This window comes from Aythya marila (genome assembly GCF_965140915.1).
Source record: "Aythya marila genome assembly, chromosome: 13".
Taxonomy (NCBI): Eukaryota; Metazoa; Chordata; class Aves; order Anseriformes; family Anatidae; genus Aythya; species Aythya marila.
The window spans coordinates 15,812,226-15,877,709 of NC_139054.1; the positions used below are offsets into that span (position 1 = coordinate 15,812,226).

The 65,484-nt window shown below is 42.3% G+C and overlaps 2 protein-coding genes across 2 annotated transcripts in view; both read left to right on the forward strand.

Annotated features, from left to right (window-relative positions):
• Positions 1 to 34,905: 34,905 nt before the first annotated feature.
• On the forward strand, positions 34,906 to 59,857 carry MTMR8 (myotubularin related protein 8). Its single transcript, XM_082770705.1, has 14 exons — positions 34,906 to 35,038; positions 36,601 to 36,723; positions 37,407 to 37,569; positions 39,926 to 40,083; positions 41,500 to 41,628; positions 42,591 to 42,725; positions 44,448 to 44,580; positions 46,249 to 46,358; positions 47,497 to 47,622; positions 49,285 to 49,334; positions 51,391 to 51,591; positions 52,006 to 52,134; positions 53,081 to 53,207; positions 54,457 to 59,857. The coding sequence occupies exons 1-14, from the start codon at positions 35,015 to 35,017 to the stop codon at positions 54,736 to 54,738; spliced, it is 1,890 nt and encodes a 629-aa protein (XP_082626831.1). The 5' UTR covers positions 34,906 to 35,014; the 3' UTR covers positions 54,739 to 59,857.
• Positions 59,858 to 63,980: 4,123 nt separating this feature from the next.
• The window catches only part of ASB12 (ankyrin repeat and SOCS box containing 12), a 6,452-nt gene continuing 4,948 nt past the window's right edge, over positions 63,981 to 65,484 (forward strand). The window contains exon 1 of the mRNA XM_082770500.1: positions 63,981 to 64,100. Coding sequence (XP_082626626.1) covers positions 64,056 to 64,100 — 45 coding nt within the window. The 5' untranslated portion in view covers positions 63,981 to 64,055. The remainder of the gene's footprint in view (positions 64,101 to 65,484) is intronic.

Sequence of the window (65,484 nt, forward strand, 5' to 3'; positions counted from 1 at the left end):
CTTCTCCCTAAACCCCCAAGTTCCCCTCTTCTGACCACAGTTGCCTCTGCAGAGGGGTTGCAATGAACACTCTTTGCTGCCAAAGAAACCGAAGAAATTGAAGCACAAGCAATGCTGTTAGCCATGGGAAAAGAAGTCTGCTTCTTTTCTTTGCGTTGTCACAAATGTTTCATAATGCCCAGAGGGTTCTGTACAGCCACCTGGAAATGTTTGGCAAGATCAGCTCCAACATTTGGTTGCTTTCTCTGATCCATTAAAGAAGAAAACCTTCCCCAGCTCGCTCAGACGACTGACACTGTTCGGATGATGATCACGTGCAGGTATAAGACACTCTACAGCACTGTTATCACGACAGCATATCGGGGATTGTGTTAGTGTTAGGATTATCCTCATTTATTTACCAGTACAGCAGAAGAATGTGAGGGTATCTGTTGTATTAGTGGGGCTTGCCACCAACAAATGATCCACGTTCATTGTGATCAACCTGAAGTGGCTTTTTTTTAAATGCACTGGACCTGCATTTAGGAGGGAGAGAATCCATAGGGAGCTTTTTCATTGCTAGATAATTTAAACATAGACTTTTCAGGTAGGAAACAGATACAAAAAGAAAAATGTTGTCGTTCCTTACAGTGGTTAGTTTTTACAGCACACTGTTGCTTTCTTTGATTGGGATTTTACATTCTGATGATACAAGCTTCATTTTTTAAGCAAAATTTCTCTCTAAGCCAATATTTCCCCTGGGGAAATTTCAGCCCTTTGGCTGGATGATAATGTGATTGCAGATGTTCTATTTTTTAATTTTTTAAACAGGTTACTAAGGTGGCTGAATGTGATACTGAGATTTAGCAGTTGTTATTAAGACTTTTGTTCTTGCGTATCCGAGATGGGAATTTCATTTTAATCACCGCATGTTACAGTTATGAGGTTCAGGTAAAATAATAAGTATTTGCAATTATGCGGCTGGAGCCTCCTGAGGGATCTAAAATTCACCTCAGACTATTACCGGGTAAACATGCTTCCCAGTTCTCAGCTTGCAGGATCCTCTCGGAAGGAAATCGGGTGCTTCTGCAGCACTTTGCCAGCCCCAAGGGAGCTGATGATTTACACAGATGCAAGGGGATCTGTGTAACCTTCCCAGCCCCTGCTCACTCGTGTAAGTTTCAGGAAAAATCTGATCTTTGGGGTGGAAGTTGGTCTTGTGATGGCCGAATGAGTTACGTCCTGCTGTGAGCAGAGCCCAGTAACACAGAACTGCTCAAAACCTTGGCTACGAGAATATCTTTTTTTCTCCTTTTTTTTTTCTCCTTTTTTTTTTCTCATTTTGCATAATGACACAGACAATTAAGACCACTCTGCTGACCAGGGGAAGAAGAGGTGGAACTATAACTGCATTTCCTGTGTTTGGGAAGGAGCAATGAGCACCACGTCTTCTTTGGGTTGGGAGCTTGTAATTCTGTTAGCATTTTAGATGAACTCTGGAACTTCTACAGATTTGCATTCCTGCATGCACACACTCGCACGTAAATGCTAAAATATCTTCTATTTTCAGCACCAGAGAGCTCACCTCCGGTAAGCAAAGCACTGGGGAACAGAGGCACCACTTAGAATAGATTAAATTCAAGCCACAGAGAAACATCATTTGGATTTTTCTTGCAGGAGACACTATGCTCTGTTTCTTCAAACCCCAGAGTATGAATAAAACTCGTATTATTGAGGCAAATAGCTTAGGGAGTTTCAAATAAGGATTATACAATTATATGAATAAGAATAGGTAGGATGAAAAGAGAAGGGCCATCAAGCTGTCTGTGCCTGCTTATAAATTCATCAGCAGTATGCAGGTAAGGTAAAAACCCTCTAAGTGTTGCCATCAGGGAGAAGATCCCTACACGAGCAGAGACATCTCTTGCAGCAGTAACTTTGGACGTATTTCTAGGCTGCTACCTAGAGATGTTTTGAACAGACCCCGTTTTCAGGAGGTGGTTGTTTTGCTCTTTCTGACACTCATATTCCTTTATTATGTTTAAAAAATGATGCCTCAAATAGCTAAATGCTTTTGATTACCTGTCACCTATGGAAGAAGCGTATTCCCAATCACCTGGGACTATCTGAGCTCAGAATAGATTGTTTTTATTCCTAAATGGTGAGTTCTGCCTTATATGGAATTATTCCCTAGCATCAGAAGCAAAGGGAACGTGGACCCCTACACTCTTAGCACCATGCAAGTGTTTAGGTGCGCTGCAAGATCTGGAGGAACAGTTTTTGTCTCTGAGTTTAACTTTAGGCTTACCTGAAGTGCCTAGCTTAGTGAAATAGCAGGCTGCTCTTCTGATGGGTATGCAAACCTCTGTGGGCTATTCACAGTAAAAGCATGTCTTGGATGTCTGAAATCACCTTCCAGAAGTGTCTCATTCTTTGCACTGGCTCTGGAGAGAACGAAGGAGACCGAATATCCATCTGAAGCTGTAGTTTGTCAACACACAGGCTTTGTTGGCTCTGCCTGCTTGCACAGTTCCATGCTCGTGCCTTGCAGCTCCTTCCCAGCTCTGCTCCATCTCCTGCTTGTGCCAGCTTACAGGATACAGGAACATGGCTCAGTGTCTTTTTAGGACGTTGCCCAAATGTGCCTGGCATCACACAGTTTCTGTTTTCTTCGTCAAAGAAGATGGAGGCTTGTATGGAAACAAATCTGTAGATTGACGGGCGCTTCACAGACACCAGCAGCGTGTCCACTGAGCCTAGTCAGATCCTTATAGCGCAAAAATAGTCTCATGCCCCTAAAATGGGGATGCTTTCCAAATAAAAGGGGATACGTTTCCATTAGATTATGTCATTGTAGGAGCTGTGGCACACGGATGAACAGTTTTGATTCCTTCCAGTAGGAAGAATTAATGCACATACACACTCAGTGAGAGTGACGTCGCTCCCGCTGCGTTTTGTGAAATGGCTGTTACTGACAGGATAAACCCAGGGTGGCTCTAGATAAATCTTTATCTGAGTTAGCAACAAAGAGTTTCTCTCTTTGTCTCATTTCATAGACCATTGACCGGTATTCCCATGCAACCGTCTTTTAATAGAAAAGAAAAATTTCCTCCTAGGCAAGGGGAAAATAAATGAAAAGATTATTTGCTTGGACAGATCATCTGGAGCAGGGAAATCAGTTGGGATCATTTATTCAGCAAAAGAAGCAGGGGAACCAATGAGGAGAAATGACTTATAGCTCAGGAGAAGTATCACCCCCTGCTTGCCAAAATGCTTTTTGTACAGACACCTCTGCTTTTGTTTTTTTGTGGCTGTGACACGGAAATAAACTTGGTTGCCTTTATAACAGCCAGCTCTGTTGTTGTCACCTAGCGGAACTTCTGTGTACGTCAGGGTTGCTGGAGGGGTGTCTTCACTCCTGCATTCTTCTCCGATTGAAGCTGAGGGACGGTGTGTGCTTTATCTGGGAATAACAGTCGCCACCCATCTAGCTGATCTTAGCATCCAGTAGCACCAAGACTGCCTTTCACCAGCTGCGAGGTGCCAGGTACTGCTGGAAATTTCCCTTTCCTTTAAGATCTTTTCAAGCCGATGTGACTGGTTAGATTAGCAGTGCTTTGACTTTTTTTTTTTCCTCCAGAACAAGCTTAGAGGAAACGAGTATGATACATGGTTAAATTGCATCATTTCGAGCAGCACCTGCAGAAATAATCACTGAGCGTGTGCCCAAGAGCAGGCTGGCAGAAAACCTGCAGAGAATTTCCACTCCCAAGCAGTGATCAACCCCAGATGAAATCTGCAAAGTGCGTTCTGCATTCTCCTGTGAGAGCTACTGTACATACAGCCACATAAAACCGGCAGTCCATATTTTGTTAGGCAGGCCCTGGTGTGATCTCTCACTGCTGTGTAAGTCCCCATCATTCTGCAAATGGGAAGGTAGCTCTGTATGATCTGTCTTTTGTTATGCCACGACATCCTTCAGCATTGAATCCAAGCAGAAGTGATTCATTTGTTCTTCATTGTGGTTACGTCCCTTCTAGGGTTGTGCTGTGGTATTAGAAAAAATACAGATATGGATATATGGATGTGTAATGCCACTGTTTGGGCAGGAAGGAGATGGATGCAGACTGGTAAGCAAGGGGGTTTAGAGGCTGGTGTTCTCTAGCAGGTGTTTGCTACAACACCAAGATTCAGATTCCTCTGGGAAGCTCTGTGTCTTTTTTAAAGGGAGTTTAGCAAAACCTACTTTCACATTCCAGCCTGTATTGGGTGGCTAAGCCACTAAACACCTCCTGTGGGTCCCCAGGAGCCAAAATCTGGAACCTGATGGCGGTGCTTTGTGGTCCAGTAATAGAGAAATGAGTCTGCTGATGAGTGGAAAGCAGTTATCACAGAATCACAGAATGCTAGGGAAAAAAAAAAAAAAAGAGAAAAAAAAAAAAAAAAAAAGGACCTGTGCATGCAGTACTATCCTCATCGCTTTAATTGTTAAAAGAAGTCCCAAGGATGTTGTCCAGCCATCAGCTCTCAGAAGCAGTGCTCTGACCGAAGTTACGTAGCTGATGACTGTATTGAAAATGTTTCTTTGCCAGATCTTAATTGTGTTAGGTTATTGGGGTTTGACTTGGCTTTGCAAGAAACATGACAAATGAACAAATGAATCGTACCTGCTTGAAGGGGCTGTCTCACAGCCAGGATTGCCATTTTTTGGTAACTTCATTATTGCAGAAGCTAGTCCGAAAGCCAAAGCACGCTGACCTACAGCATACGAAACATTAATAGGCTATTTAATTCGTGTACTTGAGATAAGCTATGAGATAAACACAAAATGAGTATTATGTTTTATTTGGGTGAATGCTTATGTTTATGCATGCAACCACATCTGTTCTCTTCTGGAGGGAATCAAAACCATCCATCTGTTTATTTTAATAGCTTCCAGTCTGTGTATCTGGATTCTCTTTTATGTTGGATTTCAGGGCCTGTTTTTGTAAGCCAAGTGATTCAAAGAATGAGATCCGAAAAGCCCTGGAATTCCAAGAGCTACAATCTGCTATATATTTACGTGCCATCATTTCAAAATTAAGTCAGATACGATGAAAACAATATGTTGATTTGAATGATAGAGGAGATTTAAGAAAGGAATGCTGAGAACTGTATGCACTACTGCCTGGCATAGCAAATACCCTCTGTTGTGTGGCAGAAGAGATGCTGCACAGCCTGCACCCCTCTCCCTATCCACTTGACAGCTGCCTCCAGAGCACCATCTCTGTTCCTGAATACACGTGGATACATTTCTTTAAGTAATAATGCCGTATTTCCACTCCTGTGTAGACTATAGTCTGAACGTTGGCACAAGTTCATTAAATTCGTGAATTTTATCAAAGGAAAAATCGTAGAAGAAAAGTAAAGCACAGGGATCACTGAGACACAGCTGGTTAAAAAGAATGACATCTTAAAAATTTCTAGATAGAGCATGCACCAGATGCATGTCAGATTCACCATCTCTACGAGGTTCGGCTACGGTTTGATTGGAGATCCATCGCTGCTCCTGAGAACACAGGTATGCAAGGTGGCCGAGCCATAAAGGTGCTCTTCACCTCCACCTCCTTGTTTGAGCTCAGCAGCCCTGTTTTGCTTTCACATCTGCTGCTGATGCTGAGTTAGTGCCCCCCAGCACATTATCGACAGCTGTTGTGATAGGTAAGGTGATTCCTTTTTAGAGTCACCGCTGGTTTTGGAGGTAAGTCCTGAACACTCACATTGCAGATCCTGTTATACGTCTGCATACAGCCATCCTGAACTACTGTACCTGTCCTCTGAATTCAGTCACCATTCCTCAAAGACTTTATTATCGATGTAAAAACCTTGCTCAGGTTAGAGCCAAGGTCTTTGGCAGATTATCTCTCTGTCCAATCTCACTAGGAGAGAACATTGAGGTTGTATGTGTGGATCGTCCTGGTAGCCTTTCTGACTCACGCTCTGCTAAAAGCCATACACAGAGACAGCCTCCCTAAAAATGTTCCTCAGGGGACTACTGCTGCTTGTGAATTGACTGTTTAGATCATCTTTTTTCTTGAACTACTTACCTCCATCAAAGTGTACAGATCAGACATTTTCACTCTTGATCATGTGGCTTAAGAAACTGTAAGAAATCAGGGACTTGGCAGAAACAGCTCTTTTAGTGAAAGCAAAGCATAAAGCTATTAAGTAGGGCAAGAGAATTCCCCCCAGGGTCTGCTGAAGGTCTCGTGGGCTAAAGGCCAGCTTACAAAGCAGGGTCATCTGTGCAGTCTTGCATTTACTTTTCCTCCCTGGTGCAATATCAGTTTGTAAGTTACCCACGCTATTTGAGCCACAGTGGTTTTGCTTTCAGAAATCCGATCAGTGCTCCTTAACGAGTGCAAGGAAAATAAACTCCCACAAGTTCAGTTTCTCCTACTCACTGTATGAGTCTCTTATCCAATTTATTCAGTTAATCCCCTGCAGAAACTCATTGCCACTGGAAAAGCTTGGGTGGAAGCTTTGAGGTTTCATGAATTCTAACTGTGCCTGTTGCCACTGCATACCAAATTCCAATATAAATTGGTTTTGATTACAGTACTTAGAAAAATTATTATAGTGATCAGGTTTATTTTTACTAAAATTAACAATGTAGTTTGTAAAGCCCTGTGCAGGGCTTCTCTTGTAGGGCACACATTCATCTGATGACTTAAGCCTGTAGTTCTACCGGTGGTAAATCTGTTTTTTTTGGCACATTGTACCTGATCAAAAGCTCTCATGACGCGTGGAACAAAGCTTTGAACTAGTGCAAACTCTGTTTGGTTCGAGTCTGTTTTAAAAATGTTGTATAATAACTTTCTCAGCAGATTTTATGACACACCAGGCATCATTTCTCTCTACAGAGCTGGCAGAAAGCCAACACAAACCACAAAGGCTGCACAGACACCTGAGCGTACGCTTTGGCTAGTCTGATAAAACGTGTGATCGTGTTGTTCTGCCTCATTCCATCAGAGTTATGCTGCCAGATTACCTAGTCCTTCATCTATCTGACGTTAAAATCCAACTGCAGCCTCCACAGCTAGGTGAAGTTGTCTGAACAGAGGACGTGTAGCTGGAACTTTGATTAAAGGCCATTCAAGGCTGTGTTTCTTAAGCAAAATCTGGTTTGGGAGGCTCTGAAACACACACATCGAGGTGCCCACAGGGTGACTCAGAAGGCTGGAACAACTTCTGCTCCCATTTGCTCCTACTGTATCTGCCTGCCTTGGGTGCTTCTGCAATTCAGTTTGCAATTTTTCAACCTGGACACCCCAAAATCAAAACCCTCAAGGATTAATGGGCTGCTCTAGCAGAATTAGACCTTAATCTCTCTGGTTTGATCTCCCTGTCTGTTATACTGGCGATATAAATGCTGTGACCAGCTCAATGGTTGTAACAGAAAGCTGTTCACAACTGCAGCTTCCCACGCATTTAATACAGGAAAGCCTCGCATGCTTCCAGTGGGAGTGGATACACAACTTCCGTACAACAGCCAGCTCAAGATCCTTACAGTGTGATACTCAAATTCAAAAAATGAGGGAACGGGAAAAAATAACAAGAAAACCCTTAAAATTGTGTTGGAAAGACACAATCGGTTAAAGAAGGGTTCCCCTACCTAGTGCCACACACTCTCAAGGAAACGAGACTTTACTCATCAAGTCTCTGTTTTTAATCTTCCCCAGTACCTTTTGAATCCATTGATCAAGTCATGCATATATGATACAGGAGCTGACACCTCGAAGACATGAAGTTCTTGCAAGTTTAATGAGAGTAGGAATCCAGGTGGAAGAGGCAAATCCTGTTAAAACTCCCAGAGAGAGGTAATCAGTAGGACTCACCCAGGATGTCACAGCGTGGAAAGTGAGCTGCCGTGAGTAGCCAAGCCTTAGAAAAGCTTCATTCATTTTTCACCTTATTAAGCATCAGACCATATAAACACAAGGCAACCCCACAGGAAGCCAAGCTTCATTAGTTTCTGCTGCTGGCAGACTGCTTACCAATGGGTTTGGTATACTGAGAGGAGAACTGTTACATTTTTCCCACATACACGTGACTTGCATCCTTAATGGCTTGCATATAGATGCACAACAAAAAAGGTTTAATATAAGAACCCTGTTAGAGGAGAGGGATAATATATAATATATATGGCCCTTGTGACTGGTTTTAATAAACAGAACCCGAAGATGTGGTGCAGAGAAATCCAAAGTTGTATATTCTGCATTGTATATTCTGCTAAGTGGAGAATTGAATCCCAGTTTCTCCAAACCTGCAAATCCATTTGGATCAGATATCCCTTTGACTGAAGAGACCAGGGAAATTAAGTAAGCCTGACACAGTCCATGAAAATAATGAAGTGACATACATCTTGTCTGCGTTGTGGGCTTTTTCTGGCAGTTCTATGTTACACAAAATCATGGCAGTATCTGAGTGCCCTACCAAGCAATTCCTTATGGAGATATAATAAGAAAATATCCTGTGCAGCTGTTCTAGAGCTGGATTTGTTCTTACAGGTAATTTAATTGGTACAAAATGTACATTTGTCAGTACAACTACATCTATACTAGGAGCACTTTGCCACTTCAAAGTAGTGGTACGCTTGTAATTGTAAAATGTTGTTGGAAGTGACATCGCTGAGCACCTATGGGTGAGGACCTGGTCTTGTGCCAGCCATAGCGAGGTCCTGGATCCAGAATCAAGCTGCTTAGGCTCCAACAGAGTAAAGATGAGTAAAGTATAAGAATGGACTACAGGATTCTGCACTTCAGCTTCCAGAGTGCCCACCAAATTCCTTGTCACCTTACTCTTCACAAATTTTGTCCGACAGCTTAAAAAAATGGCTAGGAGAACATACCATATTTTCATCTACACATGCAAAAGTCTCATACTGAGCCATGTCATCATTCATTTGTAAAAGCAGTAGTCTTGGTGCTTTGAACCACAAACACCTATGAGCTGGGTTCTGATCCTTGTCAAAAACCAGGATCAGGGAACAAGTATTAGACTGTAGTGTGATGGGGGATAGATCTCTCCTTGGCCCCCACAAAACCCATTCCTGCCCCTTATAAACAGGGAATGGCTGTCCCATTTTATGAGAACTACTTGGAAATAATTTGACAGTAAAATTAATGACTATTAAGGGCTTAAGAGAAAAGATATTCCAGCAAAATCACCATGCCCATCAACATGAAAGCATGCAGGCAGACATCAGGCATGTAGGTAGGTAGGCCAGCACATGCAGCTCCATGCTGTATTTCTTAGGTAGGCAAAGAAGAATATTTCCAAACTCTTTCTGCATCTGAACCCAGGAGTGCATCTATTTCTGGTTAAGCAATCACGGCCTGGATTGCTGAGGCTTGGAAGTCAGCAGCCAGGCTACTGTGTTAGGCATCACGCATCAAAGGGACAGAAGTGAGCTGGCAGCGCTTCGTGCAGGCTGAAACCTCCCCCAGTGCTCCAGCTCAAGAGAGCTTATTTAATTTAGAGAACAAACAAAGTGCACTGGCAAGAGTGCTCATTCATAGACACACTTTACATCTTTCAGTAGACCCTGGAAATAGGAGGAAATACATAAAGATCATCTTTATTTTTTTTTTTCTTTCCTAGGTAGGCATAGATTTAGTGGAAAGAGGTGGAGGTTGCAGACTTCTCCCATCCTCCACATTTGTGAGGTCTGGTGCAGCACCATGCTGACTGACATGCCAGACGCTGTGCTGGTGGCCGTGCAGGCAACGTGCATCCAGTCTAATGAGGTCTCTGTGTGCTCCTCAGTGCCCCAGCACGTTGCATTACAGACCACCCAGTCTCAGTTTGCCCTCTGAACCTCCTTCACCCTTGTGCATCTGTATCAAGCTGCCAGGATTCCACCAGGCAGTTCCTAGTACGTGAGGTTTTGACCGACACTGTCCATTCCACTATATTAAGATCTAGGCACAATACAATATGGGATGGTGATGTAAAGACAATCCAAACACTTCCAGAGTAACAGAAATCTATGCCATTTTCTAGTGCTGTAGAAATATATGCCATTTCCACCTTTGAACTTCCATTGTAAATAGCTTCATTTGAAGGAAGGACATAAGGGAACAGTATAGCTTCCACAAGAGGAAACCTTCTCCCAGGCTTGAGATCTCACAGAGAGCAGTAGGTTATGTGGGCTTTTGCATTGTGACAATTTCTGATCTGTTTGCCAGAATACCTGATCCTGAAGAACAGCAAATCAGTGTAGCTCTGCGAGAAGGATAAGAGGGGGTTCTTGTTGCAGCTCAAAGTTGAATTGACTTGATTGGAATGAATTGTTGCAGATCTTTGTGATGCACTTGGCATAAACATTAAAAAAACATACAGTATCAGTAACATTCAACTCCATTTTTGCATTAAAAAAAAACAACCCTGCAGCTGTGCTGAATAAAAGCAAATCTGTCTCTTAATGCAAGGCAAATATCCATCATCATTCTTAACCAACAAAATGCATCATAGTGCATCAATATTGCAATATTAATCGCAGTAATGCAATTAATGCATTAATACCAGTAAGAGACTTAACGAAGCTATGGAGCCAGGATTGCCAGAACTTGCTCAGAGTCCTGCCAATACACTGCGTAGCCTTGAAAGAGGTGAACAGTGAAAAGCCTTGTACAGTTTCCCTGTACCTTGGTTTTCTCCAAGGAAAATAGTTAATAACTGGTCAGAAAGGGAGGTTGTTTTTATTCAAAACCTTAAAAATCTTGGCTTAAGAGAAGTAGAAGTAAAAACTCCTTAAGTTGTTTTGTTCTTGCTTTCTAGTAGAACAGAGTGGATCGGCCAGTGCTGTGTATTGATCCGGTGAGAAAAAGGAAAAAAGGAATATTACGGAGACACAATTATATGCAACTTGCAGACCTGTCCTATTTTAAACTAGTTTGTTGAAATTTGTCTAAAAATCCGAACAAAAACACAATTTAGTTTATCCCAGATCCATTAGGAAGACATTAAGCTAAAGAAAATTAAAGCCACTATTCAAACAAAGGCAGGGAATTAGACCCCATGCAGACAAAGCCGGTAGGGAAGCCGACACAGTTTCAGCAAAGTTGTCTTGAGGGCTAAAGCTTCACCTTGTCAATTCTTAGCTCTTACTAAATTCTTTCTTCTTAAATCCAGAGAGAATACACCAAGAACAATTCAGATCACCTGTGCCATTATTGAGGATTAAGGAGCAAAGAGTCTACATCATTTCTTAATTAGAAGTCGAGGGGAATGGGATTGGGGCATCATTAAGCAAACAAAGCAAAGCGCCCGGTACAATAGGTGGTAAGTAGACTATTAGCTCTGCTAAGTGCCTCTTCTTTAGCTTCAAGGAGGGGAGGCAGTTTAGCTAGGAAAAAGGGAATTAGCATGAACATATCCCATCTATCTAAAGATGTGCTAAACTCGGTGCCAAGGCCCCTCAAATTAGTCAAGGGATAACATTTACATAAAAGATACTCTGCTTTTTTTCCTTAGTGCCCGCATGGGCTGCTCTGATTTTAATGCAGATGCTAATCAAGACCAAGGTAATCCCAGTTTACAGTGGTGCTTGGTGGAAGACCTTAGGCAAATGGCTCTTAAAAATATCTCTTTGGCTCTTGGACTGCAGCGAATTGGTTACTTCGGTTACTTCGTGGCTTCCCTTTCCCCAAGTGGCAGTCTTGAAAAGAAACATCAAACCTCTGAAATATCTGACCTGGTGTTGCTGCAGAAAGCGTTAATCTTCATTTTGTAGAAAATGCTGTGAAAGGGAGCCAGAAAATCCCGTGCTCCCATACAAACCACCTTTGGCGGAGAGTGCTCCGCTAAGCCACTCGGCTTGCTCTCCATCTGGTTTTGTGGTGCAGAGCATCCAGGGGAAGGGGAGAGGAAGGCTTGCTGACTCCCAACACACTGCTAAGCCTAGCCAGGGAGCAATTAAGGCAGCATGCACAGAGCCATTTAGCTGGTGTGTTCCTCAGTTCTGATCAGCTTCCTTCTCTTTAATTCCTTAAGGTTACAAGTGAACCCCTTGATGCTTTTCTGCCTTACGGTATCCGGAAAGCTATTGCTCTGGTCCCTTATTTAATTTAAAACCTTCTCCTGGAGCTGCATCTTGGAGAGATTTCCATTTCTGTTGAAGTCGATGTGAGACCTGTATACACTACAGTCTGAGGCTTAGGTGTACTGCCTGTCGGCTCACTTATCCCTTTACCTTTCTAGTTCAGAAAAATCTGTGCTAGAACAACCACTGGCTGATAAAACTGACTGAGTATCTCTCAGCACAGAGAGCATCAGGAAGGATATCTTGTTCATTTGTCTCTGAACTGCCTCGAGTTTTTGCCATTGTGTACTGTCAGAATTGGACGTTAACCAGATAAAATACTTGATTCTGCTGCAGATTTTCCTAAGCCAACTGCAAACAATGAGTACTTTAGAAAAAATGAAACCATTTTCTAAGTGCTTCCAGCAAGGCAAGTTTGTAACCTAACTTTAAAAATCGGCATTCCTGCTGCAGTCCTTTGTATTGGCATAGTTATCAATAAATCCCAATGACATTTCCCTTACTGTAAAAAGGACAACAGCTTTTAAGTTCAAGCTACTGTTTCCTGAAGCCTTAACTTGTTATTTTCTCAGAGCTAAGACAAGTGGATAACACTTGAGACTCGGTATTTTGAGAAAGCTTTTGTTTTTAGGGTATTTTATTTTCATGCTTATATTCTTAGTCCAATTTCTAGAGGAACTGGGGCAAGGGAGCTTAAGTCACAGCCCTGGGTCAGCTAAATTGTGGAATTTCTAATTCACACCCACGAAAAAGCCAGGAAGTTCTCCAGCTATGTCAGCTTGCCCCTACAGACTTGGGTGGCAGGATAGATGTGAGCTTAGCATGACTGTAGGACGTGCTGCTCGCTAGAGCAAGAAGGAAAATTCTGCAGTAAAGCACGCATAAAGTAGTCTAAAGCCACACATTCCTTGCCAAAGAGCATCAGTCCCCTCGATTTACAAGTGAAGTGTCCACACATCTTTATTGTGCCAGCTTCCCCTTTGATAGGCACTACTAACACAGGCTTTAGCATTTTCTTTTTATACAAGGAAGATTTTGAAGCCTCGGTCCCTGCTCTTACTGCTAACACCTGCAGAGGCCTTTTACCATGCCTTCACAGGATAACCGCTCGGGTTTCTGTGCTGCGAGGAAGTGTTAAAACGCTCCAGCAGTGAGTAGTATATTTTGACAACTTCTTCCTATCAGCGTCCTGCTGTGAAGGGGATGGCTGCGGTCAGGCAGCATGCATCTTAACAAAGAGTCAGAGCAGGCAAGTTTCTGCAGCACGTTCTCAGGAAACTGAAGACTTGGACTGACTGGAGTCTCATTTTGTGTTTACTTTTCCCTAAAATTCTTCATCCATTTGAAATGGCCAATGATGTGGAGAAAGAAAAAAAGACTACCAGGCCATTACAGGAGAGGAAACGTATATTGTTTTATTACCTTCCCCCAGTATCTGTATTAAACACACATCTTACTGAATTTAGGGCTAGAAGTTGCTCCTAGTTCTTCAGGGGCAGGCAAACCACTGGCAGTATTTTACTATCTCGAATCAGTTCACTGATAGAAGTATGTAGATAAAGTACAGTCTTCCTGTGTCCACAATTAGTAACGGCACTGAGGCACACCTCCCTGCCCTAGCAGAAGGTGCTGAGAAGTGACACAGCTACAGAAACAGAAATCAAGTCCTCTGCCATGTCCCCTGGGGCATGGTATGGCAGCTTGAAAGGACATGAGGAAGGGTGAAACATTTCTACAGATTCAGTCATTTCTTGAACAGGAACAAAGTCCTCAGAGTCTCACCCTTTTCGATTGCGTTAAAAATAATACAGGTTAAAAACAGCCTAAAAACGTTATCTTTTGGAAATCTGGAAAACCAAGACTGATGAACTTCCTAATGCCTTTAAACACTTGCAAGTCCTCATTTCAGTTCCAAAGAAGTTTTTGTAGTAGTGAAGGAGAATCCAGCCCCAGCGCTGCGCTGATGGGTTGTCTTCTCAGCCGTGACCCGCTGAGTACATCGTTTGGTCACCTGGTGGCACACTGATAGGGCACGCGGTGGCACCGTGCCCGTAAATTGTCCTTTTGAGGAAGGATGCTGGAGTTGTTAGCGTGGTGTGGTCAGGGGGCATTCTGTATTCATGTAAAGGGTACAAGAGCTGCCCACTGGGAGGGGGGGAACTTAAGAAGCGAGTTTCTTCAGCCAAGCCAATGATGGGAAGAGAGGGGGCTAGAGCTGTGCAGATGCTGCTGGTCTGAGGGCCACTGCTCAGCGAGCTCCTGGTGGCAGAGCTAGAGCTGGAGAGGCGAGAAGGAAGATCAGGTTCTAGTAGCCAAGTCTGACCAGGTGCCAGTCCGCTTTGTTGCTCCTCGTCCTGGGATTTTAAGCACTTGCAGCAGCAAATTCCAACACAGGCACCGCCAACAACAAATGCCACAAACACGGAGCCAACAAGAAGGAATGGCAGGTACACGGGGACTGAAAATAGAAGGGTGATGTTAGCCAGCCATTCGTTCATGGGGTATTGTAGGTTATATTCTGTTGTTCTTAAGGCATGCACCAGGGAGTAGGCCAGGGCAGTTTTGCTCTATAGCCTTGCTAGAGGAGAGCAAAAAAGATCAGAAACTGGCAGCCACTAAGGCAAGCTCCTTGGGAAAAGCCTGATGTACACAGGGTCAGACAAGTCAGTCCTGTAGCATCTGCCCTTTGTACCCATGCAAGAAATGTTGTGACATTCAGCATTCATGTGAGCCAATACTCAGCATCACAGCTCCAGTTCACTTGTGCAAGATTAACAGAGTTCTAACATACAGCTATTAACTGGAGGTTTTATTTTTATACATATACACGCACATAAAATTGTCGTTGGTTTGTGTGGGATCTGGCTTCTTACAAGCCAGAAATTAAGTCAAAATAATTACTTGGAGGCAGCCACATTCATTTATTGATGAAACTGGTTAGCAACACACATACTCCACTGGTGCCAGAGCACCAGAGGTGTTACCAGACTACTCTCTTAGCAGCTTGGAAGCTTTTTTGAGAGTAGGACCAACAGAAAAACACCTTGAGTAAAGCCCCAAGCTGTTGTGTCTTCCCAGTGAAAGTCAGAGACTGGCTCTGGCCCATGCAAGCAAGGCAAACACTACACAAGAAGCCCTGTACAGGTCTCCAAGCACTTGGACTGCAATGCTTCCAGCTCCCCAGGGCCCAGCAGCGGTGTGAACCCAGCTGGGAATAGCCCTGGAGGTCTGAAGAGGAGAAATGCTTTTGATGTCACCACGGTAGGCTTGCTCTAGGGGATGCAAAGAGGACGGCACACCTGATCTGCCCTCCCGTCTGCAAGGGGCACGGCAACTTACCTGGCAGCGGGGGCCTGGGGCTGGGCTGCTGCTGGTCCCCAGGGCACCGTCCCTGGTCCAGGCGAGCCTCCCTGGCTGAGCAGCAGTAGCGCAAGGTGCAGGTCCCGCAGCATAGGGCAGCCTCCGGGCTGTCGTAGCGCTCCGGGCACTGGAAGCCGTGGTGCCAGCGCTGCGTGCCGCCGGCCCAGCCGTGGCAGTACTCCCCTGCCTGCCCAGGGCTGCCTCGCAGGGCCAGCAGCAGGGCCAGGAGATACCCCCTTACCATGGTGGGGAGCCCACAGTCTCCTCTGGCTGCTTGGAACAACTCTGCCCTTCTTTTTTTAAAAAAGGAAACTAAAGGCAGGACCCCTAAGCAGCTGGAGTCCAACACTCCCAGCCCCCCAGCTGCCCGCCAAGGCACTGCCGAGCTCCTGTTTCAGGAGGTTTTATCTCTTGGCTCAGGACCCACCTCTAATCCCCTCTCCCTGCAGCAACAAAGACGGACCCACTAATTGAAAACCCTTTGCAGCTCCACCTTCCTCACCTCTGTCCTTTATTCCTGTAGGGAGCAGCCACTGCTTCCTGCTGGAAGATGGCACATCTCTCACACAGGTAGGCATTTCGACCAAAAACGGCAGAGTTAGCAAGGCTAAAGAGTGCAGGACACAAAAAGCCCAGGGCTAGCCCGATACCAAGGCTTCATTCGTGCAGAGACTTGTAGAGCAGTAGTAGGGTCAGAGGTGGAAGGCGAGGGACTGAGCTGGGCACAGTACCTGATTACAAGTGAGAAATTGAATTTCAGAAGCAGAAGGAAAGAAAGTGCAGGCATCACCAGCTGCCAGAGGGCTCCTAGGTGTAATTGCTGCAAATTGGTAAAGACTGATCAGAAGACAGGCAGTTTTACAGAGACCCCATAGCAGCACAGGAGTGGCAGTGACCTCTTTATCTTTCAACTAGAAATAAAACCAGGTTTGTGTGCGTGGATTTTTCTCCTGACTACTCGCTCTAGAGACAGGAGCTGTGTCTGAAGCAAGGCTGGCCTGTGCTTAACCGCAGGGAGGGCGAAAATTGTTGCTAATTGACCTCTTTGAAGAGCAGGAAGTTAGGGCGCTATCTTTTGGACCAATATCCTGACAATCTGTAGCAGTATTCGTATCTTGCTTGGAGACTCCAAAATGCATTCTTCACTGTACAGAAGAGCTGGTTCCTGCTCGGCGTTTTGGAGTCTCGCCACAGATTGTGGAAGAAGGCTGTCCAATGATGCGGACTTTTAGAAGCACTTGCTCAAAATTATCTTCCTTCTGATAATTTTTGTTTCAATATTAGGTAACAGCTTCCACATTTACACTTTATTAACGATTTCATAGGTTCAGCTGAGTTTCAATCTGCCAAAGACATCAGCACTCATCACCTTTGCCAGTCGGTTATCTTTCATGCATCACTTTTTAATTGGCTTTTTGGCAAACCTGGTTAGACAGATCCCTGTTTACAGAGATGTTAAGTGAGATTTCTGTTTAGAACTGGAGACTTTTCCAAATGCTGCCCAGTGAATTGAGATCTGCATTTTACCCTGCTGCGTTTCAGCTCTGCAAGTGTAATGCTGCCTGATTTGCGTAGGACCTAATCCATGAGCACCACCTCGAAAATACCAAGCAGCCCCAACACCCTTTAAAAGACAGCCGGAGGTGAGTGATACACGGTGGTGGGTTGGACTCTTAAAGTACTGAAGCGATACTTTAACCCAGAGCTATATTTACCTAAAGGCAAATTCTAGCTTACCCACACATTCAACCTCAGCAATGTTAGGCCAAACTAACTGCTAACTTTGTTATTTCTTGTTTCGGAGAAAACAACCTCAGAAAGGCCTTCAACATGCACGTAGCACTTTGCAGAGTTCATGGGAACACAGTGTACCTCAGAAAAGACAACGGGATGCAATCATTTCCTCCCATCTTCCCCATTAAAGTAGTATGGGGACTCCTGCTGAGTCAGGCTTTCAAATGCTAAGGAATGCATAAACTTGTTTATTACAGTCGACCTTTGAATGAAAGTTGCCAGTGCATCATTTCCTCTCTGCATATACCCTGTCTTTACGTGGCCATCTCGTATTTTTTCCTGCGTGGGATTACGTTACCTCAGTCAGCAGGGATAAACTCCTGAGAACTAAATACAGAGCTCCTGGTGAGGGCTCTGCGTGCGTGTGGCTGTGCATCTTCCAGGGGGCATTTGTTTCCTGCGTCAAAATCTCTCCCTTAGTTGGTCACAGACTGTCCTGTGCTGTGATGCCCACTGAATTGCTGCGGAAGCAGACGAATTTATTTGGGTCTAAAAATTGTATATGCTTCTCTAACACAATGTGGGACCCGCTTTGAATCTCGGCGGGATAAAAAGCACTACCATTAGGATGCTGGTTGTGAACTACAGGAGTAAAGCTTGTTAGGTTTCCGTTCTAGTGCCTTACGTTGTCACTCCAAGCCTTCTCAGTCTTTTACCTGCCAGGGTGAAATTTTTCATGCCTGTTCTTTGAGGGCTTTGGGGAAGTTTTAAACAAAACCACCTGGCCTATTTTGCATGAGAGGACAGCAGTGATGGTTTCCCATTATTAACAACAACAAACGATCCTGTTACCTTCTCTGAGTATCCCTGCAGCCAAAACAGCTTGAGCTTTGAATTTAGAAGTTACCATGGAAATAGCCCTTAGAGAGAAGCATTTTTTTTTTCCATGTGAGGGTTGCTTCTCTTATTTAGGAAAATGTACATTCCTCTTGTGAATTTGATGTGGGCAGCGAGTTGATTGAAAATTCCTGTTATTCTAAGCAGAAAGTACAAACTGGAAACTTCTTAATGTGCAGCTGCTCAGCCTTCCCTACAGTACCATTGTTCAGCATCACTATTTTATCATCTATTGCAACGTCCAAGGTTGAACTCAGCCCCCAGATTTCAGGTATATTCTAGCCATTTCCTAATGCCAAGTGAACATTCAAAACAGAAGAAGCAGCGAGTGAGGAAGTAATCCCTCTCCGCTCGCTAGCAGGAGCCCCCAGCCTGGTGGTTTAATCCTGCAGGGCCTCCTTATGTTGTGTATGCTGCTTCCCTCTGACACCAGCTCAGTCAGCACCGTGCTGGCTGCTGGCACGGGGTGGGACCGGCCCCTAAATAAAATCCCAGGAAACACAGGAGGCACAATAAGAACATTCTCTACTAGCATCTGTCCTGCGGCAGCAGGCAAATGTCTCAGCCAGCATGCCCATAAGAGCCCTCCGTGCAGACAAATATCTCCCTGCTCCCTGCTCGAGGTCTTTGGGATGTGTCTGTGATGCCCTGCAGTAACACAGTTCTTTGGCATTCATGAGTGTGGCTCCTGAATAGATGCTGCCTCTGAGAAATTGTGCAAACATCCTGATAGATCACCGGGCACGCTGAGTAATGTGTGTCTGCCTCTCCGCATACTTTATTCCGACCATGCTTGATGTGCTGTTAGCTGTGAGGCAGGGCCCCCTCGGAAGCTCATTTCAGACCATTTCGAGGGGGGTGAGGATGTAAGGTGCTGGCCAGAGAGCCTCAGAGGAGGCAGGATCCTGATGGACCACTCCACGTACAGCAGCCTTCTTCTCCCTGAGCTCCCCATTGCTCCAACACACACTGAAAGATTAACCCAAGGGAGAAGGAGCCAGTTCAGCGGGAATGGCTGGTCGAGAGAGGTGCGGAGGTGAAGAAACAGGAATCAGACCTGTCCCAGCAAGGAAACACCTAACGAGCATGGGGAGAGAGTAGGCAGGGAGCCGGGCTGGAGTGAGCGGCAGGGTGAGCCTCCTGGGTCTGAAAAGCAAAGCTGGCTCGGTGACACCCTGCCCACGGGCAGTTCTGCTCCCTTTCATGAAGCTGCTGAGGCGCCTCCTAATTCTGGCACTGTCTAAAGCAGACAGGTACCTCCCTACAGCAACAGCCTGCTAACTGCAGGTTTATCCTGTAACAAGAGTCCCTTAGTGATGATGGTGGGACTGCTTTATTGCATTATAATTAAAGAAAGTGGAAAATGCAGGAGGCCATGCTGAGGATGCTAACAAAATCCCTGCCCTTGTAATGAAGAAGCTACAGGGGAAGCTAATATATCAAAGAGAAGGCAGCAGTATCAACTGCTTTCTGAAGAAACAGTTTTAAGCCTGATGTCAGGTTCTCTTTGTCTGCCCCTCCTTGCTGCTCCCTGAGTGTGGTACCAAGGCCTCCTCACCTCACTGGGAAAATTGCTCTGTGATGTACAGGCCTCAATGACTTCATCTCTTCTGTAAATGCTTTGGACAGCCTTTAGGTGAAAGCGGGCTGGAGAATCAACAACATAAGGAGCTGTGAAAACGCATCCTGCCTCTGCAGAAGGAAAGGAGCAGATCTGTAAGCTGGTTTGTTTAAGAAAGGACAGTCTTCGCATGTTTTATATAGCAACAACGACGGCCTCACAGCAGCCTTTCGTGCTGTGTGCTCCTGTGAACAGTGTCCTGCTAACACGTGGCTTTACTTTATCAGCGTGGTACTTTATCATGAGTGGCTATAGTTTATCACAGTGCTGGGAAGGATGTCGGAGCAGGCTCCGTGCAGAATCAGAGGGTGCTGCTTGGAGTAACCAGCTCTCCATAGGACCAGGTATCTCTCCTATTTCCTCAAATTTGTCAGCTTAGGGATTTGTTCATGTTAAAGTGAGCTGCAAATTGAACCGAGCTTCAGTTTCAGAAACGTACATGAAGCTTCCACAAAGAAAAAAGGAAAAAAAAAAGACAGGAAACATCTTCGCATTCTGTTTCCAAAGGCGCGTGTGAAAGAAGATGCCTCTGTCTTTGATCAGTCTGTACGCTTACAGCAGTTGTTACGTGTACCTAACACAGCCCCAGACAGCCACATGTACTGTCACTAGTCACCAAAATGCCTAGTAACAAAATGCTAAACGTTGCCTGTTTTTAACATTCTCGTTTTCTAGGTTGTTCCCTCTTTAAAAACAACCCCTTTTTAAAAAACAAACCTTCTGCAAGAGAAAATTTGGTGTTCACCTGTTCCCTGTTGGCTCTGCCCTCTTGCCTGAGCGCCCCCCTCAGAAATAGGCTGGACAGTCCAGCAGCCCAAAAAACTTTTCTAGTGGTTATTAGATAAAGGGTACAGCAGAACTTATTGAGATGGTGATTTATGGAGCTGTGCTTTCCGAACGCTGCTTCAGCCTGAATGCTCTTGATTGTCCATATACAATAGGGCTGATTTTCAAGAGGGGATGAGTCCTCAGAGCATCACTGGAAGTCAGCGGGAGCTGCAGGAGCTCCGTCTGGGCAAAGAGTAGGCCCAGGCGGTGCTGAGCAATGCCGCGTTGCACACTGATCAAACACAGGAAGGGTTTAGCCAAACTTTCGTTGCCAACTCAAATCACAATGCATTTGGAGTTCAAACAAGTCTGGTAAGTTTTTCTTTCTTTCTTTCTTTCTTTTTTTTTTTTCTTTTTGGATCCAGCTGCTTCAGAGCTCACAAAGGGATTAGAAGTCTGAAACACTGGAAATCTTGCAGGAAAATTTGCTCTTAAAATCTCCCGTTCTGAATCGGATGAATATCTGACCTCTGGGGCTTTTATTATTTTCTGTTGAACATTTCTGCAGCAGGCATTTTCTAGCTAAGTATAAAAGACTGCTAACAGAGGCTTGGCATTGATATCTGAACTGAAGTCACTGAGAAGCATCCTGACAGCTTGAATCATGCTTCACGAGCTTAACTCAAGGTTTTCATGGAGTTTGGACTCGTCAGAGCATGGTCAGGGATATGTCCTGATGGGGTGTCTGTGGAATATCACTTTCATTTGTATTCGTGTGCATGTATTACCTAACCGCAAGTGAATGAAGCTGCTAGGTGCTGTATAAAATAATACAGAAATAGTTTCTGCCCTAATAGGCTTCATGTAAAGCATTTGGGCTGAGGGAAGCACAATGAGAGAGCAGGACTGCTCAGCAGGGAGTGCAGCTTACCTGAGGGCTACAGCTGGCGATTTTTTGTGAGGTAGCTTTGTGAGCATTTACTTAAAAGGTCCTCCTCTCAGACAGGAAAATGGAAAGAGCCCCCCCCCAACATTAAAAACAAACAAACAAACAAACAAAACCAAACCAAAACAACAGGAATTTCATCACAGTTTTAACAAACTGGCAGTTTGGACTGGCAGGGAATTGGAATGAGCATTTCCACAGCAACTGAGACAGAGTAGAAAAGGTGAAGACTGGTCATGAAGGTTTTGAAGACTGGTTGAGGAAAAGGCTGTGAAGATTCATAAAATAAAATAAACTTATTCCTGATAGAAAAGTTAATAAGGAATCAGCAAGGAAGTCTCAAAGAGAAGGGTAAGCAGACAGAGTAGGGTTATATTTATCAAGGTGGTAACCATAACAATATGTTGGAAGTCTGGCGGTGCTTCTCCTAAAAACACTTGAAACACTGAAAATAGAGACAAGCAAATTATTAAATAATTTTATGCAGGAACCCATCCTTCATGGACATTGAGAAAAGAAGAAGAGAGAAGGTAGATGCCCTTTTACATCTCTTTCCTTTTTAAATCTCTGTAGCAGCAAGGTGGTGTAGAGAACAGAGGCTTGGAACCCAGCAGCTGAAAATTCCAGATTTTATTCAATCCCAGAGAAAGAAAGGCATACATAGAAAATACGCACAATAGAAAAGAGGTAATCCACTGAAAAATGCCACATCACTTAAGAGTTTTCATAAAAGACTTAAGGCACTTGATGACTGACCCCGAACAGGTCACCCCCAGTACTTAGACTGTAGATACCTTTATTGGGGATTAAATTAAGCAGTGATTTAGATGTCCATTGCGGGACTCATTCTTCTGATACTATTTCTTTCTTGAAATTGCTTTGATGTCTCTTGTGACTGTCTCTCTTGACACTTTCTTACATTCTGCAGACACAAGTTGCGATCTGCTTGGCAGTTCTGCAATCCCTCTGACATTTCAGAGAAACCTCCTATGCCATCAGCCACTTATCTCTGCTTTGAATCCGCTGGCAGACCACGTGCCTGTCGTACATCCACGGTGGAAGTGGCTTTATCTTCACTGGCTTGTGGTTTGGGCACCACCTGTCACAATCCCTCCTTTTAATCCTTTTTTATCATCATTGCCCTGGCACAATTCATCACAGCATAGCACTGGGGCAGCCTACAATAGCTGGTGTGGATGTCTCAGATGAATGTGGGATAAATTTGGCTCCAGTGGTCCAAAATGTCTTGACACCAACGGGGTGAGCCCTTGGCTGTGCAGGACTCCTCGATGTGTGATGAGCACGGGGCAGATCAGGGAGGGATGGCAGCTGGGAAGCGCGCTGAACCGCAAGCCACGGCATGTGCAGCAAAACTGATCCCTTGGAATTTAGCCACAGGGAAATGCCTGAAGAAGATAAACAGAAAAACAACCAGTAAATCAAACTGCTGCCTTCACAGAACCCAAACCTTTCTGGACATTTAGAAAAGTTCAGCTCACTCGGTATTTTTACTATTTTACCTTCCTGCTCCATGGCCACTAAAATAAGAACTGAATAATTTCTGAGCACAGATGGAAGCAAAGTGGCCACTTCTAGCTGTCCTCCCGTGCCCAGGGAATGGCAGAAAGTGCTGGAGGAACAGGGTACCCTCCTGCCCCTGTTCATTACTGAGAGGTTCAGACCATTTATAGAGGCATTGATATTTCTGGATGCTTAATCAAAGCCAAACCTCAAGGTGAACCTCTGAACCTCTTTCAGTTTGACCATTACTTCTTAGAAGCGATGCTTTAATTTTCATCTAATGCCAAGAAAAGTCTTTCATTCTCCCCAGCTGGCATCTGAGATAAGGGACTAAATCCCCCAGACATTAAGACATCGAACGGTTCTGTCCTGTGTTACTTTAGTCTCCTGCTCAAAGTCTTTCCCTCCCCCCTGACTGATCTCAGATATAATGCAAAATAATCAGTGGGCAAAAGAAGGGAAGCAATTTAAAGTGTGGCTTTGAAGTTCAACCAGTCTTCTGGGCTGCTGCCCTTCATTTCTGCAGCCGTCTGAGAGCTGTCTGTCCTCAAGGGTTAACTCGGGCTGCCGGGCCAGCCCTGCGGTGGTTTATGTGTTATTACAGTAGGGAGCACCCTTAGGATTGCACCAGGAGTTGGTTGTGGGTTACAAAAACTCAACTTGTACCAATTGCTGGTCCTTTTGCCCCAGCTGAACTGATTAATACCAGGATGAGCTCATTCACGCTGTAACTTTGATAGCGTAATTAAGAGCCACAATCCTGTACTGCTCGTCAGATAATACCCCAGGTATTACAGCTGTGTCCACAGAGCTGTGTGACAGAGACCTGGCCTTGTCCTTAGGCCACTGCCACATGCTCAAGTGTGTGCAGAGCTTGCTAAGGCAGAGCTTACCTGGACCCTAGCTCACTTCTGCTTGAGCTGTTGACATTCTTGGTGGAGTATCTGTCCCTTCACTGCCTTCTGCCACTGACTCCCAGCAGAACCTTGAGGTAAATGGGACTGCTGCAAGAGATGCTCTTGGTTCCTACAGCCAGACAGCAGCAACATGGCAGAAGCCTGAAGAGATATTCCTCTTTTCTATCAGAGGTGATTCTGACCGTATTTCGAAGCGATAAAATCTTCTCTGTGTTCTCTTCCAGCAGAGGGTGCCAGTGATTGATAAACCACCAGCCCTGGCAGCCGCTCGCAGGGGAGCAGAGCGCCCTGTGTTCCCGGGGCATCGACTGGAAGAGTGCAATCCACGGAGCTGACAAAATTCGCTTTTATTCTAGCTCCCTGATGGGAAGGAGAGATGCTGCATGTTGGCAGAGCTCAGCAGAGCCGACCACAAAGCTGCAGTGCAGGTGCGGAGATATTCAAGAGAAGCAGGCAGGTCCACCCCATTTTCTGTTCCAGCAATCAGCTGCACACTTGCTTGCACACGGTAAGAGAAGTGGTCACCAGAGCATCTTCAGAATGCGCAGCTTGCTTACAGCCATTGGTTAAGCTAAAGTAGCTCTTTGTATTCCTCACCAACCTTGGCATTAAAACTCCTCTAAAGGTCTTTTTCAAGATCCCCTCTTCAAACCAAGAGACAATTTAAGGACCCTGTTCCTCACCTGAGATAAAACTTTTCAACTTGATTAATTATCAGCTGAAAGTTTGGTCTAAAATGACAGAGTTTGACAGAGAAGATAATAGCCTTTTTTTTTTTTTTTTTTTCTTTTCCATTTGACATCTGTATTCACCTCTCCCATTAGCAGCAGAGACTAATTTTACTACATTTTTTTCCGTTAGTCTTCTAGAAGGAGCAAAGCTAGGCAACACCAATCTGGAGCCTGTTTTGTCTTGCATGACACCAACATATGTATTACATGAATTTCAAATGCAAACCAGCAGAGCGAGCCCTCCCTTGTTTGCAGGTCAGGCCATCAATCATGTCCCTAGAGTCCCACTAAAAGTAGTGGGGTTCCACATTTGAAATAGAGGGCACTATTTGGTCTGCATATCTTTGTTACCTGCTAGTATCTGGGCTGAGTGTGCAGAAAGAGCCCTGCAGAGAGATGTGAGTCCATTCCTTGTTACCTAGGCAAGCGTGATGTGCACTTACTGACACTTAATGAATGTAGAGCTCTAGGATGAGATTTTATTTATCTGTTTATTTTACAAAGTCACTTTTCAGAGTACGGCTCCATTTCAGTATTGTAACAAATTCATGAGATCTGCTGTAAAGTCAGTCAGAAATAACCTGATGCGTAGACAGTCTGGTAGGATGTGGAACTGGAAGACATGGCAGAGACAAGTGGAATGGAAAGACTAAAGAACCAATCTTCAGCTGCTCAAGGGAGGCATATGTCATATATGAATTAATTTTTTAGTCTCAGCTGGGTGACATTTTCCCAAATGCAGAAGTGTCACCAAATGGAAGGATTCGCTGTGATTGGCACCCTCCCCAGAAGAGGATATTGCCAGTAAGGGCTGATGACACGTTAGGTCAGGACTGCACTGCACTGTTGAGCCTTGAGACTGAAATAAGGGCTGTTGCAAGCCGGGGTTGTGTTTGCAGAACGGTGTGGGGGCAGTTTGTCTTCTGCCTCTGACACAGAGCAAGTCCTGAACACATTAAAAAATGTTGATGTCATTTCTGACACAAACAGCTGGTGTATAAATCTTCGATTCTGCCAATTTTTCTTTCGATTTAGGTGGTTGAACTGAACTTAGGGCTTTTAGTTTCACTAATTGAAACGTACAATTGATAATTTGTCTCACAATGACTACTCAGAGTGGACCTCAGTAATTTGCTCGGATCTCTTTATAGGATCCTGAAGTCAGAGAAGCCAGCAGCAGAAAAGCATCCATCCATTTCAGACCTGATGTCGTGGCTCCTCGTCTAGATGTGTCACTGGCATCTCTTGGTGGGCTGGCACCCCTTGCAGGTAACTGAAGTAGCTCCAGCTTTGTTTTGCAGCTTGAACTTTCCCCACAGCTGCTGGGGATGTGGCTAGCCCAGGGTCAGGAAGATGAACCTCTGTGCACATCCCTCCTTGGCCATAGCAGAGGAGAGAGAGTGTTCAGGGAAAGAAAATTGTAAAAAAATCCATACAAACAACAGAAATCTGGTAGAACATCTTTTCAGCACACGATTGTTTCCTGCAGCACACTGCCCATTGCTTTCCCAGTGATCTAAGTATGACAGATGAAGTTTGTTATGCACAGTGACTGAGAAAAATTGCTGGTTGTCAGAACATCAACAGCCAGTAAAACAGATACGTTTATTTACTTCCAAATTGCAATATAATCTTAGTTATTGGTAAATCTAGTGTTGTCCAGCCTGATACTCTCTGTGGAAGCATAGCTAATGGCCTTATAGAAGGGGTGACTGCTCAGCATACTGATCATGCATATTAAACGGTCTGGGAAACACATTGATGTATTGCTGCACTATTTTTTAAAGATTTGATGTTCTTCCTCTCAGTCTTAAAATAGCTCTGGTTTGAGGTCTTCTAGTCAAAAGCAATCAACAGAAAAAATCCACAAACATGCATATTAGAAAATAAAGATATAATTGGAGAGTACAAGGAGGGCAAGAAATTATTCATAATCATGGAAATAATAGAACCACTAAGGGGAATATCAGCTTCAGGATTCAGAGGTTCAACAGCAAGACTAATCTTATGGAAACTATCCCTACTTTTGCATCACACTCCAGCCTTTCTAAATGTAAGTAATTATTAGACTTAACCTTAATTGAAGTTAGTCTTCTTTTGAGTAGGAGGTTCAACTAGGTTACCTACAGAGGTCCCTTCCAACCTTGTTTTTTTTTTTTTCCTATTCTGTTCTGCAAGCAAAACACCTGATACAGAGACTGAACCAACACACTTAGTAACTTACCAGGAAATACAGAACAGAATTCAGATGGTCGGATGCTGACACCTGGTTCTCAGCCCCATAGGTGAGGAGAACATAAAAAGAATCAGATGTTCAACCTTCACACAGTATTATTAAACAACTTGGAACCATATAAAACAGTATTCTAGCAAGAGTTAGACAGGAAAAGAAATAGCCCTTCTTGTGCTCCGTTTGTGACTAAGAAGAAGAAACACAAATTTAGACAATCATCCTTTTTGCATGGATGTGAGTGGCTGCCACCTGGATAAAAAGAAGTCTGCCTGCATGTTGTTAAGCAGGATACCTCAACTGTGGCAGAACTGGAGATACAGGCATGGCTAACAGATTAAACAGGATAAACTAAGGTAACTGGTTACTTTGGTTCCTAAATTCTTTTATTTCCTTAAGAGGATTTAAATAACAAGAAAAGCAGTACAGCTCACTACATAAACTTTTTTTTTTAGAATAAAAAAAAAAATAAAAAGGGAGAAAGGACTACTACAGAATTTCCCAGATGCATAATTTCATCAGGAGAAATGGTGATAAAATTCTAAATGGCACGGACAGTTTCATTCAGAGTCTCTCACTGAAAGGAGTGACATCTGAAATATACAGATAGTTTATTTTATTATGATTATACTACACTGGCATTTATGTAGGCAAAAGAACAACTTCAGGCTTCCGTTTGGAAAAGAAAGACTAAGATGGAATAAGATCCTAGCTATGCAAATATCTGCAATTTAATGAGAACTCAGCATAAATTTTTTCACAGATTTAGTTATTTCCATGCTGGGATCTTTCCATCAGATTGCTCAAGCACTGCTGGAGACATTGTGGGAAGGAAGATCATTTATAATCTCTTCTGCAATCTTGTACACAAAGAGCCTGGGCAGGCTAAAACTTTTGTTTGGTATTTTATTTAATGTTAAAAATTACAGAGCAATATGTAGGAAATGATAAATGTTATCAAGCATTTCTCACTGAAGTGAATTTCTTGCCACAATGAGAAACATTAAGTTCTCACTGCAGGGGAATTTCTTAGGAACAGGTAGTGCCAAAATAGCTCCCTAAAGGAGTAGAGTCTGTCTAGCATCTGAGTTGTACTGAATATTGAAATATTTATGGGGGAGATAATTATGTGTTTTAGGAATAAAAGGTGAAAGATGAGAAATGCACAGCTAATGTACAAACTGGTCGGTTCTCTGCCTTGTACATGTATGATCTTGTGAAAAGGGGGTTGATGAAGAAAGAAAAAAGGAACATCAATGTCACATGATTTTGAACATCTATGTAGGCGGATTTAAAGTTCGTGATTCTTTTATTTTTTCACTCTAGTGTTAGTAAGAAATTATCAATGCACTGACTTAGGGGAAACTCTTTGCTGCAGAAATGTTAAGTGAAACAAGGGTAACAGACTAGCTTTGTTATACAGATCCTGAAACCTGAACACAAAGATCCCTATTAATCCCCATGAAAAGAAACTTTTTTCCCAATGTGGCTTTGTTCCTCAGTTAAAATCTTCATCTGTGGGCTAAAAGGGTTTTTTGTTTGTTTGTTTTTTCTGCTTTGTTGCATTTTTGTGTTTCATTTAAACCTTGGTCCAGGAAAAGTAAGTGCGTGTTGAAGCCCTAGGCTTGCTCTGCTGATGAACAATTGGATCACTATGGTCTTTACAGGATCTAGCTCTGGTTCAGCAAGAGAGACAAAAAAGAAGAGGTAAGATATCTGCTGAATACAAACTGTAAAGAATTTGCTTTGCAGCATTGGGTCAAGTGTGTACTGCTGGTCTCTTAAGGCTAATGAAGGTCTGAACCAGTCATACTTTGTTTGTACAGGCTGCATTATAGCCTCCACATTATTCTAGATGGCATAAGGTGTCATTAGCATGACAAAGTAGTACAAAGTAGTTGCACAGATTATATAAAGTATAAAGATGAAGAATTCTACCTCCAAGAGTCAAGGCTAAATTTTCTGTTGCATACCTTGCTAAAATACTACTACCACTTATAGTAATAATCAAGTAAGGACTTACTTTGATAACTCTTTTTCCATGCCCTTTTCTTTTTGCCTAGGCAGATATCTAAAGCATTCATGCCACTGCTAACACTGTGATCACTGACGGGAGCACACGCCTAACTCTTCCCATCTTTTTACTGTAGAAAGTTACCAGCACTCCTGCCTGCTCAAGAAGGATTAGCTCAGTAAGGGAATAGCAAACAGGGGGAAATATATGCCAAAGTTCCCTAAGTTGAACCGTCTGGGTATCTGTTGTGTTGCCATTCTGAATTTTCATCAGGTCTATTTATTATTAAAGAGGAAGTGTGGGAAAAGCAAGAAAAGGGAATTGTTAGTAAGTGTTTATTTTCCGAGAATGTAAATGTAAACCAGTTCTTAGAAACTGGAATGGCATTATCCAGGGGCAACGAGGTTCTGCCTGCGGCTGGGTGATGCAGTGGGCTTTTCAACCTGATTTGTCATCTTGAGTTGAGGGTGATAGCACCAGACCAGGGGTGGATGAGTAAACATGACAGTTTCCCCAGTGGAAGTGGAGACCTGTATCTGATAAATGCTTTTTCTTCTACAGTTTCTGGTGACACTACAGGCGTGAGCCAGCTGGCTGATGGTCTCTTCACTGTGCGTGTTCTTTTGTCCAAGGGCACAACATAGGCCTGTGCTTCTTTACACCATGGACTTCAGTTCTACTTGTTGGTAGGTAAGAGCACAAAATATTTCCAGAAAAATTGCCCTCTGTCAGGTTTGCTCTTAGGGTGCCCTTGAAATACTTCAGTAGACAACCATATATTATTCTTGCCAGATCACTGTAGAGAAACATCCATGCTTCATCTACCTACCTAGCGGCTTTAATAGACACTCAGTCAGTGCTAGGTAGGACTTCATCACTGGGCAGTCCTGTCCAGTGGGCTGATCACACCATCCATCACCGCTGCTTTAATTCCATTGCTCTTCGGCTAAAGCAATCTTGAGACACCGAAGTTAAAGAGGTGGCTGAAGAGACTCAATTCCTTGCAGCAGCCCCAAAAGTAAGATTGCTTTCTGTAACAACAAGAAGACGATGCTAAACACAGTGCACCTGCCTGAATACAGAGCAAACGTGTTTGGCCTTAAGAGAGTGGGGCACGCAGGAGTAAAATTTTCCAATCCATTCACATGGGGCCGGGACTACTGGAAAAAGACTGTCCAGGCCACGTGAAACCAGTTAGCATGAGATGGTAACTGGTATGGATGGATGGATGGATGGGAGGATTCCTCCAGTGCTGTGCTATCCTGTATAGGCTGGTGACGGTGCTGGCAAAGTCTCAGGCAGAGCTGGACGAAGGACAGCAGGGAGTGAAGAGAGCCTAGTCCTGGGGAAACTGCTGGTTTTCCCTCCCCTACCCTTTAATCCTTCTCCAATGTTTTTTCCAGCTTCTCTGGGTAACCTGTTCCAATGTCTCACCACCTTCATGGTAAAGAATTTCTTCCTGATATCTAATCTAAATCTGCCCTATTTTTAATTTAAAGTCATTATACTCATTTTGCCTTCCCCTGAAGTTTGCCATTGTCCCTATGCTTAAACCACAGAAGAGTTCACCAGACTATATTATAATTCATATGCATAAGTATAAAGTCATCTTCCTGTCATTTGCTATCACCCAGTGTGTTTAAGCACTCCACACATCGCTGATGACAAATAACCTGCAATTGTTCATCATTGTTCCCTAGGGTGCGTTCCCTGACAATGGGATGACTCAACTCCGTCATGTTGACTAGATGAACACATGACTTCACAATAAAATCAGTCATTTTTTTAAAAAAGGGCAAGTCTGTGCATCTACTTGGAAGAAAAAAGCAAAGAGCTGCCTAAAATTCCTTTTATTTACATAAATTTATTTATTTATGTTTTTTATTTACAGTGGGAAATGATGCATAAGTAAGATGATTAGAACTGTAATTAGACAACAGGATCAAATCCACAGATATGCACAACATAAAGAAGGAGGCTCTCAGAGAAACCGTGTAGAACAATCCTAAAGTACTTTTTCCTCTGTAAGCCCTAGGAACATCCCTCCTTAATTTGATCTCCAAGAAGAAGCTATCTCCAAAAGCCCCTCTGTTTACCCTTGAATAAAAGCTAGGCCAGAGGAAAAGGTCTAGCTTCTTTTCCCACCTAAAAAGATGCTGCATCTGTAGTGCATACACAAAGGCTGGAATTTGAGCTTCATTACAAATGGGAAAAAAAAATAAATCTAAGTATGGCAGGGCAAAACCCCAGAGAAAAATCTGTCTGCAGCCAAGTAAAGCTTGTGTTTGGCTCCAGTCCTGAATTATATCCGTTTCTATAATTTGCCAAACACCATCTCCATTCTCCAGATGCTGCCAACATCCTAATATCATACTGCATTTAAGTACCATCCCTGCTCTCCTTCCCTGTGCTATACAGTTCTTGGCATGTTTTCAATTGTTTTTCTAAAGCCACATCCAAATTCACTTTGATAGGTTTCAATGGCTTGCTGAGAGGCAGATAATCCACCCTTTGTCACTATGGATTGAGTCCTGTCTCAAAAAAAGAACAACTCCATTTCATCAAAGAAAAATAGTTAGGAATAAATTTGCTGCTGCTAACAAGCTCGACTGGGTCAGAGCTTTGTGTACTGGAACAAAGAGTTTAAGACCCTGAAACATGTTAGTATTGCAAATATTCTGCTCAGTCTCTCTGCCATACATATTTTAATGCACAATATCACTTGTATTTTCTTAGATCATGTCTTAGACTGGAGGAAAAGTACCTGCGAGATAACTATAAAGTACCTGCTGTGCTTTGGGCTGAATTCTACTATATAAGAGGTCTCAGTGCTTTTTTGCCCCTATCAGTGTCCAGATGTAGCAAAGCCAGACAGCCAAATCCAGCCCTTAGCTAACCTGGCGCAACGCCGAGGGGAAGACACCCATTCCCAGCCCTCAGTCACTGATTCACTCATGCAGAGCTTTACTGCAAATTGGAAGCTCTGTTTAAAAAAAATAATAATAAAATCCAGGAAACAACTTCCTTCTCTCTTTCCTGCTTGACAGCAGGGAGAATAGCTCTGTGTCCTTAGGGAAGTCCGGGATCGCGGAGACTGATGGGCTTTATTCCTCACAGTGGTAGACACATATTGCAAAACATTATCTACAGAGATTTGTTTGAAAATGTAAACACATCTGCTTTGGCCTTGCTCAGGCTTCTCTTGTGGTCCCATTCCATGAATGTTCATGCAAGTGAGTTGTCAGTAACCTGGCTCTTTGCAAAAGTCAGATTTATATCCACTTTCTCAAGTTCATGCAGCAAGTAAACTTTATATGAGCATGTTTCATGATGTTCAGGGAGAACGTTTCTATTCAGGGAGCAGAAACAATGCCACTTTTCAAAACCAAGAAGCACAGCTCAAATTGCAAGGCAATAAGCAAGAAGAGTCCTGTAAAAATAATTTTGAAAAAAAAATGCATATGAGAAAAAGCACAATCTGCTTGTAGCTGTTCACTAGAAAAGAGAAGAAACTTAACTATTTGTTATGATATTATTCAGTTCAGTTCCAAGAGCAACAAAGCAGATAAAAATCTGTGTTCATCCGTTAGCTTCCTAAACTCTGCTGGAAGTGGGCATAAGTGTCAGGCAATTGCATCAAGAGTTGTTACGATGACATTTTGTTTTCTTTCCATTAAAAACATCTAGCAACTATAAAGGAAAAAACAAAACAAAACCACTCGACATTTCCTTGCCTCATGTCTCCGTAGTGATTTTCCATCTCTGCAAGTGATGCTTCAATTAACTAAAGAACTTCTGACTTTAAGCAGGCTGGAGGTGCTGTCCCACAGCCCCATCACAGCATGGCTGGCAGATTATTAATCTAAAGCAAAGCAACACAACTGGGGAGTCTAAAAATACCAGGGACAGCTGAGCTGCTCCATTTGATTGTACTGAATTTCACGGAGGAGAGGGATGGTCCCTGCATGCAGATTGCTGGATGCCTGTTTGTAGTTGCAACCTATGCTGAGGTGTAAAACCTTCTGAAGGGGCTGTCAGGGGCCAGACTGGATTTTTGAATCACTTTTAGCAATATAACCTCAGAGGCAGCACGTGTTGTACTAGTCCTGTGACACCTTTGGTAGTTACAAGAGGTGAGCTAATTGTGTTCTTGCAAGCGATATCTATTGATGTCCTGTGTTACAGAAGACGTAACTGCACCACAGCATCTGTAAGCAGGTTTTGGGAACCGCTGCACTTGGCCCAGACATATGGCACCGAGGACGTCATCAGTGTCAGGGAATGTCAACAGCCCCTTCACCACCCATAGTCCAGGAGCTCAGCAGAATGTTTTCAACTGTGAGCATTCCCCAGCTTCAGCAGCTCAGTTCTGCTCTGTACTTTCCCCATGGCTCCATCTATTACTTGATAAAATCTCCCCGACAGAAGTCAGCACTCTTTATGCCTTGGGGGTCCTACTCAAAATTATGCTCTGTGGCATAATAATCAGTAGTTTGGGAGTAGGTCGTGAGGGTGGTAGTGGCTGGCTAAGAAGTGTATCTCTTACTCAATCCATGCTTTCTACTCCTCAACTCAACATGCTTATTTCTCCCTTCCTTTGTTACTTTTTTGCCTGGTGTGTGAAGTTGCCCTTGGGAAGAGGAAGAAGCAGTATTGCTATTGTACCTGTACATTGTGCAGCACTGTAGAGTTCCTTTCAATGACTCCACTCGCTTTATTATTAATGTTGCAAATTATCATCATCCTGCAAACCTTATGAGAAGCTACAGGGAAAAAAAAATGATTTGGAATTGATGTACAGTGCAGATGCAGAGACTTAACTAACAAGAAGTGATTGGAAATGAAGGACCATCATAGCCACCACAAAAGCAACTAAAATTGTATCACAGATGAATTTGCTGTGTGATATTTTCCTCCAAACTTTAGTGCACTTCTCCTTTTCTTCTTTCTTATTCCCATTGTGATTGAGGGACAAAGAAAATAAAACTGTTGGGATTTCCATTTGTTTCCAAAGGTAATGCTGGGAGTTCTATTGCAAGCATAGATGCTGTATTTTAATGCCCTTCATTTAGTCACGTTTGAATGGGTTTGCTGAGATGCCTACTTAGAAGAGCAATGAGGACACTGAGACATATAGGCCCTTTCCAGTTTTTTAATGTGCTCTCTTGGACATTCTAAATTTGGGGGTTCCATTAGTAGTTTTTTTACTCACTTTATTGTTTAATAACATAATGTATTAATTGTAGCGGTCCTAACATTTAGCTCTCATACATCAAGGAGTCAGTGATCCTTCTAACAGCTGATGGGAGCAGGCGTGTGTTGTGCTTAACACTTGGCTGCTGGATGCATTTAGCCTACTAATTGCAGCAGGGAATCCAGTGCGCAGCTCCCACTTGGCACCTAGTGATTATACACCTGCACCTCATCTTATCTTGAAGTGAAAAACATTTTTTTTTATTATGGTTATTATTAAAGCAGAAGATTGGAAGAGATGTGCTCACTGCTGTGGGTGTCCTATAAAAGCTCTGAGGTCCTCAGTGCTAGTGGGAGCTGGGTAGTGTGCCATGGTCAGTGATTTGTCCTGTATCCCAGAACCTGGGGTTCCCAGCACTGAAGGAATGTAAGAATATCTGTGCTCTTCCCTTTTTTTCTTCTCATATTACCTCACATTGTACTTTAACCAACACCTTTCTTACAGGGACCTGCAACAAACTCATGTTCCTGCTTGCCATGCTGATGCCACCTGTTATGCAAGAATTATAAAATGTAAATTATCAGGCTTGATGCAAGGTCACCCACCTGAATTTCTCAGCAAATTAAGGGTTTAGATTGCTGTGAGCACCAGGGGAATCGGCTGCCCTTAGATTGGCAACGCATCATGAATATTCATCGCGGAGGCAGCAGCAGGTTAACAGCAATTACAGAGTTCCTCAGGATCCAGCTTGGCGATCCACGAGGTGAATTCAAAATACACGGGGAAAGGGCTAAAGCTGGTTTTATTACACGTTTCCATGAGGCACTAACAGGCCAAATTCACTCCCTTGCCCCTTCCCCCCCCCCCCCACACACACACCCCTTGCCCTCACTCAAAATGGCGGCCGCGGCGCCGCCTGGCGAGAGGCTCGCGAGACGCGCGGCGGGGCCGGGAGCTGCCCGCTGCAAATGGCGGGGCGGCGGCCGGCAGGGCTGAGGCGAGGCGGGCGGCGCCGCCATGGAGCACATCACTACGCCCAAGGTAAGGGTAAGGGTAAGGGGCCGCGGTCCCCTCGCCCCGGCCGGCAGCCAGCCTTGGGTTCCTCTCCCCGGCTCCTCGCAGGGCTGCGGAGCGCTGCCTGGCCGCTGGGTCCCCGCAGCGTTGCCCTTAAGCTCAGGGAAAGGCGTGAAGTGCGAGTGGAAGCGGCGGGTTGTAGGGTGAGGTAGAAGTTAGCTAAGCCTAGAAGCTCGGTGTGCTTCCGAGCATATTTTGCTTGTTTGAAGGTCCTGGCGAATTTCAGTCAGCGAGCTGTCTTTGTTTGCTTTTAGGGAACGCGTGTTCATTAGTGGCCCTCTTGCTTGTCAGGGCTCTGCGAAGTCTGGAAGGCTTCAAAGTCTTAAAGGGTAGCTCTTTTAGTATATCTTACTGTATCCCAGTGTTGGAAAATGAAAATTTTCACTGAGGATACCGAGCAAAAAGTGTTCTGAGCGTGATTCTTGAAAACTTTGCGTCAAAGTGAAGAGGCCCCTCAGTCTGAATAAATGGATCAAAATACATTTTGAAATGAAGTGGAAGAGAAGTTCAGGGAATGACAGCTGGGAAGGATTTCCTTCAGGCACTGTTTTCGATGCTGCAGTGTCGCTAAGGCTGACACTCGCTGTATTTTGTTTTGTTTTGTTCTCTGGGATATTAATTTGGGGATGTTCCTTACTGATGTTGCCTAGGCAGTTTGGCTGTACTGACAGGCGGCTCCAGGGATCTGAAAGAGGCAGATATAGATACGTGCTGAAAAACAGCATGGAGTGGGAAGATGTACAGCCAAGACCCCTGCACTTAAACTATCTTAAATATTTTCCATTATTTATCTCAGACCAGTGACTGTAAGGAAGCTTACGTATTCAGTACACAGAACTAACTTATTAGCACGATCTTAAGCTGCGTGTCTTCTTTCTTTCCTTTTTCTTTTTTCTTTTTTCTTTTTTTTTTTTTTCCCATTATTTTTGTTTTAGGGTGAAATCTGCCTTCATTAACAAGCAAATAGACTCAGGAAAAAAATATGAATTATTTTAATTAACATTTTAGACTGTCCTCATGTTTCTTGACACCCTTTTAATTAGGTTAGTGTGGTTTATGAAATGCGCTTACATGCTTAAGCAGTGTGTTACAGCAAGTAGCTACCAATACTTCTTGGTAACGACTGGGTAGTTGGAAGTCAGACCAGAAGGGCTGTGTCTTCACCAGCTATACTTTAATAAAAAACAAACAAAAACAAAACAACCCATGGACAGTCTTGTAGTTCTTTATCTTATTATTTCTACAGCCTTGCACAGTAATAAACTTTGATAACTTTGGCTACAAATCCAGTAATCCTACTAACTCATGCTGGTGTTAAATCTTGGCAACTTGGCCTTTTTGACTTTTCAATTATTTTGCCAGCTATTGATTTAAATTATAAGGCTGGGTTTTGTAATGCAGAGGGGTCTAATTCTTATGTTTTTCTCTTTTTCTCTAATGTGTATGTTAGCAGTGGATTATGGTTGAGCAGGTGTTTAGGATTTCCTTGATCAAAGTCAAATTTACTTTTTAACTCTCTTATATTGCAGGTTGAAAATGTGAAATTACTAGATCGATATGCAAATAGGAAGGCAGCAAATGGGACGTTATACCTGACAGCTACCCATCTCATCTACGTGGATGCTTCTTCTGAAGTCAGAAAAGAAACATGGGTACGTGTGATACTTGGAGCCTGTTTAAATACAAATATGAGATACACAGTATTTTCATATGCAGTATGAGTGGTTTTGTGAATTCTAAAGTTGTGTTAGTCTTTTTATTGCATTCTGATTCTGAAAATGTTTAACAGAAATTACTGTTTTGGAAGGAAATGTGCAGAATGGTAGAGTGACCTGATAGAAATGACTCTGAATTGATGTCAGTTCCAGGAAAGGAAATAACTTAACCTAGTTTCCTATCTCAAGCTCAGTGTGCAGAGCTGCCAACCTTGAATTTACAGGTTTTAGAAGTACAAAATTAATGCTGAAACCAGCAGCCTTTGTTATTGATCATAAAATGGGAATGACAAAACATATTGCAGATGGGGGTGGAGAGGATGCAAAATAAAGAGAATTTGGCTCCTCTTAGAACAAAGTAAACCCAGTTACATTAGCAGTCTCTAAAAATAATTTGTTATACACCTGTGCTTTTTCACAGTCTGGCTTGTAATTACTTAGCCTTTGGGTGCACAATCTGGATGTTTATTAAGTTTTCTTGATAAATATAATAAACTCATTTTCTGCTGCTAGTAATGGGTTAGATGCATTAAGCATATTGCAGAATTTTTGTCTGTTTGTACAGCTTATGGCCTTAATAGTGGTTATCTGAAAGTTTTGATTATCTCCTGTTTTTTTAGATTCTGCATCACCATATTGCAAGTGTAGAAAAATTGCCTCTGACCACAGCTGGATGTCCCCTCCTTATTCACTGCAAGAACTTCCATGTGGCTCACTTTGTTATTGGGCAAGAACGTGACTGTCATGAAGTGTATACCTCATTGCTTAAACTTTCACAACCAGGTATTTGGGACGGAGTCTGTTTCTCAAACTGTTGCCATGCAGTAAGCTGGAAGGCTTGTCTGAGCAATAGAGAAAGCTTTGCCTGTCAGACTGCTGGTGTTGCTGGAGAGGAGGATGTGAAATCAGAATCTGTTTCCACTGCTAGAGATTAATCGTGTGGGTTGGCACAATAAGTAGAGCTCTGCCCTCTGCACCAGGCTGTCTGCTTCTAAACTAAACAACGTTTTCTGACAGTGGAAACAAGGAGGTCTCTGATGAAGGACTTCTGAAGACCTGTACAAAGTTGATTTGCAGGAGTGAGGTGGTGTGCAGCATCTCACGCTTCTTTCTTGTAGTGCTCACACTGAGTAGTGTCATTTCAGCACTGGCTGTTGTCAGTTCTTTCTGTGATTTAGCTGCTGGCCGTGTGTAATTCTGCCCTTGCTGTTTAGCCAGATGTCTGTAGAATTCTGGATCCCACACAGTTGTAAATGTTGTCAACTTTTGTCATTTCCCAAAGCGGGGTTAGGTTAGTCTTCAGCGTTTGTCTTCTTTCAGATGTGAAGCCCTGTGCTTTGCCCTGGTACCATGACCTGGAATCGGTCATAAGAGTAGATGCAAAACATCCTCAAAAACCTGTGGTCTCTTCTGGCCTTGGCTGCTTAGTCCGTGGATGAATATTCAGGCTCTTTGTTCTTCTTGCAGGACAGCATTCCAGAGGGTTTCCTACCTGGCTTCTCTCTATACTAGCTTCTGTCTCTTTTAGTGAACCAGTATTTGGTGCCTTGCCTTATTATAAGGGTGTAATTTTTGATTGCATTTTGTGACTTCAGCACTAGTCTAAAGGGAGGGAATTAATGGTGCCAGTCTGCTTCATGCTCACCATCGCGTAGGACTTGAATAGAAGGACTTCAGTAGAAACAATTTTGCCGTGTTTGAACTGCCAATTGAAATTAGGACTTGTGCCTGTTCCCAGCATCTTCCTTGTGTCCTGAGCTGTGGAGTTTTCCTAGTTCTGAACTTTAACTTTAATGCTGTATCTGGCAATTTTCTGATGTTCTGTTTAAAAGCTGTCGCTGCTCTTCCAGTTTTGGAAATTAGACTCATGTAGCATCCTGAAATGTGGGAGCTGTCACTTCGGGAGATTACATCAGTCAGTTTCTTTTGTCTTGTGGTTATTTGTGTAACGTGCTGTAGCTCTTTTGTTCTATTTATGGATTTTTTTTTTTTTTTTTCAGTTCTTTGGTCTAAAATTTCTTTGTATGTGCTTCCTTCACATTATTTGGCAGAGCATATAATTATTTATGATTTGCACGTGTGATTGACAGTTACGGGTTACCTGTCTGGTAACCTGGCCACATTATCAGACTCTGGCAGGTTGCACTCTTTCTGGAGAGCTTACTGCCTTGGGAGTCAGCTGAATGAGTTATTGGTTGGATTTGCATTTTCTGAAGAGAGTGAAGGAAATTGGGAAGGATGAGATGGAGGGAGGAAGAAATTACCATTTGTCAGGCACAGCCTGAAGCTTTTGTTGGGCTGCCAGTAGTATTCAAGACGTCTGTCAAGCTTTCCGTGCAGCTCAGAACTCACTGTTGAATGATGAACTTACAGGTGTGCAAGACTCTTCACAGAAAAAGTTATCTTTAGTGTTTTCATTTCTGGATTAGTTCTTCCAATATCAGTCTCTTCTAGCATGCCTATTGCAGAAAATTCAGTAACAGTTTGTTCAGAAGGAATTAACTTCAAAATAGTAATTCTGATAAAAATGCTTTAGTGTATCTCCCTGTCAGTGGAAAATGAGTACTAGAAATTCCGGAGGATTTGAATATGAATTGATGACACTCAGTGTTACCCAGAATGAAACATGTACATGTAAATGTGAGGAACATTGCATGAAGACCTAAACTTACATGCTTCATCCAATTCATTCATCTGTGAGTCCAATTTGGCTTGATAGGATTAGGAACGGTTTTGAGGAGCTGTTGAGAAATTCCAAATATCCGTACTCTCCTATATAGCACTCAAATAATATTTTTGAGGAGTGAAAAATCAGTCTAAGTAGTCTGCTTATATTAGTAAAAGTATGAAGTGATAAAATTTAAACTTCAGACTTGAGATCTTTGAGACAGAATCGTAAGTAAAACAGCTATTATTGAGACATGGTCAACTATGAGGTGAAGTGGCTTTTATAGAAAAACATTTCCAAGTTTCCTGACTGTTCTTGACTGAATCATTTGTTTGGTCCTTGTTTTCAGGTAGGCTACACCCGTAGTGTGGTGTCTTGCACAATGTGCTTATACAAAAAAAAGCCTTTAGGAAGAGGTGTTGACCTTTCCATACGTCTTTTCTAACAAGTTCATTTTTTTCCTCTTCCCAGTGAAACCTGAAGAACTTTATGCTTTCTCTTACAATCCGAAAATGTCTAAAGATAATCGGGAGATTGGATGGAAGCTGATTGATTTGAAAGTAGATTACCAGCGTATGGGAATTCCAAATGACTATTGGGAAATAACAGATGTTAATAAGGACTATGAGGTAATTCTTGTCTGAAGTAGCCATTTGGTACAGTATCTCTTCTTTTGGTATTAATGACATCCAGCAATCCTACTGCTGCATAGGTGATGCCTCTGGGGAGGAGTGAGCTCAGTTGGTTTTAATTGAAGCAGCAGCTCCTTGATGTGAAGCTGTGGGTAATGATGCTATGAAAGAACAGAGCTGCAGAGTCACCTTGGTTTGCTTTGATTCCTCTGGCAAAATACCAGCTACTTACTTTTCTAGAGAAATGTCAAGCCATCTGTTACGAAAAACTGAAGTACCTTTAGCTTCTGTAGGTATTTCCAAGTCCTGCCCCACCAAGCTGGTGACAGATGTGTAGAGGAGAAATAAATGGCAGCAGTTTGGCTTGGTGTGAGGAACAAGGCAGAGAGGAAGGGACTAGGTAGGGAAGGAAAAAAAATACTGAAAACGGATGCTTTCTTGGTTAGATCTTATGCTAGGGAAGGGTTCGTAATCATTTCAGTCCTAACTAGCTGCTGCTATTTCTTTTTTTCCCCTTTAAGGTCAAGTTACAGGTCTAAATGTTAAATGGAAGCACTTTTTAGCAAGCTTACTCAAACCCCTGCTTCATATTTCCCTTTTTATTTCTCTGTTGTGCACAAACTTTGTTTAAAAGACAAAGTGAACAAGTAAGGAAGATACGAGCAGGTTGTCTTGAATCCCTTTTCCCTGCTCTCCGTTCTCTCCCCTACCAGTTGTTTTTTCCTGTTCCACTTTGAGTTGAAGAAGTAGATGCCTTGTTGTCAGAAGCCACTGGTGGGTTTTAATTGATTGTCTTTGGATGTCTGAATTGAGATGACGGAAGAGATGCTTTTCCCATTAGCTGATCAGGGCACTGGAATGTGGGCAGCTAAAATTCTGAGTCACTTTGAAGCTAATACTTAACTTTAATTGCCAAAGCTGTACAACTTCCTCTAGGTTTCCAGTTTGTGTTCTAAACTTGTCAAGCCTTAAATAAAGGCTTATCTGTGAAGTATATGCTGAAAAGACACTTTCTGAGGAAAATGGATAAAGTTGATGCTACCTGATTACCAGAAGTTCATGTCAAGTTGAGTAAGATTTAGAGGAAAATATATATTTCCTTTTGTGGCAAATCAGCAGCTTTTTTAAAACTTAGGCCTTCAAAGAAGTTCTCTTTAAAATGTTTGGTGTACTGTACAGTCCAGTTTTAGGCTCAATTGCAAAATTCCGTTACCACACTGTTTTTATTATTTTCAGCCATTCCCTCGGTTTTTCTAAATGTATTTTAATGGCTTGACGCTTCAGATATGGTTTGTTTGATGTGCTATGGTGAATAATCCATTGCTGTATCTATAAATGTGAAGTTATAAAATTTTTATGGATCTTAAATTGCTCAGTAGTCACATTTGGATTTCTTCTTTCTTCTCACTTCAGGTTTGCAACACGTACCCTCCAGAAATAGTGGTGCCCAGAGCAGCGAATAAGGCAACGGTGATCGGAAGCTCAAGGTTCAGGAGCAGAGGGCGGATTCCGGTGCTTTCCTACTTATATAAAGAAAACAATGTTAGTTGTTCATTGTCTATTGTCTTGGGGGTGGGAGGGGAGGGCAGAGGTTCCCCTTCTAGCGAAAGGAAAGAATGTGATGATTATTGAAGTGTGCTTCTTCTAACAGCTCTAGAATTGATTCCTAGACACAAGATAAGCTGGTTAAAGCCAAATATTGGGGGTGCATCCAGTGTTGGGTAAAAAAAAAAAAAAAAACCAACAACACGAGCTCTCCAGGCTTCCTGTCTGGAAATTTTTGATCAGCTTTCAAGAACTCCTTACGTGTTGTTCTGTTTTTAATGTACCGTGTAGCTATATTGAATAATGTTTAACAAGATGCATGTTAACTCAGCTAAATCCTCTTACTATTGAAGAGGAAGAACCACCCTGAAACGAAACCTTTGCTTATTCTGAGTTAACAGATTCATTTTTTTTTTTCCTTCACTGAAGATGAGAATGTAAATTTTTAACTTTGCTGTCTCAGCAGTGTTTTAGATGCAGATGCTAGGAAAATGCTGTGACAGTCAAGTTGTTGTTTTCCTGAGGAAGCATGCCTTGACCTGGGCGACTGCGTGGAGTTGTTCTGGCAACAACTGGGATTTCCTTAGGGCATACCCAGTGCAGTTCTGAGTGTGGAATGGTAACAGCAACTGATAAGCAAAGCAGTAGAAAAGAAAGGTTAGGGAAATAGAAGTCAGGTGGAAAAATTGAAAACTGCTAATGTTTGGGATGATGAGTATCAGGCAGAGCATAGTGGATTTGAGGACAAAGCAATGAAGGGCTGCTCAGTCTGTTTTTAGGATTCTCAAAATTCTGTTTCTGTGAAATATTCCCATGGTATTTCTGCATGTCCATTTAAGTGGCAATTTTTTAGCAAAGCAGAGAACAGGACACTTAAAACCAACAAATTATGGTATTCTTTAGATCAGTGCAGCAGAGAAGATCTGAAAGTAGGAAAAATGTGCTCTTGTGTGTTGCAGGCTGCCATATGTCGCTGTAGCCAGCCGCTGTCTGGGTTCAGTGCTCGCTGTCTGGAGGATGAACAAATGTTGCAGGCGATCAGAGAAGCCAACCCTGGGTGTGCCTTCATGTATGTTGTAGACACAAGGCCAAAGGTATCTTCACTGGGTTCGTGGCTACTTCTAAAGCTTGCATCTCAATTAGCGATAGTGTTTCCAATTAATTCTTTCACAGCTCTGCTAATGCTTTCTCACGTAGTGTTAGGTTAAACTGCGTCAGTCAAAGATGAAATCAGAATCAGGCTCCTTACTCTGTCTTAATGTGGTGAATGTGTGACTGTGCGTAACAGAACTGCATTGTGGAGTGGTAAGAACGCTCATGCTCTTGGGCTGTTCTGGGTTGAGGTCTGTGTTGAGGATGACCCGAAGTGAGCAGCAGTCTTGAAGCTGGCTGAGACAGTGAGCCATTTTCCAACAGAAAGCTGGGTCCTTAATGTGTTGAGTTGCAGCAAAGCCTCCAAAATCACTTTCACAAGGCTGAAGTGCTTCTATCTGTGGCCTGGGCAGAAGTGGGGCTGCATGGAATCCGAGAACAATTGAGAAAGGCAATTTAATGCAACCAGCTTTTCTGGTCAGTAGCCACTATCTGGAGCTTGAACTCTGTTGCTGAGGTGTTTATTATATAAGAGATTATTGAAGAAACTTTCTCCAAATGAAATCTGTAATCCTCTTGAGGATTTGAATTTAGAAACTTAATCAAATGATTGCCTTAAGCACACTGAGGGTATAGGTATAAGCAAATTAGGACACACAGCACACTTATTTAAATACGAAGATGTACATGGCTCTGATTAATAAATGACTTCTGAGAACCTGCTTCACTATTCAGATTTTTGATTTTTTATAGAAAGCACAAATTCAGTTACAAAATGGTGAGGAAAAGTCATTTTGGGGAGATGGAATACTTCACCCATTGTTCAGGCGTGTTGTCTTTTTGCAGTATGACATTCCGTAAAGACCTACATTTAATTACAGAACAGGCTGTATATAGCAATTATTGCATATTTGTTTGGTACAAACATCTTCTGGTCTCATAGTTGTTCCACTTATAAATTATTGTTATTTGGTTGTTCTGAAGATGTTCAGATACTATTGTATCTGAACTTTCTTTCTTCTCTCCTTTCTGTGGAAGCAAATCTTTCCGTCTCCCAAATCAGTATTTGGGAGCTGGAAGTATTTTCTTTGTCAGCAGTAAAGCTCTTGAAGCTCATGGTAGCTCTTGAACAGTTTTGGGTGATGGCTAGAACAACTGGCAGCTTTTCAACTTCTTTTTCAGCACTCCCAGTCGGTTGCTGTATTCTTTCTGCTCAACTTTAATATTTGTGTTTCCCTCAGGTGGCTTTATTTCATCTGTGCATGTATGTCTGTGAAAAGCTTTGGAATTCTCTTACTATTTCTGTACTACCGTGTATGTATGTTACTCGTAAAAATGGCTTTTCCTAGTTTTACTTTGATACGCTTCTGTCTGTCTCTCTCTGTGCAGTTTCACAGTGAAGACAAAATGTTTCTTTACCTTTTTGGATGACAGTACTCTTCTGCTGTTGTGCGAGGTTTTGCTACTGCCTGTCCTAAGAAGTGCTGTGCAAGGTCTTAATGAGCCTGTGCATCTGGCTAGTGGGTTGGAGACGCTGATGTCATTTTAGTAAAACATCTGGAAGTAATGTATGGGGAGGTGGGGAAGGACACCTGAGTAGCAGCTTTTCTTTTGTATATATTCTGGGAGATTTAAACACAACTGGCAGAGCAGACTTGTTTATTTCTGTGTGATGTTTCTTGTCACTTTCTCTCCTTTCCATCCTGTTCCCTTGAATTTGACAGTTAAATGCCATGGCCAACCGAGCTGCTGGGAAGGGTTATGAGAACGAAGATAACTACGATAACATTCGCTTTAAGTTTATTGGCATAGAAAACATCCATGTGATGCGGAACAGCTTGCAGAAACTCCTGGAGGGTAAGTATGGTGCATGCAAGTGGCCAGTTTTTATTACCTTTGGTTCCTCTTGGACAGAACTATTCACTGACAACATATAAATCCAACATGCGCAAGTGTGTGTGGACTCAGAGCTGTGGTGGAAGTTGATTGGCAAAGTCCATGTATATTTCTTTGTCTCTGCTTTGTTGAAGTGTCTGACAGTATTAATGTTAAACATTTTCCCAGTAGACATTTCCTATGTTGTTGTGCTTAGTTTTATGGCGGATCAAAACTAGGAAATGACACGAACGACGTTCCTTAATTTTATTAGTTACATAAAACGTGAATTTCTCAAATGTTCCAAATGAAAAGAAAAACACTTAGAAAATATTGTTTAACTGGTGAGAGATCCTCATGGCTACTTTGAGCACTGAAAGAAAGCAATCATTGGTTGCTGAGATACTTCTCTGGGGTTTGCTTTGTTTAGTTTTGGACTACTTCAGTGTTAAGCAATGTGTCTAATTGGCAATAAAATTCTAGCTTGTTTTTTTTCCAAGGGCTTTAATCTCATTGTTCTTATTTTTCACTTCTGATTTCTTTGACTGAACTTTTGTTCCTGGTACATGAATACTCGGGTAACTAAGCTACTCCTTGAAATTGTGATCTTGGGGAAAAATGCAGAAGAGAAATACTTACAGAGCCTTTGGAGGCTGAGAGGTGAATCAGGCCTGTATTTGCATTGGTGTAATTTGGGAGAAATTCCCTTGAAGGTGATAGAGTACCTTGGATCAAACAAGTTACTCGGCAAGCTGGTTTCCAGGAATATGAACACATTTGTGCTAGCAAAGGCTGCAGAACAAGTCAGAGTAGGTGCTGTAAATCATTCTATTTGGTCCATGTGCTTAGTTTTCTAAAATGTAATATAAACGCTGTCATATAAAATATGAATTTAATATTAAGTAACCAGCATAATGGTTATCTTACTTGGAATAGCTGAATAATTGATGCTACCAATTGCCTGGCCTGGTAGTGCTGCAGAATCTGTAGTGAGATTGGAGAAAAATGAGGCTCTTCATGTCACCATGAGATTGGCCTGATCAGAAATACTGAGTCCTCAGTTGCCTGTAGCTGGCAGGTTCATTTTGTGGTGGAAGAGGAGGAAGAATAAATGCTTGTTTACTCCCAAATTCTTCTTGCTTGCTAAGTTTTAACAGTGATAAAAAAAAAAAAAAATCTCTTACTAATCCTGAGGGACTGTGGAACTGTATTACTGTATTTTCTGTGCTGGTTCTCAGTACAGCATCTGAGCTGCCTTCAAGGCTGTGTTATTTCTCTGTGTAACTTAGAGCTCTCCTTTCTTCAGATCCTTCCCATAGTGACAGCGTGCTGGTGAGTGTTAGGTGTCTGTGCGATGGTGATTGGTAGTGAAGTAACAAATCATTAAAAATTAACTTGTGTTGGAGAAAACTCAAATGAAAAAAGTACTGAGGTAGTTTTAAAAGGAAGAGGCAGGTACTGTTCTCATGCAGCTAAAAAGTTCTGGATTGTGTATTTATATATGCAACCTGTAGTTTGTTCCCTTTAGACAGGACGCAGTCTGAGAACATTAACGTTTAGGATCTACAAACCTTTACTGCTGTGAAGGGATAATGAGGGAGTGGGAAGAAGATGGTGTTAACAGAGTCTCTCTTTTGTTTGTGTTCTTAGTGTGTGAAACAAAGTCTCCTTCAATGAGTGATTTCCTCACTGGGCTGGAGAACTCGGGTTGGTTGCGGCACATCAAGGCTGTGATGGATGCAGGCGTCTTTCTTGCCAAGGTAAAACTCTGTGCTGACCTGCAGGTGAATTTAAAAGTATTTACCTGTCACGTTAGGGACTCTTCCAAGGCTGTAAGGCAGTCTCTGGAGAGAAGGTGGGAAAACCTTCTTCAGATTGGCCCCACTTCTTCAAAACAAACAAAAGCCTGCAGTCAGAGCGCATCAAGTCAGTTACCCAACTGGCACTCTGAGTTGATTCACGAAACTAAATGAAAAGCCGTAGGGATTGAGACAGTCCTGTGGACTGCATTATAACGAATGCTTACATGGATGTTCTTACTCATTTGGAATGGGTAAAGTTATAGAAAATGAATGAATGACCTTTAGAAATGCATCTGTACCCTATAGCACTGTCCTTAGGAGCGCGAACGATGTGTAACCTTACGTTCCTAATGCAGCATGCTCATTAGTAGCTGGACTGTTGTGTTTTAAATGAGCAGTTTTGTAGACCAGCTTGTTTTCTCCTGGTTTAATGGGGTGCAGGGGCTGCTAATTTGTAATGTTCAACATAGCCGTTGTTTCTGTGGAGTCTTTGAAAAGAATGTGACTGCAGCCCAGGCAAAAGGAAAAAGTCAGTAAAGTAAATGGCTCTTCAATAGTAGGAGAGGGAATACAGGCAGATAGTGGCAAGAGCAATGAACTTCTGCAAATGCTGCCTTTTCTCTCTTAAAATTTAATGGTGTAGCAAGCAAGAAGCTATTCTGAATTTATCTTCTGCCGGCGGTACATAGGGATAAAGGTAATCCCAATGAGAGGAAGCGGGGGTGAACTCTTCTAATTTATCCTAGTCCGTGTGTGCACTACTTATTCTCTACTCATCTACCATTTTTTTCCTCAGAGGAAAGGACCGAAAATTCTTGGCATGTCAGAAAACTGTGTTTTGAGATCAGAGGATCTTTTGTTTCTTGACAGTCTTTCATGCTGACAAGGCATGCTCCAGCATTTTATTCTGGTTGGGGTTTCTGGGCATGATGGCTACATGCCCAGAAATGGTGCGTTTCCATGGTCCAGATGAGAAATGACAAACTTCCCCCTTGGGTTTTAGGCCAGTCTGGTAAACGCAGATGAAGGGACAGCATTTAATTACAGTAACCAAGCTGGAAAGCTGTTAAACTCTTCTGTCTGGTTTCCTTCACAGGCTGTGAAAGACGAAAATGCCAGTGTGTTGGTCCACTGCTCTGATGGCTGGGATCGCACGGCGCAGGTCTGCTCCCTGGCTAGCCTCCTCTTAGATCCGTTTTACAGGACTTTTAAAGGATTCATGGTAAGAATACGGATGTTGGAATTTCAAAAAGAAAAAGTGCTTCCTGGATTTGAAATGTAAACAAGCCCTAATTAAATGTTTTAGGCCATTTTCTGGAACAAACAGTAGGTGACCTATATAAAAACAGCTTTGATTCTATAAACAAGCTTTAATTGCTCTGAACAGCATGGGCGCAGAACAGCAGCAGTTGATTTACAATTCCCAAATCTTTGTTTCCTTGAAAGTCCATGTGAGAGCTGCTAATGAGACATTTCATCAAGAGATGAGTGAGCAAAGGATGGGACTCTGGCAGCAGTCCACAAGAAGAAGTGGTGAAGAAACTTGTCACCTAAGACAGACTGATCTGCTAGGATTTGAAGATGGGGGAACTCATTCATGTGCACAGGGAAGTGTGTAACCTGTATATCACACAAAATCTGTGCATCATTTAAGACCTATTTTAAAGCCATTACATGTGAATTTAGCCATTTGCTTGTACTGTGAGGATTTTCTTACATGAAACCATCACTGCATAAATAGTGTGATCTGTGACCTTTCCATTCATCTGCTTCAGTTAATTACTGAAAGACAAGCTGCTGCTCGTTCTCAGAGTTCCTTAAAAGAAGCCCCGAGATCAGAACAATGCAAATTTTGCTCCTTCACTGTGTTGTGCTGCTAGACCTGTTCCTTTCAGTACATGCGATTTTTTTTAATTACTAGTTTTGTTTCTGAATTAAACTACAGTCTTTTAGCAATTAAAATTATATCGGTGCAAAACATTTACCTCGGCTTGGGTAGTGCTCTGGACAATTCTGTGTGATGAACGTGGCTTTGATGAGGGTCAGGAACTGTAATTAAAATGCACAAATACTTGTCCTGTGAGCAAATAGCCTGTATGCACAGATCTTAAGACAGTGGTTATTCCTAGATGAACGCAACAGCCCTCTCTAAGAATTGGAAAAATTGAAAAAAGCAGTATAACTTAGTTTTCAAAGAAATTTCTTGTGAATTTCTGCCTTACTTTTCTTTAAGCCTCTGGAGGATATCAGGAATTGATCTTTAATGTGATCTAGGAAGACACATAATAAAGGATTAAGCATAAGTCATTTGGTTCCTTGTGATGCATATTTTAAAGGAAAATGCTGCTCCCTTGTCTACTAATAACATGTTCTTATCAGGAAATATATACAGCAGTGACATTCTGTTTGAGAGAAATAACCATATAGTTTTTCTAATTGCATCCTGAGCTCAGTACACAGCTGTACTTTTTATATTCGTGTGTGTTAAACACTTGTTAAATTCCAGTTGCTGATGTATTTTGCTGAATGTCAGGATGGTCTCTTTCAAATTAAACAGTACGTAGTGTAGTACTGAACTGTTAATGGTTTTAGCTGTGTCTGTATATTATGATCTTAACAACACAAACTAAAACTACCTGAATACAGTACTAGCCTTGTTTTAAATAACTTGTGATTCCAACAGTGATGTTGTAGTGATAACTGTGGTTAACTCTAACCTGTAAATCACCATTACTGTTTTAACTGCTATGGATGTACTTAAAACTGTAGGGTCACCAGGAAGCATCAGTCGTAAGCTTCATGGAGTTAATACTAAAGGTTTAATTTTGCTTTTCCTGAAGAAAGTTTAATGCTATTTTTTCCTACCTCTGTTTTGAAACTAAAGGTCCTAATAGAAAAGGAGTGGATTGCAATGGGCCACAAGTTCTCTCACAGGTAAGAGCATGTTACCTTGGGTGTAGCGACTGGGTGAAGCCTTGACAGTGGAACTTGTGTAGTGTGCTCAAGTTTATGCTTTCCATCTGAAAGTTAAAAGGAAAATACAGCATAGAGGAGAAAAAATTTGGAAATGATTTGGTGACCTGAGGCCAGTATCTGCTGGGGTTATTCCACCAGTGCTCTTTGGGGATGTTCTTTTCATTACTTTATGCAATCATGAACAAATTGTTAGAATTTTGAACGTTTTCCTACCTGTAAAATCACATCTGCATTATATGGAGGCTGTTAATGTCTTGGTAAGATATGTTTTCTAATAATTTTCTTATAGAAAAATCTTGGCTAATATTTTTTGGACTCTTACCAAAACAAACTTCAGGCCACTGTAGTGCTAAAAAACAGTTTTGACCTGCATTCTCCAAGCAGGATAAAAACGTTGTCATCCCAGTAATTGTTAGCCTGCATATATCGGGGATATTGCCTTGGGGTACTTCTTGTTCCACTTGCCATAGAGAAACTAGAAATTGAGACGGTCCAAAGGAATACTAGGAGGGAATGTACAGGTCTACTCAGTGGTATTAACTTGTTAAAAATGGAGGCTTTTGTTCTTGATGTGACTGACTCCATTTAATAGTAAAACGAGGCCGTTTCCATGAAGTGTATCAAGGAAAAATAAACCATGTGTGCACGCTTCGCTCTTGCTTTAGAAGTTATCCAAAGATAAAATAGCTGTACAGAAATTGTTGGCCAAACAAACACCCCGTTTTTTAGGGACTATTTTCACATTTCTTAAGACTAAAATGATACTCCTATTCTTCTAATATATAGGGTTGTTCCAAATTTGAGACCCCTGTAAGAGACAGAAAAAGTACTTGAGACCCAAATTTCACCATTGCCTAAGAATAAGAACTTCTGTTCCAATAGCTGGAGAAAATCTTTCCTCTCCTAGTGGTGGCTGAGGGTAATCCGTCCTTTTTCATACTTCTTAGGATATTGGAGTTGGAATCTAGTTGGGATCTGATTAACATGATCCCTGTAATAAGAAATCTTATTTAATTTTTCTGCTTAGGTTTGAGGGCACCGTGTTTATTTCCCTGGATTTCCAGGTCATATCCCTTCTGAGAAAAAGCATTCTGCACTAAGTTTTTCCTGTTAAGAAAGAGCAGTCAGTACAGTACAACAGAGGGTTGGCTGCTTTCCAAAAATACCATTGTTCTTTTTCTGGTTGTTTTTTTATTTTTTCCTTTTCTTATGGTATATAATGAAAACCGTTATTTCCCTGGCTAGGTTTTTGCAGAACTAGTAGGATTTTTTCTGAACTTCATCTAAAGCTATGAAAAGGTTTATGCTTTTTTTTTTTTTTTTTTTTTCCTGAGTAAATTGCCTACCAGGACTTCGTTTCTGCTGTCTGTGCGGGCAAAATCAGGTTATTTTGGGTGTCACTGTGCATTGTGGTTAGTCTTGCACCATAAAATACTCACGCCCATAGAAGATCACAGAAGACTCCTTTTTCTCATTGTTTCTTACTGTTCCTGGTAGACAGAATCTTGTTAATGCCAACCTTTTTTTCTCAGTTTGGGGCTAGTGTTACTTTTTTATGGTAAAGCTGTAGACACTCCTTTGGAGAACGTTGCATTTTATTCTGGTGCTTGCATTATGGCGTAGGCTTGAGGGTTCCTATTTCACAAGTATCCCTTGTGATGCTCAGAAGTCTGTTATGTGGGTTCTTCCATTGCTAACTTCCCTTTTGAGAAGGGGACACTGCCCAGCTATTCCCACTTCTACCCAGTACCCTTGACAAAGGAGTAATGTTTTCTTGAGGATGCCCTGGTCTGAAAGAGAAAAGCTGGCACTTGATTGGGATCCCGTTGTGTGTGCAAAGGCTTAGTCCTATAGAGAGTACATTCCCATGAAGGGGGCATGCTGTAATGAGTAGTTGTAGGATAAACTGCATGTTTTTTTCTAACTCTGCAGAATAATTCCTTATTCTATTAGTGAAGAACGTTTTGTAGGTAGTGACACAAAATTTGACCCCGTTTTGTTTGTATTTCTCTAGGTGTGGCCATCTGGATGGTGACCCAAAAGAAGTGTCCCCTGTCTTCACTCAGTTCATTGAATGTGTCTGGCAGCTGATGCAGCAGTTCCCTTGCGCGTTTGAGTTTAATGAGCGCTTCCTTCTTGAAATCCATGATCACGTCTACTCCTGCCAGTTTGGAAACTTCCTTGGGACCTGTCATAAGGAGCGTGAGGATCTGAAGTGAGTTGGCAGTTTATAGGGTCAGCAGTCTGGAAAGCAACTCAAATGTTAGAAAAAGGGCAGGCTGTGTGTTTGTTCCTAGAGAAGCTGTAGATTGGTGAAGAGTAGCATTGTCTCCATGGATGTTTGTTCTGCAGCGTGGAAAAAAAAAAAGTAGATGAATTACATCCACCATAGTCAGATGTGATCCAAATTAAAACAATACTTTGCAGATAGTGCTTTTTGGATTGGATGTTGTCCATTTTAAACTATTATATACTCCTCAATGATATATTTCGTGTTTATGAAATAAAGCAGATACTGTGTAAAAGTAATTTAGCTCCTTTAATCTAGTTCTACTCAGAACAGCTAGCATTATTGATCTGCTTAACTTGATTCTTTTTTTATTGATTAGATCTTATTTGTAATTGACAGGATCTTTGAGAAGACCCATTCTCTGTGGCCTTTCCTCTTACAGAAGAAGCAGGAATTGAGAAATCCATTGTACAAAGGATTTACAGCTTACAAAGAGCTTCAGCCAAACACGTTACCTTTTAGTTTCCAGTAAGTTACTTCTTTAAAAAGGGGCGTTTCTTTCATTGTAACGGTTCAGTAACTCGGGTTTACTGAAATAACCTTCTTGCTGATTAGTGGTTTGTTCTACCCTTTGCCTTCATTCCTCATCCATAAGCTGAAGATAGTAGTACATGAGTAATTGATAAACAAATGCAGGTACTGTAATTTATTTTTCTTTTGCTTTCCTTTGACAATGATAGCAGGGGAAAAGCAAGGAGAAGAATAATTCCACATAGGTAGGTTAACACCCTCCCCACCCACCACCACCTCCAACTTCCTCTTCTGACAAGAAAATTTGAGAGGGTAGGCAACTGTTAAAGTTCCTCCTTTCCTCTTTTTTTTAACATATATTAAGGAAGTCTTTCAATTGAGAATTTCAGTGTCCAGTCACACCCAGGCTTAACGCGGTGAGAGTACACAACACTTCCACAAGAAGGGATTTCTTGTTGCAGCGTGCATTTGCTTGGGTACTACAGCTGGAGTGGATAGTTGTGCTTTGTTTCTGGCTCACTCCTCCTCCCTGCTGAGAGAGGGATACAAAGGCATCTGTACGTGCTCGGTGTTACTACTGGAAGGCCAAGGGTTTTCACAGAAGTAGGGAGGTAGGGCAAACTGAGAACTGGAAAGTGAACTGCCCAAAGCCTGAGTGAATCTGTTGTAGAACAGTGTATCTGTGTCATCTTTTAATACCTATTGCAAACATGTGTGGATCATAGGAAAGAAGTACTTAAACCCTCAGAAGTTTTTCTTGAACTTTGTTAAAGCGTTATAAAAACTCGTCTATTGATACGAATTTGATAGTCATAGGTTGTGGCATTTTCTTACATCAGTTACTAACGTTTGATACTTTTTGCCTTGAGTACCATCTGGTTTCTGTTATGACCGCTAGTGTACAATTGGCTGCCTAATTCTTCTTTTTTGCCCTGTTCTCAAGGTTTTGGTGTGGGATGTACAATCGCTTTGACAAAGGAATGCATCCAAAACAGTGTGTATTGGATCATCTGCTAAGCTGCATGAGCCAGAAGATGAAACTAGAGGACAATGCATCTGAATTAGAAAATGTGAGTCACGAATCTTGTCAATACTTAAAATTATATGCTGGTTTTGGCAAATATAACTGGATTAAATATTGGCATTAAAACAGTTGTTTCAACATACTGTGAAGAGTTGGACAAAATGAGGAGGTAAACGACATTACTGTAATGACTATATTCTATTACCCAAAACCCTCATCTTCTAAAGTTGTTTGGTCAAGTGCTGTTGCAGGCTCACAATGGTCTAATTCTCTAAGGAAAACATGTTAAAAGAAACCTGAGTTTCAACCTGATGTGCAGCAAACTTCATGTGAGGGTTAGGAAAGAAAAGAATGGGCTCAGTTTCTGTCCCCCTGCTCCCTAAAAATATAAACGTTGTTGGTTACAGCTTGCTCCCCGATTCTGCTTTCCTGTCTTCTCATTTACAAGACACGTTGAAAAAAAGTGATGATCAGCCAGGTTTTAAAACAGTGGAGTTAAGATGAAAGCTGGCGTTCATGTAATGGCTGAAATGCAGATAGGTAGGCTGAATTGTCCTCTGGAAGTGGCCACCTTGGAGCTGAAGCACTTGAAATGAAGGGCAAGCTTGTACATCTACCACTTCTGTTCTGTGGTGTTGGAGGGCAGCGATAATGTGTCCAAAATAACCAATTTCTCTTCTCCAAACCACAGTAGTGTAATAAACAGCAACAGACTGCACAAAGCTTGCTCAGTTCTGTCAGATTCCCCAGAGATATATCTTTATCTTCATATAGATAATTATAGCCGTTTGGGCACAGCAAGAGGGAAGGTGGGGGCAGGGCTGTAGTGGAAAATAGTCTTGTTAGCTTTTAAAGGGCTGTAGTTTTGTTTCCATAGTTTCTGCGTACAGCAGCGTGAAAGGAGAAGTGTCTTTTCTTTCTGCTCAAGGCGCTACTTACAATGTCCTTTGTGTGCTTAAAAAATAAAAAATCTAAAAATACAGTAGTGAGAGATCCATCTAAAAATAAATAAGTGAGAAGACCAGTGTCAGTGTCCTTTGCTAGGTTAATGTGAATGTTTAGGCTTGTGGTTTTATCGATCAAACAGTTTTCTTAGGTTTGTTTCAAAAAGCTCTGCCTGGGTATAGATAATTGCATGTGTTACTTTTTCAGCTCTGTAACTGAGCATGAAAGTGGCGCTGTCACGGGACTGTTATGTTGACAGTTGTGTGTGTATCCCTGACATCTGGGAATAACAGTTTTCATTAATGTTTTAAATGTCTTTCTGTTTGTGTAATGTCTTTCTGTTTGTGTAGAAACTTCCCTTCCTTGATGGTCCTTTGCCCAACGAAGCTTGCTCCTTATCTAAAGTAGGAAGTGCTGCTTCGAAAACACCACTGCTGAACACTCCCCAGGATTATGAAGGGGAACCGCCGCCTGTGCTGACCAATGGTATCTCAGTGGGGAACATAGATGTTATGTCAGATGTGGACCAAAAGAACAAAGAGAACCTGTCTAATCACCAAGACCTCCCTGACCTTAATGCCACCGACGTTTTAGACTCTGAAGCTAAGGAAGGAGAGCCTCAGTGCCATTGATCAGCTCTGAGAATTGTGTTAAATGAAGCAGGTGCTTGTGGTGGTGAGGCATGAGGGATCTGTGCCCCTGTGCCCACCTTCTCCAGCCAAGTGTTTGTGTGTGTGTTGGCAGTGAGCTGTGCCCTCGCTGTAACAAGCACGGTCTGTGTTTGGTTTGCATCATTTTGTGGCTAAAATGATGAAGATTCGTACAGAGCTGCTGAGGCTATCTTGAGTTAGTGTAAACCTTACTGTTCAGTGGAAATGAAAATGTTTAAGGCTAATAACTGCCTGGCAGTACTTGTATTTCAAGCTGAAAGACATCGTGGCCAATTAACGTGGGGTTTAGAAATTGCCCAGTGTTCATGACTGGAGTAGGAAAGATGCAATCCGTTTATTTTCAGTGGTGGTGCAAGGTTGTAAATGCCCTTTCAGTTCATCTAAAATTGATTTAAAAAAAAAAAATATTTTCTTAGCTTTGAATGAATCTCTGCATGGACCCTCACCTTGTGGCAGAACTGATTCATTTTTTGTTTCCTATGCATATTTGTTAAACAAAAACAACAACAACAACAAAAAACTGTGCCTTTTTATGGAGACCATTTTAACGTCTAGCAATGCAATGTAGTATTTTTATTATTGTAGTGTAGGGTGTAGTATTTGGTCTTCTTTGTAGTCAGTATTTTTAAACACTGTTTTGTATCTGCTGCCAGCTTCCCAAGGATCTGTGCTGGTCTCCTGAGTTTAGTAGCTTCAGAGACACTGTGGTGGTTTTACTCGGGTGGTTATTTCACATCATGTGTTGAGTGATTACGGTGAATGTTACCTTGAATGTTAAAATCAAGTGAAAGCTTAGGGCTGAGTGGTCTGTACTGTCAGGACCTGAGGAAATGAACAATTTCTCTCATAGCGATGAACTTTGTCATTTGGTGAAGGTGGTGACAAAACCTAGATCAGGATGGGACCCATTATTGGATCGAGAAGTGGACATCTTGGCTCATGACTGTGGCTCCATCTTGGACTCACTGCAGTGCTTGTTGTGCTGCTTGGTTCCTTTGAACCGCAGTAAGCTCAGCTGGAGATACTGGTGAAAGTAGAAAGTTTAACATAAATGTATTCCATTTACTTCATTCCAGTGGTTCATCTCCCCAGGGAAATGAATGGCACAGAAAAGCCATTCTGCAGTACTTGTTCTGGACAAATTTCTCCTATGGATGTGTTTAATTGCATGAGTCCCTTTGTGCAGCTAAATTCAGTAGGTTTTTTTTTTGCTCTCTTTTGGATTATGCTCAAATTCAATGCTGCCATCAGGTCTTAAATCAGGTTTTTGCTCTTCTATAAAATTCTGAAACAACAAAAAAATCTAAGTTAGCCCTTCCCAATCTGCAATAAAAAGTAAGAACATTCCATTATTCCATTACAACATTGCAATATGCAATGGTTTGTGTGCTTATAACCTGTCAGGAAATGATGAACAATTAAACGTTTTTTCAAGAAGAAGGGGGGGGGGGGGGAAATGAAAAACAAAACTATCCCAAGTGTCACCTTGGGTAAGAAAATCTTAATTTTATATCAAAAGACCCAAGTAAGAAGGGCAGTATCTGAGAACAGTTTCTTTGGTGCCTGGAATGGCAAAGAGAAACTTCTTCTGATGTTGCAGGTTCTTAAATCTTAAAGCAAGTAATACTTGTCTGCTTTACAAAACAGCTGTTTTCCAGGTTTGAGTGAGAGAGCTAGCGTGTGTGCTTGATTTTTCCAAGCTAAGCACATAAAATACTGATCTAGATACACTTACACTGAAGATGCTCAACATTTGTTTTGTGGGTATGTTGCAACTGCATATTGCATCATGCAAACAGCTATATATTTTATTTTGAAGGATGCATACTTCTGAATGCATCGCTTTTAATCTCAAGATTATCTACTGTTGTGTCTCTAAAAAAAAAAAAATAAATAAAAATCTGATTAACATTAATCATGCTTAGCACCAAGCAAGATAGCCTGCCAGCCCTTGTTTGCCATATTCATTTACTCCTCAAACGAAGAGATCACACCCAAATCTTCGTCTTGCTGCTCTAAATACGCAGGGTTTGAAATTTTGCTGTAGATTTCCACTGGAGAGCAGTGGGGAGATTCCTTCCCTTTGCTTCTTCATAGCCTAAAAGCTCAGTTTGGCATATGCACTTTGCAGTTCAGAGCTCCTTTTAAGAGTCCAATAGACTAACCGGTCTTCTCTTTCTAGGTAGTAAGAGTAGTGGATAGTATGCACAACTTCTTCAGTAGAGAACTCTTAAATGGTAAATTGAGACCAAGATAGGCGTTTCTTAGGAGCAGTTATTCTATGTCAACAGTTTTTTAATGTACTTTGTAGTGAAAGTTAGTGATACAGAATTATAGACAATTTTGACTGACTACTGAAGAATTTAGATATACCACTGGTTAATCTTTGTATAAAAACATTTTGCAGGAGGTTTCTATAAATGTTTACACACTGCCTTGTCTTTTAAATTACCGTAGATTATCTTAAAAAATGTATAATGAACTTTGCTTATCCCTAAAGTAGGATGCTGACATCTCCGCAGATCTTTGACTACAATATTACTTTAGGTGCATAAAACCCTGAAGAGATTACTTTATACACTGAAAGTGCTTATAAGCTTTTAATAATCATGATGCTTTTGACTTCAACAGCAAAACAATGCATGACTTTATACTTTGAAATGCAAAACCTAGCCAAAAAAGGGAAACAATCTGTCGTCTTAAACTGCTTGCATTTAATATGTACAAGCTTGGCCAAAGCCTACAACGTATTCAAAGTCATTCATGCTGGTGCTGTAAATTTATGGAGCTGGAAAAGATAGCAGGGTTTCCTGGAATTCCATGAGGTTATTTGTTTGAAAACCAGTTAACTAGAAGCATTTTTTTGTTTTGTTTTGAAGATGAGTTCTGTTTTGAACTCTTTGTGTTTTTAAGACCAAAAAAAAGAAAAGCTGTTCAAAGCACTGCAGCATGTCCTCAGGTCTCTAATCAACCAGGATTGGCTTCCTAGAGTCTTGCAGAAAGCCCGTGTCCTGGTTCCTTAGGGAGTGCCCTGCTGGCGGTGGTGAGTGACTTCGTTATATGTTCCCTGAAAGCATTAAAGGGAAAAACTAAAAACTGTTAGGTAGGAATTTTGTGTGAGCACTGTAGAGGTGAAAAGTTACTCAACTTATTTATTCCTAGTGGAGATCTGCGTGTTGCGAAGTGATGAGTGCTTTTTTTTTTTGTATTTGGAGCTGTTAACTGAACAATGCAACTTGCTGCTTTCCATTTGGATTCCTCTGCCAGGGAGGAAGAAGGGATCCTATTTGCTGTGGGTGGGTTCTGTTCGTGTAAAACTCTTCCTGGAGCACTCCCTGCTTTCTCAAGGTAGTCTGTTACGGTGTGCGTAATGTCTCTTGCTACAAATAGTTCTGATATTGCCGTGGGCAAGTGCCTATAATACTCTGCATTACAGCTACTGTTCTGAAGTAGAGGAAGGGATTTGCCTAGCTTTATTTCGAAGTGAAATGTCTTAATGTGAATCTCCTAATGCTGGATTCTTAAATAGCTTTGTTTTGCAGCTGTTGTCTGTGGCAAGGAAAATCAAACCAGTACTGACTGCTTTACAGGAAAAAGGGAATGCCTGGTTTGGCCACAGGTGGTGTAGTTCCAGCTGGCCCTCTTCCACAGCTGTTTAGAAAAGCCTGTGAGCATAGTATCCTTCTAGCTGTGTTCTGGTCCTGCTCTGAGTGCATCCCTGACATTTATGTGCTTAGAAGAGGAGGCCACCATGTGGGTGCTTGTTGATCCATGAAACTACTTTGACTGGGCTAGAGAAGGAGAATTGCTTCTAGGTCGCTAGTAAACTACAGTGAGCTTCAAGTCCTGCTGGGAGCTGAAGGTGTGCAGAGCTTCCCAGGATCACAGCCATGAGTTAGACCTTCATGGGTTGCAGGTGGAAATACCCACGTTGGTGAAGGGCCCTGTCTCTGCTGTTTCCATTGACTTTAGGGATCATGAGCCCCGGTGGGCACTCAGCAAGTACCCTTGCATCTGAGAAGCCTGTAACATGTGCAGGGAAAGTATTTAAAAGAGCTCTTCTGCCAGGTGCTGCTTCAGTTCACTTCTCTGGCCAAGCTGGCCTTTGGGTAGCTCCAGTGCCTGGCAGTTGCTCCCCCAAAGGGATAGCTGCTTGGCACTGCTTAGTAATGAATAGTCATGAGTGACCAAAAGAGATAAAAATGTTGTTTCTCTCTTCTCTTCACCACCACTTTGAGTGCTGGGATCATTTTTTTGATAAACCCAACGATTGTTAGAAGCTGAGGCAGTTCCTTGTTTACATGCTGTCCCTCTTGCACACAGAAGCACTTCCCATGTCTGAAATCTGGGCTGGGAGGAACTAATCTGTTCTGAATGTACTAGTTTTGTTTTAATTAATACACAGCACTTCATTAATTGGATGAGGAATGTCCCAAAACAGGTGAAATCCGTGTTTTAGTATCTTCAACACCAGTTGTAGCCAGGTCGGTGCCAGCTGCAGTCAGTGTAAGTTGTTAGGGTGAGCATTTAAATGTGCACTCCTGTCCTTTTGGCATCTCTTGACCTACCGAGGCAATGCAGAAGGTAGGTGAAAATGTTTGACCTGATCCCCTACCAGCAGTAGTGCGTATCTGCCTGTACTCCATGTAGCAGCATCCTACTGGGCCAACTGGTAGCACTGGATCTGGTCACATGCATCGGAGCACAATGTGGTACTTTTCTCATCATCACCAAGTGATCTTTGTAGGAACTTACCTAAATGTGTGTGTAGTACGCAGCTGAGAGTTTTAAATGTTTCTGCTGTTTCTGTAAGTCGGATGCTGTCGTTGTCCTTAGTGTAGTTGATGAGGGACATCTGTATAAAACTGTGTATGATTAAATCCCATATTCTTGAATGTGCTGCGATGGCCGTACATATGTAAGTCATTTTAGTTAATGCACTGCTTAAAAACATTGTACCGTGTTTAGAGGAGCACTGTGTCCTTTCTCCAAATGTATTTGTCTCATGAAGTTGCATTTGTATGATGGTTTATTTTTATTTCTTACAAAAATAAATACCTTGTCTTTTTAAAGGAAATAATTGATGTGTTTGTTAATTAAACTCAGAACAGAACTTCATATTTTGGAGTGTTGATGCATTTAAAGACTCTTAAGGAGTGATCTTTCCATAATGTGATTCCACTTCTTTTACAGAATAAAAGGTAGGTGACCTCGCTGGATTCAGAGGGGCTGTTGGGCACGTGGTGCTGCTTGGTGTCCTTACTCTTGTTTTATGATGATGATGATTAAGGGGTGTTAAAGCTTAGTACCTTTTGTACATGTTTTAGTTAGTTTTATATTGCTTTTCTTTTTATATAAAAACTATTAGTTTTATATAAAAAACTAATCTTTTCTGTGTTTCCTTCCTCCTGGAAGGCTGTCTATTCCTCACTCCTAGGTAAGACTGTTGACAGATTGCTCCAAGCTGAGTTAAAAAGCTTTCTGAGAAGCTACTAAACCGTCCTGCTGGCCTGCTGTAAGAATTGAGTTTGACCTTTGCAGGTGTTGCATGGTAACAGGTGAAGAGACTTCTTCCTGATAACTTTGAACAAAGAATCTGCAATCTGTCTGCTGATGGTATTGTTTAAAAATGCTCTTCTGTGCGACTCTATTTAATCATAAACTCAGTATTGGGGCAAGGTGTGGTTGCAGGATGTTTGAGGAAGGAGGAGATTCTAGGTGCAAAAACTTGTTTGTATACAAAGCTGGAATTGGTGCTTTAATTTACACCTGTGCTGCAGCAGTCAAATCCTACAATTAAATGTACTTCCGCAAGGCAGATATAAACAAAGTGATACCAGCTAATTTGCTGCTTATAAGGCTCTCCAGAAATGCTTGGGGATGCCTTTTGGGTTGGTAAACTTACGTAAACTGTTTAAATGTGTGCCTGGCAAAGCAGCGTAAGCTATTTTAGCAAGTAATTTCAAAAGAAGTGTTTAGAGGTTTTTAATGCCATGTGAGAGATGGGGGGCGATTGCAGAGGAACATACAGGAGGGCAGCAGCAGAGAGAGAGGAACTGTTCCTCCTGGGTCAGTTCAGCACCAGGCCATCCAGGCTTACCCCTTAAGTATGAATAGCCCCCAGCTACACATCACCAGGCAGGAGGGTGGTGAGACCACGATCACTAGGGATGGGCCCAAAGCCAATACCTGTTACCCAGCTGCTGAATCCTTTCCACTGCAATGTACATCCTAAAAAATGGATATCTTCTATGTATGAAGGCCAAAAATATGTCGGACAGTTGGGTATACTCAGTCTTCAGATGTCTGGGAGTCTTTTTTTTTTGCTTGGTTTAAATATTCCTAATGCTTTCAGAGAAATTTTTCATTTACCTAGACTGCTTGCCTTGCATTTAACTGGATTGTTAGCATGTAATGAAGGCAGTGGAGTGGAATGGATAAAACTAACTTATATCTTGGGGAAACACACCGTCTGTTAGCATCTTTGCTGAGGGGGATTTGAAACTTCCCTGTTGAAGCTAACAAGTGCTGAGGGAGTAGATTGCATATAGGGTCATTGTAGGAGTATAGCTAAAGGCTTGTGGTTCTATCAGCTCTAGTTTTGAACAGCTCCTGAAATACGCTGAATAAAAATACTCATCAGTAAACTTACTTGGAGCTATGCACGGAAGTCAAGTCTATTGTTTAGGTGGGAAAAAAACCACGTTTAAGTTAACTTGCTGCCTTGTTGAGGTTCAGGTTCATATGTGCCAAAAACGTTTAAATACTTGGTTTGTTTCAATTCTGCATTGGAGTGGAATTTGAGTATTGTAGTACTCATTCTTTGGCGATGTAACTCTGTGCTCTGTTCCTTTCAGCTCAGTCACCTAGCAGTTAAAGGTGATGGCAGTAATTTGAGACTTCATGCATACATGTAAAAAGGACAAATTCATCTGTGAATGAAGTGCAGTAACAGAACTGAACCTTCACCAGCGTTACTCACGGTGAGAGGAAACGTCTGCAGTGCCTTGCATGGGTCTGCACAGGTCGGTTAACGTGGAGCTGCTGCAAATCCTTGAACGCTCATGTGACTAAATAAAGTGAAGATGAAATGTCTTTCATTACAGGCAGAAGGTGCGTTAATTACAATTTCTCACATGTAATCCAAAGCTTCCATATTCAGGTGTTTTCCTGTAACTTGTGTTGTTTTGTTTCACTTGGGGATGATGGTGGAGGAAATGGGAGAGACAAAACAGAGTAACTGTAACAGTAATACATATCTTAACTCGGATCACAGCCTCATTTCCCATGTCTCTATTTCAGTGGTTTGGGGGAAAGTGAATGCTATTTTCTGAATCTTTTATTTCCTCCCCACTTTTGTTAACAAGGAACGGATCTTGGAGCCTGCTCAGCCATGGGAGAGAGGAGCAAGGAATCTAGTGTGAGTAGGAACTGGTAAAATAAGTAACACCGGGGGGCACAGTTAAGTTGTGTATAAGCAGAGTTATCAGGTGCTGCTCTTATCTAATGAGTTTGTTGGCTGGCACACCAGGAATGAAGCAGACATGAACCAAAGGCTGAGGCTTGAGAATTTGAGGGTCCTGCAGGTGTTCTGGGGTTCTGTACAGTCCCCCCTACTGGTGAGGCATGGAAGGGAGTTAAACAACACAAGTGTTTACAGATCTTACCTGACAAAGGGGAAGCTGAGGAGAGGATGAAGATGACAGAATCATGAAGGTTGGAAAAGACCTTCAGGATCATTTGACCTATCCATACCAACATAAGGGCAGCACGTTGTCTCTTCTAAGAAAATCAAATCCCGTTCTTGGTTTTCATCCTATTCATTCTTCCTTTCACACAACACTTCAGATTTTAACACTTCTGCTCTTGCCAATTCTTTTTCTCTGAGTGCTGCTTTTCTGGAAGCAGTGATTGTTGTTGTTATGCTGTGATCCGATGTGGAGTTTAAAAAAAAGTGGGGTAAATATGGTGATTCACAGGTCAGAAATTCTGGTTCTGAAAGGTGGTTGCAATCTTAGCTGCTGTTGGAAAATCCTTTAAAAGCAGGTATTTCTTCTATGCCTGTTCTTTTTGCCTAATATTTTGAATAATTAAAAAGAAAAAAAACACAAACTTTTCTTGCTGAGTATATGGTTTGTGATCTCAGGGCAAAGCTGTCTTTGGGGGTGGCATGACTCAGAGCTTCTTAGGGTTTTACTTTATCTTCAAATCTTTGGAATTAAAAGCAGTGAATTTTAGTAATAAATAAAAGGAAAATAAAAGGAAAGAGACCCCCTACTTCTGCCATGAATAACATCCTGAGCGTTGTCAGCCTGGAGCACATTGAGCAGAGAATACTGGAGCAAACAGGCAGATTTCTGTGAAAGATCAGTGTCACACAGATTAACTCGCATAACAGAGTGGGCACACGCTGAGTTTGGGTTATTTTCAGGTCCTTAATGATCGTATTCTAGCATCAGTTTATAGCCACGGGCTCTAGCACATCCTTGGATCCGAAAAGCAACAGGTGCCTGGAAGGGAGCGAGAGCAGGGAGCTGGCTTTCCGTGCTGCTGAGCCTCCGTGGCTGAAGTTCCTTGAGGAATTACTGCTCGTGGAGGAGGAAAAAAGTTCCTCGGTTCCTTCCTCAGCTCAGTGAGCTCATCTCACAGTGGTGTTAACCACGCATTTTGTAGGCTGATAGATCCATTTGACTGTAAAATGCTGAGGAGTGCCCTGGAAACTGTCCGTGTGCAGGTAGGAGCGGTGCAGGGTGTCTGTCCCTGCCCTCTTGTGGCTAAAATCCGAATGACGCTGCTGCTGGTGCTGGCACCAGAGCCACTTCCAAGCGAGTGCTGAGCGTGTGGCCGGCAGAACAGGCAGGCTGTGCCAGCAGGCTGCGAGCAGGTATTTGAATGGGCACAGAGGTAAAGTCCCAGCTCAAAGTAGTCCTGGCGTTGTTACTGCTTTGCAGTGATTTATAGCGCAAAGGCAGGAGCCAGAAGTATCCCCGCACAATAACTCTGCATTTCAGACTGTGAGGACTCTTAGTAAACCCCTAATCCTGCAAAATGATTTATTTGGTACTGTTTGGTGCTAAACTTTGAAGTCAGAATGCTTTGCAGTGTTAAATCAAAAAGCTCATTACTTTTTTTTTTCCCAGCTATGTTAATAGCTATAATCTTACTAACGAAAGCAACTGCACTGGACAGGATTTACCTTCCTAAAAACCTTTCTTATTGGCATTAAATATACTTCTGCCCTTTAATTCTTCTCCAGTTAATGGACAGCTGGGAAAGGAATGGCTTTGCCTGGAGAATGTGTCAGGTCAGCGAACTACCTCAGGGTGAGTCCACTTGCTTTTGGTGTTCAGACAGATCACAAATGCTCCTCCTGGCTCCTCAGCCTCCCCAGGCTTTGAAGCATTAGGAAGCTTAGCCAAAATGGGTCTGACTTATCAGTCAGCTCTGCTTGGGCTCCTGTTTAGTGTTTATCTGAATCTACTGATTTAAGTAATCATGCAAGATGCTGTTTCACATGGCTCTTTAGCACTTACAGGCGCATAAAAAGTATTTCAGTTTGCTTTTGTATGGTAAGGGTAGATTTATTCAACAAGCAGTCCAAACTCCTTGCTTCGTTACTGCTGGATTTTTGCTGGATTTTTTATCACGGCTTTTTGCCGAAAAAGCTGGTAGTGCTTCTGAGATTTCTTGGTCGAAAACTAAACAGCAGCAGCAACAGCAAAAGAATATGCAATTTATCCTTAAATTTTCCATTCAAGGATTTTCCTTTCATGTCTAAAATCTTAGTTTCCTGCATTTCCTATTTTTCAAGGTATATTGATTTATTCCCCGCCCCATACTCTGCCTTTTTATTTGCTGTTTTTATTTCTGTGTTTTGTTGAATGGCTTTCCAGTCAGGTTTGGCTTTTCTGACTGCAGGATCCCAGTTGTGATTGCAGCTTCTTGATATTTAATAAATCCTGAACTCACAGCTTTTGCTCAGATGTTTGTTCACATTTTTTTTCTTAATTTTACACAGTCCTGATTTTTGGGAAATGGACCTTATTGTAGAATAAATATTTTTTGGGTGAATTTGGAGAGAGTGAAACTGCAAGTAAGCCAAAAGTCTAAAACCTGTTAATATTCCATTTTCTTGCTCTTCACACTTTTCCCAGTGCAACTACAAACTCAGTGGGGGAGGGGAACGACGTGACTTCAGACCTGTTTTGCGGAGTCCCCTGATTTCAGCTCTTGCAGCAGAGATTTCTCCTGCTGGATAACTTGGTTCCTTCCTCATTATCTAGTGCCACTGATAGCGCTTCTTCAAGCTGACAGACCATTCCTGCTCCACCACCGAAAAGTTAGGAAAAGGTTTACAGGGAACTGGATAAAATACGATTACACTTACCAGCTGACAGCTTGTGATAAGACAGTCCAAGCACTCCTTCCCCCTTTTGTTTGCCCCTGTAAAGTTTTTGCCTTGCTATGTGCTGTGTAATTTTATAAAGCCAAAGAAGTGGCTTGTTCTGGCAGGCTTAGCAGGGAGGAGAGCACCTTTTGCCCGTTCTTGTTCTGAAAGTGGAAAAGGCGCCCAGGAGAGGCATTCATAGGGGAATCCAGTGGGACAATGGTGCTGTGAAGGCCAGCGCTGCAGCAGGGCAGGGCTGTCCTGCCAGGGCAGTGCCTGGGGAGCTGGCTCATAGCACAGGCTCAAAACTAAGCAGTTCT

What these genes read in the sequence shown, in the direction of transcription:
- MTMR8 (XM_082770705.1), top strand. Translation starts at nt 35,015, where the DNA reads ATGGAGCACATCACTACGCCCAAG. An exon ending in ACTTATATAAAGAAAACAAT is followed by an intron (nt 41,629 to 42,590) that starts GTTAGTTGTTCA and finishes TGTGTGTTGCAG; the next exon opens with GCTGCCATATGTCGCTGTAG. An exon ending in TTGTAGACACAAGGCCAAAG is followed by an intron (nt 42,726 to 44,447) that starts GTATCTTCACTG and finishes TGAATTTGACAG; the next exon opens with TTAAATGCCATGGCCAACCG.